The sequence below is a fragment of the Medicago sativa genome, chromosome 8, assembly GCF_051527215.1.
Source record: "Medicago sativa cultivar Bolivia chromosome 8, Bolivia_mono, whole genome shotgun sequence".
NCBI lineage: Eukaryota > Viridiplantae > Streptophyta > Magnoliopsida > Fabales > Fabaceae > Medicago > Medicago sativa.
The window spans coordinates 19,162,796-19,234,884 of NC_140756.1; the positions used below are offsets into that span (position 1 = coordinate 19,162,796).

General features: G+C 32.2%; 3 protein-coding genes, 2 long non-coding RNA genes and 2 pseudogenes across 9 annotated transcripts; 3 read left to right on the top strand and 4 right to left on the bottom strand.

Annotated features, from left to right (window-relative positions):
- Positions 1–17,084: 17,084 nt before the first annotated feature.
- Positions 17,085–17,465, bottom strand: LOC146897572 (uncharacterized). Its single transcript, XM_085736437.1, has one exon. It carries the CDS (start codon positions 17,463–17,465, stop codon positions 17,085–17,087), a length of 381 nt encoding a protein of 126 aa, XP_085592563.1.
- Positions 17,466–26,384: 8,919 nt separating this feature from the next.
- LOC146897574 (uncharacterized) lies at positions 26,385–28,564 on the top strand. Its single transcript, XR_015023850.1, has 3 exons — positions 26,385–27,253; positions 27,447–28,042; positions 28,096–28,564. It is a non-coding gene; the product is annotated as an uncharacterized LOC146897574 (long non-coding RNA).
- Positions 26,385–32,072, bottom strand: LOC146897573 (jasmonoyl--L-amino acid synthetase JAR6-like). Of its 4 annotated transcripts, none has more exons than XM_085738497.1 (6): positions 32,000–32,072; positions 30,154–30,401; positions 29,720–29,787; positions 29,524–29,625; positions 28,217–29,007; positions 26,385–27,161 (listed from the first exon to the last, which is right to left on the bottom strand). In XM_085738497.1, the coding sequence occupies exons 2-6, from the start codon at positions 30,376–30,378 to the stop codon at positions 26,620–26,622; spliced, it is 1,728 nt and encodes a 575-aa protein (XP_085594623.1). In that variant the 5' UTR covers positions 30,379–30,401; positions 32,000–32,072; the 3' UTR covers positions 26,385–26,619. The 4 variants fall into 4 exon arrangements, with proteins under 4 accessions (XP_085594623.1, XP_085594624.1, XP_085594626.1 ...); XM_085738498.1 differs by having other exon boundaries at positions 31,588–32,072; XM_085738500.1 differs by having other exon boundaries at positions 31,347–32,072.
- Positions 32,073–37,057: 4,985 nt separating this feature from the next.
- Positions 37,058–40,102, top strand: LOC146897575 (uncharacterized; the record flags this gene model as incomplete). The annotated part of the gene is made up of 7 exons (XM_085737373.1): positions 37,058–37,115; positions 37,552–37,608; positions 37,846–37,874; positions 38,267–38,356; positions 38,448–38,531; positions 38,836–39,395; positions 39,651–40,102. Coding segments are annotated over 6 exons (411 nt in total), but the record flags the coding sequence as incomplete, so codon positions are not given.
- On the top strand, positions 38,987–39,821 carry LOC146897576 (endo-1,4-beta-xylanase 5 pseudogene; annotated as a pseudogene).
- A 2,209-nt stretch (positions 40,103–42,311) lies between the features above and the next one.
- On the bottom strand, positions 42,312–44,851 carry LOC146897577 (uncharacterized). The gene is made up of 3 exons (XR_015023851.1): positions 44,713–44,851; positions 44,306–44,387; positions 42,312–42,534 (listed from the first exon to the last, which is right to left on the bottom strand). It is a non-coding gene; the product is annotated as an uncharacterized LOC146897577 (long non-coding RNA).
- A 14,625-nt stretch (positions 44,852–59,476) lies between these two features.
- LOC146897578 (jasmonoyl--L-amino acid synthetase JAR4-like) lies at positions 59,477–62,920 on the bottom strand (annotated as a pseudogene). The gene is made up of 4 exons (XR_015023849.1): positions 62,405–62,920; positions 62,209–62,310; positions 60,853–61,621; positions 59,477–60,169 (listed from the first exon to the last, which is right to left on the bottom strand). The product of XR_015023849.1 is annotated as a jasmonoyl--L-amino acid synthetase JAR4-like (transcript).
- Between the last annotated feature and the right edge of the window lie 9,169 nt (positions 62,921–72,089).

Genomic DNA, 72,089 nt, shown 5'->3' on the forward strand with positions numbered 1-72,089 from the left:
TGACCCCACAACACCGGTAGCCGCTGCTGGTGGTCCTATCCACATTTATTACTACTAATTTCGTTTCTTTAGCAAAGAGAGCATTGACATTGCCATACCACAATTTATTCATCACCATTTGGCATTGGCAAAGAGAAAAAGAAAATTGCTGTTCACACATCTTGTTAGGCTAAGAAACACTAGTAAAAGACAAAAATGCCCCCTCGGTGGTTAACTGACAAATTATGAAACCGGCTGCAGTTAACTACCGAGGAAAACTTCGGCAATAAATTACCGAGGAAAATTGAAAACTTCGGCAGTTAACTGCCGAGGAATCCTCAAACCTTTTTTTTTTTTACGAAAACCATTAATTTTTTTTATTCTTTAAACCTAAATTTTCCTTAATTAAATTTAATTCTTTAATCCTTTTAAGGAATTAAACACAATTTTTTTTTTATGATTTCATTCATGTGATTTTGTTGCCATAAATGAAGAAATATGAGAGATGAATAATATCTGCAATCGGTAGTTAATGGACCTAAAATGATAACTCAATAAAAAAAATGCAACAACAAAAAACGTTACAAATGATAGAATAATTATATTTGTAATTATTAGTAATTAATTATAATATTTAAGATATTTTTTTGTTGTTCAAAAATTATAATATTTCAGATATTATTCATCTCTCTTTCAAATAATTATATTTGTAATTATTCTATCAATAATACCTTTTTTTTGTACAAATAAAACCACTTTTCTATTCTTCAAAAAAAACATTTTTTTAATTAATAAACGTGATTGAATATGTAGTAATTCTAGGATCTCATATTTTTTTTATTTATGGCAACAAAATCATATGAATGAAATCAACAACTTGATAAAAAGAATCGTGTATTTAATGGCAACAAAATCCATATTTCTTCATTTATGGCAACAAAATCACATGAATGAAATCATAAAAAGAATTATGTTTAATTCCTTAAAAGGATTAAAGAATTAAATTTAATTAAGGAAAATTTAAGTTTAAAGAATAAAAAGAATTAATGATTTTTGTAAAAAAAAAAAAAAAGGTTTGAGGATTCCTCGGCAGTTAACTGCCGAAGTTTTCAATTTTCCTCGGTAGTTAACTGCCGAAATTTTCCTCGGTAGTTAACTGCAGCCGGTTTCATAATTCGGCAGTTAACTACCGAGGGGGCATTTTCGTCTTTTACTAGTGTTTCTCAGCCTAACAAGACGTGTCAACAGCAATTTTCAGAGAAAAAACCATGCACTCTCTTTTGTAGTTTTGTTACAAGTCAATTCATCACCATTTGGCAATGGCATTCCCCACAGTCAAATCTTCACCTTTCACTTTCTCTCTAACCGACATGTATTTGACTTTGCTTTTGGTTTTAAAATTGTATCCTCACACTTCATTCCCACATTTTTAGTTTTTGTATAATTAACTTAATATATATAGTAATTCCTATCATTGTGGGACCAAAGCACTAATATAATAACCCACAACAACAAACAAATTAGATGAGTGTAACAATGATTCCAAAAGGTGGACCCCATCCCTAACCTGCTTGCAATCCAATTCTCAATTCATCCTTTGTTATTCCATAGCTTAGATTCAAGACAAATTTCCACAACTAACAATTCTTTTTTTTGAATAATACAACTAACAATTCTATATAGGCCTCTTTGAATTTATCAAAGCCACGATTAATGTCTCCATCCTAGCTTAATTGACAAGCTGCCAAAAGTTCCATCCTAGCTTAGTTGATAAGCTGCCAAAAGATTTATTTTAGTCATTAGTCTGCCCACTTTCTTTGTATTTATTAAATTTGTTTTTGTTATCAAAAGCTTGTAAGTTCACCTTTTTCTTAAAATAAATGTAATATTTTTTATGTACTTATTTTTCAACCATGTGTAATAAGTTTATATTTTTATGTTATTCAACTCTAAAAAAAATAATAAGTACACACACAAAAAAAACAGCTTACAAAATAATTAATGGCGTTTTGTTGGGTAAAATTGGTTAAGTCCCGCATCGAGTAGTGGGAAGGAAAAAGAAGTAGATAGATAGTAAAAATATGGAGAATTAGTTTGAGTTTTTTTCACCACAACATTTTTAATCTCTTGTGTGTGCAAAAGATTTGGGTGGTTGTGTCGTGAGAGACTTTGCAATTTTTCCCTACAAAAATCATGGTTAAGAGTGTTTGCAATTTTCTCCCATAAAATATTACAATTGTAGTTGTAAGGGTTTGCAATTTTGTCCATGCAAAAATTATATGAGAGAGTTTACAATTTTCTTCCTGGAAATATTGTAGGTTAAGTAATAAAATTGCTCAAAAAAAAAGTAATAAAAAATATTGAGTTTTGAGATTGTGGATGTAGGTATAAAGTGTCAAAACATAATCAATTGGAAGTTGTGTTTTTTGTTTTATTTTTCTTTTTTAGTGTGCACTTCCACTTGTATGAAAACTCTCTTTTGGCGATTTTCCAACAACTAACATCAGAGAGCAAAGGTTTTGATCAATGAAGGAAGAGAAGCAGTATTTTTTGCCGCACCAATATTCATCTAAAGAGAGGTTAATTACCATCATTTTATTTGTGTTTTTTTCTTATATAGTGTTATGACTACTTTGAAATTGGATGCTCGTTTCTTTGATGGGAGGATGAACTTCACCTAATGGCAATGCACAAGTTCAAAATTCATGGAGGGTTTGCGAAGCATAAAGACAATCCAAAAAAGCTTAAGATTATTTCTTCTGCAAATGAAGTTAGTCATGAGATGATAATTTTTAAGATGAAGCTAATAACAAATTGGAGAAAGAGAAATGCTAGGGACACACTCTCTAACACTCTCTATTAACACACACCAATAATAAATCGCCACATCATCCTATCTTTTTAAAACTTTTCCCAGCAACCGGTTGTGCAGGTTTCATTTTCGCTGGCTTTCTCTTCTGGTTTTTGTTTCACCGTCTTTCCACCAATTCATCCCTGCTTCCTATCAACATTCAAGTTGTTCTTTAATTATTTTAATTTCCAACACTAACAATCAAGTTTCTAATAGTTTTGTACACAATATTTTTCTGGATTTCACTTTTCTTTGTTTTCATTCCAATTTTTTTAACAACAAATTGGAACAAAACTTTACATTCATCGATGAAATCAACCCCAATTTTCTATAGTATATGTTAACAACAACAATAAGAAACAGGAAATCAAAGGTTGTTGTTGACTAGTAGCTGGAAAACCAAAAGGGACGTCTGCTCGTGAAAAAAAGGGTTTGGAGTTTTTGGTATTTTTTGTTTTAACATGAACCAGAAGAAGCTATAGAGACACCAACAATTGAGATCGGAATTTCAAGTGGCACCTTCCAATCTGTTCATGCCTTAGTTTGGTTCCATTTTTGGGTTCTTAGGTTTTTCTAATTGGGTTTTATTTTAGATGCAGTTTTTTATCACTCAGGCAAGAAAGACGACGTACACCAAAAAAATCAACAACACGAGTCTTTTTTTTTGTCCTTTAGCAACCTGTTCAATCGGTTTATGGGTGAAATGCTAAAAAGGTGGGATGATGTGGCCAAATATTAGTGGTGTGTGTTAGAAGAGTGTGTTAGAGAGAGTGACCATAGCATTTCTCTTGGAGAAATATGTGTATTTGGATGAAGGAGGATATGTTGTGCAAATATTCATCCAAGTCCCACATCAAGTAGTAGAAAGAAAGAAAAAAAAAGTACTCCCTCCGTCCCGGAATATTTGACCCATTTACTAAAAAAAAGTGTCCCAAAATAACTGAGTCATTTCAATTTTCAATACAACTTTCATCATTCCCAATACAATATAACTCTAATTAATTACTTTCATCATTCTCAATTCAATATATTCCACTTTCCCCTTTATTTATACATTTTTTTTAATCTGTGTGAAAAACCAAACTGGCTCAGATATGCTGGGACCGAAGGAGTAGTAGATAGTTAGTATAGATATGGAGAGACATTAGTTTGAGTTTTCTTCTATGCAACATCTCTAATCTTTTGGGTGTACTTGAGGCATGACTCTTGAGTAGTCGTGTGTCATGTCATTTGCTTTCCAAAATATTTTGTTAGACCTTTGGTTAAAGAAGTAATCTTCGAAACCGGTTAATATAGAATGATTAGTAATGTCAAGTAACAATGATTAAGCAACTTCTCATGATGACTTTGCCTCCGATCTACTCCTCCGGTCACATTTATAAGCAAAAAACAACTTTTTAGGTACATTAAATAATTAATGTTTCTAACCCATAAATGTGACCGGATACATTAATTATTCAATGTACCTAAAGAGTCATTTTTTGCTTATAAATGTGACCGGAGGGAGTACATAACAATAAATTATAAACAGTTGGAGAAATTCAGGAAAGTACATTTACATCATCACATAAAAATGAAATTTTCAATATCAAGCATGTTAGGTCCTGTCATCATATATCAATAATTATTCTCAACTGATGGATCGAAATCTTCATTAGGCTATCATTAGAGGTGAACTCTATATCAACTATGTTAATTTTATCAAGTAGATCATTTCTTTTATTTTTTTTTATTTTTTATTTTTTAATTATTTTTTTACAGTAAAAATAAAATAAAATAAACTGATACATATATTAAGGTTTGCACTTTTTCCTTTCGGAAAAATTGCTTGCAGCATTTCATTATTTTGGTGTGGGGATGTCCCAATTTAAATTTTAAAATTCAATTATCCACATAATTTTGAGAGAACTTTTTAATAATAAGAGTATTATAGTTGATTGACTACATAATTTGTTTTTTGTCAAGTATCTTATTGACTAGAAATTCAGCTTTAAAGTGAATAAGGAGGTGTTTGGAGTTCGAATCTTGACTTCTCTGTGTGTTGTAAATTGGCATACATTATTATATCAATAACGTAAAACAAATTACAGTTGTTGATAGTGTATAAAGGTCAAATCCTAATTCGATTCTTTAAGCTAGCATGCATAAGAGAATACTCCAATTTCTGGAGTATATTAAAAGATACTGACCGCATCAGTAAAAAAAAAAAAAAGGAAAGTTATTCAATATGCACACCAATTTTGCTCTCGATTGTAACTTTAAATCGGTTTTTCGTTGTGTATAAAATCTGAGAGAGTCTTAACTCTCGATCGACATTTTTAATCAAGTGAGCAATTTTTAGGTGTTTATTGAGCAACCATAAAAAAAAAAAAAAAAGAGAAGTAAACCAGCTCTAACATATCCATCTAAGCAGGTGGATCAAAAACCATATTCAGATTCGAAAATTACTCTTTAGGCTTCCATTTTTTCTCTGTCACCCCAAAAATGTCAAAATACAGTCAACGATAGTTAACTGCCGTACGGGAAACTTTTTAAATTGGTTAAACCGATTTAAAAAATGATTGAATCAATCTAAAAAGTATCGAACAACATTTAACTACCGATGGATAAGCGAACGATGGTTAAGCACCGCTCTGAGAAACTTATGAAAAATTAGCAAACGTAAAGAGAAATTTCCTTCAAATTCTTCCATTATTGATCATTGTTGTTTCCACTTCAGTTTTTACTTAAAAACACATGGAAACTACACATTTAACCCCAACAGTAGCTAACTACCGTTCGAGAACAAAGAAAATGAAGGAAGTCGAACGGTGGTTAGCTACCGTTGGGGTTAAATGTGTAATTTCCATGTGTTTTCAAGAAAAAACTGAACTGGAAACAACAATTTTCTCCATTATTTCGGCAGGCCCATCTTTCCGTGGATCAGATGTGGCAGCCCACATTTTATAACAAAACAGCCCATTTTCTTGGGAATTAAGTACAATTTACAAATTTCAATCTAGGAATGATTTCAGTTTATCACATTAAACTTTAAAGATTATTAATCAATAACAAAGTTCTTATAGGTATTATGGAGATCATGTATTATTACAATGCATTCAAGAATGAAAAGAAATGTTGGATAATTATCCTCACATTTCCCATTCTATTCATGTAATTTTTTTATTTCCTTCACAAGAAAGAAAATTTACTATAGACCTAGCCATACCTCTTCTCATTTCCTTGTTCTTCTTTAGTTTTTCTTCACTATTATCCTTCTTCTTCATCATCTTCATCAAAAATGTCCTAAAGCTTGTGACCCAAGAAGACTCTTTTGCTTTCTCTATATGGACCATATCATGAGAATCATGCATACATCTAGCGATTATGCGTTTTGATCCATGGAGAGATGGAAATGCCATTAGATTCCTGTTGATGTGATGATCAAATCCATGGAGAGATGGAAATGCCATTAGATTCCTGTTGATGTGATGATCAAGAGAGACCAGTTCATATGAATCATATAAAGGGCTACCACAATCCCACATTGCCCTTGCTTTTTCTTCTTCTTTCTCATCAACTTTTCCCTTCAATGCTTCTTGTTCATCTTTTTCAAATTCTTTTCCACTCATGTTGGTTTTCTTCATCTTAATTTTCTTATATTCATCCTTTGATTGGTTTGGACGGAGCTTCCTATATATAAAACACCAAACCTCTTTGCATTTTATTTTGGCTTTGACTTCTAAAAGTATTTGCAACCCATGTCATAATATAATTAATGGGATGACCTAATTTTTTCTTCAAAATTGAGTTATGTGTATTAAAGTATTGTGTCAAAAAAATGGTTTCATTAATGTATAGAAAAGTAATGTAAATGGTTATGATCTTGACTCATATATTTGTTTGTTGAGGAAAATGACAAATAGTACTAATTTAAAATGTGAGTTAAGTACAACGATTGGTAACAAGTGTTTTGTACAAACCTATATGCATGATGCATCATCTCATGACTTAGCAACCAAAGTGTAATTAATGCATTTGGGAAGTTTCATTTTCACCTTTGCCTGTTTGACCTTTTTCAGGATTATTGGTAACTCTAATTTTTGGATCCTTTAGAGAAATAGGTACAAAACATAAATAGCCACACCTTCATGTCAGTTTGAAAAAGATATGGCACTTTCGTCCTTTTATTTCTTTTCCAACTCACCAAAAAGTTTAATTAATTACTAAATAAATAATTTTTATGTGGAAATTCTTCAATACTTATATGCAAACCAAGGTTTAAATAAGATCAAATGCATTGAAATTAATCAATAGAAGCGAGTATGAAGAAAACACGTCATGGTTCTCTTCAAGTCCGAAATATATCAATACTAGGATGTTGAAGCTCTATATTAGCTTCAAGGCTAATGCTCATTCTTACGAAACACGCACTAACGAAAGGCACGAATAGACATGGTCCGTTGATTTACACAAACACACGGGCATGATTTCTGTTAAAGGACATATTTAATATTTTGGCTAAATTGCAAATGTTGCGATTTTGATCCCCTATTTAAAAAAATAGCAATTTTAGTCCCTTTCGTTCCAAAATTGCTGAGAAGAAGCCACGTGTCCCAAAACAGGGGTCATAATCGCAACTTTATGAGAAGATAAGGGGTCAAAATATCATATTTCTCTTATGTTAGGGGGTCAAAAGAGCATATTTCCCTAAACATGGGGGTCACTTTTGCCATTTTTTATAATAGGGGGCAAAAATCGCAACATTTTGAAACTTAAGGGGCGAAAGGTGCAGTTTAGCCTAATATTTTTTATTTCTAAAATCAAGATGCACTCACATTCTTGTTATTCTTGTGCAAATTGGTTCGTAATTATTAGCACTACGCTCTAGATTCAAAGGATTAAATAAGATCACTACTAGAATTTTGAAGAAATTGGAAATGGAATTGTGATCTTGCACCATTAAAGAGTGTCATGGGGCACTTGTTATCAAGACCCTTGAAAAAAAGATGAAAATGAGTGAGTTTAATTCTCCAAAATTATATTACAACTCTCTAGTTTCATTTGAGGGAATTTATTCTCGCCAAAACTAAGTTTGTTTGTTTTTACCGTGGAAGCACATTGAATGTGCGGCATACATAAAACTATATTTTGTAGCTTCCTTGTTTTCACGACAAGAATTCCTCAAAAGACAGTGATGAAATATGGATCGCAACTCCAAGAATATGTTAAGTTTGATGGTTGTTGTCTAAGTCACTAGCTTCAGTAAGCAGTGGCGGAGCCAGAAAATATATTTGGGGTGGGCCAACAAAATTAACTCTAATATATAATGAACATAAAATTTATATTGTAATAAACATTAAGCACAAAGTTGTTCAATCAAGAAGTAAATTTTATTCCTCTTAGTTACAACCAAACACGAACAAGAAGTAAATTTTAACATGTTGAGATGTATAAGTTATTCCTTGTTCATCTCTTTCATTCCCACAAACTTTCCTCTTAAAAAATGATCAATTTTTCAAAAAAAATCAAATAATTTCATAAGTCAATATATAACAATATAAATTAAAGAAATTAAGCATTATTAAAAGTTTATGAAAGGAAAAAAAAAAGAAACTAATAAGGATAAAGAAAAGCCTTTGTAGTTAAACATAATCTACAATATGCATAAGTTGAAAAAAATGGCTTCTTATATGCATAAGTTAAACATAAACATAAACTACTTCTAAAATGAAGAAAAATTGAACTACGCCATGCATAAGTTGAAAAAAAAAAGTCTTCTTAATTAAACATAAACTGAACTTAAATTGAACTACAATATAAAAAAAAAAAGTCTTTGTAGCAAACAAGAACAATTAAATAAACATTGACAAAGTGACATGACATATACATAAGTTGAGAAATCCATCTTATATGGTCCTCTAATCCAATAATCCTATTCAATTAAGAGAATTCAATAAATAAGATTGCAATTTTCAAATTCAATTACCAACGATCAACAAACAATCACAACAAACAAGAGAATAAGAAAAGAATGGGAGAGTGAGAAGTTTAGTTATCTAACAGAGGAAGTGAAGAGGTTGGATGGGCCAGTTGGAAAAAAAACAAATCAAGCCAAGAGTATTTTTGTAGTTTCCCTCTAGAATTTTTTTTTTTGATTTTTTTGGGGGTGGGCCGTGGCCCACCTCAGCCCATATCATCCTCCGCCACTGTCAGTAAGAAGTGTGTCAATGGTTTCCTATTAAGCCAATGCTATTTTTCTTTTTATTTTTTCTTAAAATAAATTCTAAAACTTAGCGTCCGTTTATTTTAAGAAAATATTTACTATTTTCAAATTTATTTTTTAGTTTTACTTCAAATTTATTTTTTAGTTTTACTTGAGGAGATCCCAAGGCTCTTTGCCTTCGCGCTCAGTGTTGGAGTTAACTTCCCCTGATTATGTGCACGCTGACGTGCTTTCGGATGATGTGGAACAAGTAAACTCTGAATCGCAGGAGGAGTTGGTGATACCGGATTCAGAATGCACCTGTGATGCATCCATCCTCAGATGCCCATGATGATGAGCATTCTTTTACTGTTGATTTGGAGGCCTCTGCTTCTGCTAGGGAGATGTCACAAACTCAACATGATGTAGCGCACGATGACGTGCAAACCAGTCCCCAAGATGGTCCCCTTGTTGTTAGATCCATCCCTGACGACACCGCCACTTTTTTTGGAAATGGAGCGCCTTGCTCAAAACACCAATTACACGGTTGAACATTCGGGGACTGATGAGAATGGCGACAGAATTTTGACTATTTATGAACCACATAGCAATCCGAATCTGCATAATTATTAATGCAGATAGACCTTTCACTCCGGTGTTATCTCGGAAACAGAAACAACAGGTTAGGAAAAATCTTCAGATTGGTAAGCCACCGCCCTATAAAACCTGCTCTCAGGGAGGATCCACTTCAGGTGATCAATGATTTTTCTTTATTGGAATGACTCGACGAGTGCTTTGATGGTCTTTAAAAACCGACCATTGGTTCCAGTTTTGCTCCGTAATCGTTGGCACAATGCTTGCAATCAAGGAATCCAAGTTATCTTTAGGGAAGGAAACTGTTGCGCTGATTTACTTGCTAATATGGGTCATTCGATACAAGGCACAACTTGGTTCTCGGTGTTGGCCTCAGACTCTTCAGACTGACTTCTTTTTGGACCGGAGTGGGTTCCTTCGCTCTCGGTTCCCGTAGTCAGGTGTTTCCTTTTTTTTTTTTCCTGTTTGTTGTTTCTTTTTTCTTTTCTTTTTTTGTTGTTTCTTCATTATTTTTTGAGGGTTTTGGCCTAGTCCCCTCTCTAGTACTTTTCCCCCTTTTTTTAATAAAATTTTCTCTGAGATTGACGGTATAGGATAAGCATTCTGCGGGGTGCCAACCTCTTTGAGATGTCGTTGCTTCCCCTTGATGTCTGTCCAATCTCCTGGCTTAGAGAAAAAAAAGAGTAGAAAATAGACTTTTAAAGCGAGTGAGGATTTTTTTTAACAAAATGATAAATATTTGTGATAGACACATAAGATATTTTTAACAAAACTATAGAGATAAGTTGAAATGCTAGTTAATAATTATGCATTTTAAGAAACAATTAAGATGACTATTTTGACATTTTTAATATTTTTTAATATTTTACTGTCTAACAAAGAAAATAGATATTTTTCAAGTTAACAACGCAAGACAATTGTTGATCTGAAAAATATCTATTTTCTTTGTTAAACACTAAAATTAACACAAATTTTAGAAAATAAAAATAAAAAACAATTTTATAAATCAAACGGGTCTTGAAAAATCCCGCATCAAAACTATAAGAATTTGATTTACAAAAGGAGGATGACATTCCTCTGTCCACGCCTAAATGGGCTTGACATCTTAGGGGTTGTAAAATGAGCTTTAAATTTGACTAAACACACTTCTTACGGAACCTAACGACTTAGACAAAACCATCAAACTTAACATATTCAGGCAATTGCAGTGTACATTTCATCAACGTCGTTTGAGGAATCCGTGTCAAAACAAAGAAGCTACAAAATATGGTTTTACGTTTGAAACACATTTATTGTGCTTCCACGGTAAAAACAAACAGGCATTTAGTGACTTCGGTGAGAATAGATTCCCTCGAATGAAACAAGAGAGTTGTAATATAGTAGCATTATCCAAACTTTGGAGGATTAAACTCACTCAGTTTTTCAATGGTGCGAGATCACAATTCTATTTCCAATTTCTTCAAAATCCTAGTACTAATCTTATTTAATCCTTTAAATATAAAACATCCTAGTATTGTATATTTCAGACTTGAACAGAACCATAACGTGTTTTCTTCACACCTACTATTTAAGTACTACACTTTATGTGGATAATATTGCACCAAATTTTATATAAATATATGTATCCAGTTAATCTTAAATTCATTTATCGTTTCTTTCATTTCATTTTAGTATGATATTTTCTCTTGAATGGGAAAGTTGAAGGTAATGTTCGATATAAATCTATCAAGAGGACATTCAAGATTTTTTTAACCCTCGCCGACAAGTTGGATGAGTTGAAGACACAACTTAATCAATAGTTTGTTCATGTTGGTGAAAATCAAATCACGTTTTATTTTTTTGTACATGTACCATGCACAGATTTGGGGGATGGTATTGACAAAGGAATTAGTGTTTATCATCCTGAGATCCTTAAGGATGACGGCGATGTAGTATCATGTTTTTCTGGATGATTGAAATAATAAGCTATATCTTTGGGTTCGTTTGCTGAAAGTGTCCAAATTATTAAGAGATTTGGTGTCATATTGTGAAATTTTAAGTTATTTAAGGCAATGTTGCCAATTTATGTAATGTTGAATTTTAATCACTTGTGCACTGTTATTGTAATGTTGAATTGATGTAATGGTATTGAATTATGAATGATGATGTCTTGTTGATTATGAGCGATAATTTTTGTTGGATAATTTATTGCTTGTTGAATGGTGTTTATGATGGGGAGGTGTCTAGACATGCTGATTGTGTCCTAGTTGTGCATTTCAATTTTGCATACTACATTTTTCTCTGTAACTGATACTTAAGACCATCTACAATGGGGAGTCCTTCCCCTATTAAGCACCATTGTAAATAGGCACTCCCTTTGTGACACCAATGAATATGGTGCTTATGAAGGTGGGTGCTTGTATAGGCACCCTCTCTCTCTCCTATTACTCATGGGTCCCACATGTACAATTAATTCTATTTTTTTTTATATATTTATTTATTGTATTATCTTGATATTAAAAAAATGATGTTGCAAGGAATAAAATACATAATGGTCCTCATCCAAATCTTGCCCCGTACCTAGAAAGGAGAACACAAATTCAAGATAGACAAACTCATCTTCAACTTCAACATGATATTGTGGAGCATATTTGACAACATTTTAGGAGTGATAGTCAACAAGATTAGTTGTTATGTGAAATATGCAATTTTTCATCATTCATGTTATATTGTTTTTTTAAGTTTTAACTTTTTCTTGAATTATTAATAAAAATAAAATAAAAATGTTTGTTTTTTTAATAATTTATAATTAAATTATTTCAATATTGTAAAATTATATAATTATGAATAAGTATAGAAATTATTGTTAAAATGTAATGATATAGAGTTATTGCTGGGACCCAATTAATAATTATTTTGAGGTGCTGGGTTGGAGAGATTTGGTGCTTATTACGTATTAATTATAAAACGAATGATGTGTACAGTTGGGACCCATTTAAGCACCCAAATGGGGTGCTGCATTGTGGATGGTCTAACTATTGTTCTTGACAACGACAATTAACTACCATTTATAAAGAGACAATTAACTACTTTTATACAGCAAACCGTAGTTAATTTCTGTTGGAGCCTTGGAGGTATTTTGTGCATAAACGTCATCCAAACCACGTGATAAAAAATCATGTGGTTCAGTTTGGTTCGGTTGAAATTGTGGTATTATTTTTGCGGTTTTTGGTTTGGTTTGGTTTGGGTTGTTAAATAGGCGGATCAAAACTTCATTTTCAAAAAAAAAATAAGGGATCAAAAGTGCATTTAAACCAAATTTATTTCTCCTCTTTTGACAACACAAAGAGTATCAACAAAACATATAAAAATAGTAAAATATTGCATCTCACTTAGACAACAAAATTCCTACTCAATCAATAAACAAACATAAGAAAATTAAGTTAAACTTTCTTTCATGTGGACAAGTTTTATATTCAAGTAATAAAATATTTTGGTAATTTTAAAAATTTACCAACGGATACGAATATCATTACTCCGATTAGTTTAAGTATATATTTATTTTATCCATAAATACTTGTTAAACTACATACAACCTTATAGCCATGATGGATTTTATCCCTAGATAGATGTAGTACATTTCTTTTGTTGTCATCCCTAGCTATGCATGATTATATATTAATTTTTTAGCCAAACTCTATCATAATTTCCGACTTCTCTAAAATGTTGTCACCACAAACAAGTAAAATAGAAACAGAATATGAATAGGACCGTGGAGTAAATGTGCTTGTAAAGTGCTTACGTTATCAAGGGTCCATATCACAGTCCATGTCCTTGCAAAATTGCCCATACCATTCATTTTTGCCTTTTAACATCCACCATCCCCATATCGGTGGTGAACAAGGCACTTGCAGCACACTCTTCAAACAGTGACTCATCATTCTTATAGAGACTTACACATGGGAAATACACCAAAATTGAAAATATACAACTTTTTTGGTGCACCAAAATAAAATCATGTGCAGCTACTTACTTTGTCAAAAAAAAATTTGTCAAATTTTATTTGATCTCTCTTATACATCCTGCATAATGTGTGAAGAGACGTTCATTTTTTTTTTTTTTTTGAGGGAGTGTGAAGAGACGTTCATGCTCTATTATAGAAAAATACATGGGGTCCTATAATCATTTTTTTCAAAGAGAGGGTCCTATAATCATAAAAGACAATATTATTTGAGCTTAACGTGGGTCATCTAAATGGATTTTATGTGCTTTGTATCCAATGGACGGTGGAATAATCTCAATTTCTCAAATGGTAGAATATTGATTCACCCGCTGTATATTGGGTTTTTTAAGAAGAAATACAAGGTAAGATTTAGAAAGACACCTTTAACTTGAGGACTAAAAATATCTAAGCATGTCATCTCTACGAGATCTATATTAATGATACGTTTGATGTTTAACTGCATAACACAATATTTGAACCTATTAAATAATTGAAAATGTTGTTTGTCTGGCAAAAGTTTTTTAAATATGTTGTTTTTTTATCCAGTAGTATAGTAATTAAAAATTCATATTTTTTAAGGTGAATAAATGAGATGTTCGAAGTTCGAACACCGACTTTACATATATAATGTAATGTCTCTATCAATTGAGTTAACCTCAGGAGGACATGTTTTTCAATTTTAACTAATAACTTTTGCGATTTGTGCTAAGAACCGAAGTCAACGTTGCCCCCCTTTTAAATTGTATAGATATTGTTTTGCGTATTTTGTGATCAAATTCATTCATACCAAATAGCATGACTATTAAATTATAGGGGTTTGCTACAATAGACCCACTTATCTTCATGAAGGTCTATTTTAGCATTGTGCACCTTTTACTTTAGACATAAATACCCATGTTTTTGTTTTTTGAGAAAGACAAAAGGAAGGGACAAAGTTGTAATTGCGTTTTAATCATTAATGGTTTTTCTTTCTTTTCTTCTCTCTCTTTCATTAATGGTTTTTCTTTCCTTGCTTCTCTCTCTTTCGGATCCCTTTTGTTCTTCAACAGTTCAACCCTTTTTCCATTCTTTCACTAATGATAACAAATCAAGCATAGAAAAAAATGAAGAACCTTACACTATCTATGTTTCATAGCTTCTTTGTTAAAGGCATTAATCTTTGTTTAGCTCCAAAAAATTGGTAAAACGAAGAAGCTATTCATTCATTCTTCAATCACCATCATACACTTAGATCCATTGATAATGCTCTCCCAGCAATAATCCAAAATCGCCGTCAACCCCAATAATCCGAAATCTGGAATTGTATCTCTTCTCTTCAGTTACTGGTTATTCTTTTCTATATATTTTGTTAATGTTTTGAAAATCTTGTTATGGATTCAATTGGTTTCAATGAATTTTGTCTCTGGTGTGAACTTTGTGACAAGGAATGTTGTTATGAAAAGTACAGTCCATGGAACTTGTAAGAAGAACGGAAAAAGGTTAGCTAGAGAGAGAGGGAGAATGAAAGAGGAAGAAGAAATGAAAGAAAAACCATTAATGATTAAAACGGAATTACAACTTTGTCCCTTCCTTTTGTCTTTCTCAAAAAACAAAAACATGGGTATTTATGTCTAAAGTAAAAGGTGCGCAATGCTAAAATAGACCTTCATAAAAATGAGTGGGTCTATTGTAGCAAACCCCTAAATTATATATATATATATATATATATATATATATATATATATATATATATATATATATATATGTGTGTGTGTGTGTGTGTGTGTGTGTTACAAACCACCCTTTGGTGGTGTCTTTTAACAAGTCACACCTTAAGGTGTGATTTTCACTTTTTAGTTATAACTTTGCTAAAAGACACCTTCATAAAAGTAAGTTGGTGTCTTTTCGCAAATGCTCATAGAGTAACTTGATAAAAGACACCTTCACAAAAGGTGTCTTCTATCATAACCCTATATATATATATATATATATATATATATATATATATATATATATATATATATATATATATATATATATAGGGTTTTGCTACAAGCCACCCTTTGGTGGTGTCTTTTAGCAAGTCACACCTCAAGGTGTGATTTTCACTTTTTAGTTATAACTTTGCTAAAAGACACCTTCATAAAAGTAAATTGGTGTCTTTTCGCAAATGCTCATAGAGTAACTTGCTAAAAGACACCTTCACAAAAGGTGTCTTGTAGCAAAACCCATATATATATATATATATATATATATATATATATATATATATATATATATATATATATATATATATATATGGGGTTTGCTACAATAGACCCACTTATTTTTATGAAGGTCTATTTTAGCATGCAACACCTTTTCACTTGGACACAAATGCCCATGTTTTTGTTTTTTGAGAAAGTTAATACTAAAGGATACAAATGTAATTTCCATTAAAATGTTAGATTTTCTTTTTATTTTTACGAGATCTATACATGTCCACCATTCCCTTTCTTCCTTCTCTTTTGCTATTGCCGCTCACCATGTTCTATGAATTGGTGATGTGTTTCTACTCTGCTTTGCTTCCATTCACTTGAAATCATATGCAAGAATTCTTTTACTGAAGAAGAGGTATTACATTGTGTATCATTGAATTAGATTTTAGCCTTATAAAAAAACAAAAAAGGACGTGACGGGTAAAAGAAAACAACAACAACTCCAGAAGTTTGTTTTAAGATTCAACACATGATTGTCGATACAATTCAATTGAATTAAAATTCAATAAAACAATTATACAACCTCATTTTTCAACACTATATTGGTAGAGGATTGCAAGTGCCACGTGAACAAAAATCTAAACTTCAACAAGAAAGAAAACAAAGGAATGAAAATGCTATCGACCTCAATTTTTTACTCAGCAATAATCAAACTTTTAGGAATAAGAGTAAAAATCCCTCAGGATAGATATTTGTGATATTGAATCATTGTCATTTCCTGGAATTAACGGTGGTTCATTTTTTCTCTGTTTAACCAAAAACATGTTTGGTGAAAAGAAATTGATGCAGGTAACAATTATGTAAATTCAAGAGATTGATGATGAATCATAAACTCAGGTAAAATGGTGAGAGAAGAAGCAAAAGAGAAGGAAGAAAGAGAATAGTGGACCTGCGTAGATCTCGTAAAAATAAAAAGAAAATCTAACATTTTAATGGAAATTACATTTGTACCCTTTAGTATTAACTTTCTCAAAAAACAAAAACATGGGCATTTGTGTCCAAGTGAAAAGGTGCTGCTTGCTAAAATAGACCTTCATGAAAATGAGTGGGTCTATTGTAGCAAACCCCATATATATATATATATATATATATATATATATATATATATATATATATATATATCACAATTACAAAAGAGAATAACTAAGAATAAAATTAGACTTATTTTTCAAACAATTTCAAAGGATCAAAGTTCAATGATGCAATATACATTAAAAATGAAGAGTAAAAACACAAATTCTCACCACCTCATTATGATCATGGGAGTGCTCTATTTCCTCCACAAACAAATCGACTATAAAAGCTAAAAATCCCAATTTCTATTTTCTTGTGCTTCTTTCCATTTACCTTCCCTTTCCACTTGATCTTCTCAAAAAATTCACTCAAATTGATCCACTTGGAAGAACGTTTGCCATTTCCATTTGAAATCATCACTTCATCAAGATTAGAGAACTTTGTGATGATTTGTTTTGATCCACCAAGATGTGGCCATTCCATCATTTGTCTTTCAATTATATGAGAAAGTGTGACAAATTCACATGAGTCATATAATGGACTACCGCAATCCCATATGGGAAATATTAATCTTTCATCTTTCTGATCTTCTATAAAATCCTTAGACGCTATACTACCACTCATCTTGCCACAAGGACAATAATCTACATTATTTTGGTCTTCCACTTCTATAATATGGTGCCAATGCTCTTCTTTGTAACAAATACAAAATAAAATATTTATTTGGGAGATTTAAATCGTAAGATTCTTGACATATCATGTGCATGATGAGGATAATTATCATCCAAGAACCTACATCTAAAAAGGGATTTTTCTATACTAATAATTTGCTCAAGTTTGTCCAAGAAAATGACAGATCCGGTGAATTAAATATTGGGTTAGGACTATAATTAAATAATAACCATTTGCTATAATGCTGTCTCAAATATGTATCATATTTGAACCACACCACCCAAATATGTAGTTAACCTACCATAAGGATACATAATTTGAAAATATCAAATTTTGTTTTATTTTGGACATAGGAGATATACATTTATTTTTTCAAGTTGACAGAAGTTATATTATGAATTTGTTTTATACCATATTAATTAATAAGAGCTTGCTTGTAACCCACATGCATTGTCAAATTTTATGTTAAAATTGACTTTTCTATGATAATTTTCAATATTAGGCCAAATGACTCATCATAATTAAAAATTTGCAACTCATTTGGCTTGGGAGGAGATTGGGAAAATGATAGAAATTAGGGTTTGTTCTTTGTTAACTTGTTGAAACTAATTTCTTGTAACCATTTTGTATCTTTTTGTAAAGAACTCGTTGATAGTGGATGGAGAGATCAATCTCTCCCCTAGAGTAGGTCATTGTTGGACCAAATTGAGTAAACATTTTTTGGTGTTGTTCTCTTTTCTCTACTCTCTTTATCTCGTGTATTCTTTGGTTTGATTGTGGTTTTGCTATACACTTAATTTGTAGATTAGATCTAGATTTTTGTTGTTGCTTGTGGCTATTTTTGTTATTGGTTGTCATTGATACTTGCTCCACGAATTTAAATTTCATTGATGTGAAATTTGGAGTTACCGAATTCACAACAATGTGTATATTTTTTTGCCAAAAAAAATGTATTTTATGTATGGCCGTATCTAAAATACCTTTTGTATCTGTATGTAGTAGTAAATTTTACTTTTTTCATATTCCAAGAGACTCAGTGTTACTCCCTTCGAAATGTATATAAGCAAAAATGACATTTGACAAGTCAATGTATCTGGTTAAAAATTTAGTTCATATAAATCAACTTCTCAACTATCCCTTTCGCTTATATTTCATTATAGATGAAGTATTAATCAAAGGTTTATTTGAAAAAGAAGCAATATATGTATCTGTTGTTTTGGCTTCAAATTTGTGGTTTTGAGAAACAGAGAAATCGTGACACGATTTCATCAACATGTCACGATTTTGGCTATGCCGAAAGCATGTTTTGCTGGTGTATAATCGTGGCACGATTTTGGGAAAACGTGACACGATTTTCGGCTTGCTGGGCACGTTTTCAGGATAAGGTTGGTCGTACCTTGGGTCGTACGTATCAAACGTGTCACGATTTGGACAAACGTGACACGATTTTGACAGCTGAAGACTGCTATATAAGTGTTTCTTTGCAGATTTTGAAGGAGAGCTAGAAGAGAGAGAAACTTGGATTACAAAGGAGGTAACTTTAGGGTTGAGTGTCTTTGTAGTGAGGATCTCTTGGGTTGGGAAACATTGTAAACACCTTGGGTAGTGAGATTTCACCATTGGAAGGATCAAAAGCTTCCTTTTGTGTTTTCTCTTAGGATTCATTGTGAGTGTGGGTGACATGAAAATGGGTAGAAATTAGGTCTTGTTCTTTTGTGAGCTTTTAAGCTAATTTCTTGTAACCCATTTGTATCACTTTCATCTTAGTGGATTGGAGGGCTGCTCTCTCCCCCAGAGTAGGTCATATTGGACCGAACTGGGTTACCATCTTGGTGTGTTTGTTCCTTTCTTTCATTGCTTATCTTTATTGCTTTGATTATGCTTGTGGTGTTACTCTACACTTAGATTTAGATCTGTTTTTGTTGTTGTTGCTTGGAGACACTTTATCTATTGATTACCACTTCCTTTGCTCCACACATCTTTGTTATTCATTGGTGTGATTTTGTCCGAATTCACAACAATTGGCGCCCACCGTGGGGCATAGGCGTGAATTGGTAAAGTTGGTATCATGGGTTCAAAGTGGGACATCGAGAAGTTCACCGGAAGTAATGATTTCGGGTTGTGGAAGGTTAAGATGCAAGCGGTTTTGACACAACAAAAGTGTGTAGAAGCATTGAAGGGTGAAGCGGCGATGCCGGCACATTTGACACAAGCGGAGAAGCGTGAGATGATAGACAAGGCAAAGAGTGCCATTGTTTTATGTCTCGGAGATAAGGTTTTAAGGGATGTCGCGAGGGAGGCTACCGCGGCGTCGATGTGGGCTAAGTTGGAGTCATTGTACATGACGAAATCGTTGGCTCATAGGCAACTCTTGAAACAACAACTCTATTCATTTAGGATGGTGGAGTCTAAAACAATCTCGGAGCAATTGGCGGAATTTAACAAAATTCTTGATGATTTGGCCAACATTGAAGTTAATAAGGAAGATGAGGATAAGGCTTTGTTGTTACTTTGTTCATTACCAAAGTCTTTTAAGCATTTCAAGGATACCATCCTTTATGGTAAGAGGGCACCACTACTTTGGAGGAGGTCCAATCGGCTTTGAGAACCAAGGAATTGACCAAGTTCAAGGACTTGAAGATTGATGATGGTGGTGAAGGCTTGAATGTTACAAGAGGGAGAAGTGAGCAAAGAGGAAAAGGCAAGGGGAAGTCGAGGTCCAAGTCTAAGTCCAAGGGCTTTGACAAATCAAAGTATAAATGCTTTCTTTGTCATAAGCAAGGCCACTACAAGAAGGATTGCCCGGATAAAGGGGGCAATGGTAGTTCTTCCGTTCAAGTTGCGGTGGCGTCCGATGAAGATGGTTATGAGAGTGCGGGTGCACTAGTGGTCACAAGTTGGGAACCGGAGAAGAGTTGGGTTTTGGACTCGGGATGCTCTTATCACATGTGTCCTAGGAAGGAATATTTTGAGACTTTGGCTCTAAAAGAAGGAGGAGTTGTTCGACTCGGAAATAACAAAGCGTGCAAAGTCCAAGGCATGGGCACCGTTCGTCTAAAGATGTTTGATGGCCGTGAATTCCTTTTAAAGGATGTGAGGTTTGTTCCCGAACTTAAGCGAAATTTAATTTCCCTTAGCATGTTTGATAGTCTAGGTTATAGCACTAGAATTGAGCATGGGGTTTGTAAAATTTCGCATGGTGCATTGATTACGGTTAAAGGGTCTAAAATGAATGGTTTATACATTTTAGATGGTTCCATAGTAATTGGTAATGCATCGGTAGCTAGTGTTGTACCTCATAATAATTCTGAATTGTGGCATTTGAGATTGGGGCATGTTAGTGAAAGAGGTTTAGTTGAACTAGCTAAACAAGGTTTGCTAGGAAAAGATAAATTGGACAAGCTAGAATTTTGTGAGCATTGCATACTAGGCAAGCAACATAGAGTGAAGTTTGGTAGTGGTATGCATCATTCTAGTAGACCTTTTGAGTATGTGCATTCTAGTAGACCTTTGGGGTCCTTCCAAGACTCTTACTCATGGAGGGGGTTCCTATTTTCTTTCCATCATTGATGATTATTCTAGGAGAGTGTGGGTCTTTGTTTTGAAAAAAAAAAGTGACACATTTGAGAAGTTTAAGGAATGGCACACTCTCATAGAAAATCAAATGGGAACTAAACTAAAAGGTTTGAGAACTGACAATGGCCTGGAGTTTGTTTCAGAGCAATTTAATGAGTTTTGCAGGTTAAAAGGAATCAAGAGGCATATAACCGTACCGAGAACACCGCAACAAAATGGTCTTGCTGAACGGATGAATAGGACCCTTTTGGAGCGGGTGAGGTGCATGCTTCTAGGAGCTGGGTTACCTAAGAGTTTCTGGGGTGAAGCAGTGACAACTGCTGCTTATTTGATCAATAGATGTCCATCAACGAGAATAGACTTCAAGACACCTATGGAGGTATGGAGTGGGAAACCGGCAGATTACTCCTCTTTGAAGGTTTTCGGAGCTTTGGCATATGCGCATATCAAGCAAGACAAGCTTGAGCCTAGAGCTTTGAAATGTGTCTTCATTGGTTATCCGGAAGGTGTGAAGGGTTACAAGTTGTGGAAATTGGACTCTAGTGGAGGATCAAAAGTCTTGATTAGTAGGGATGTTACCTTTGATGAGACCCGTATGGGGATGAAGTGTAAAGACCTAGAGACTTTAGAACCGGAAACAATGGTGGAGGAAACTCAGTTTGAGGTGGAGCTTCCAAATGAAGAGAAAGATGATGTGGAAGATGAAGCTTCAACATCGGATACAAGTGGAACTCAACCGGTAGTGGATCCCGATTATCTTTTGGCAAGAGATAGAGAGAGGAGGACCATTACGGCACCTAGAAGATATGGTTATGGGGACTTGGTGTGTTTTGCTCTAAATGCGGCTGAAGATGTGCAAGACTCGGAGCCTAGAAACTTCAAGGAGGCATTTGAGAGCAAAGAAAGCAAGTATTGGTTGAAGGCGGTGAATGAAGAGATGGATTCATTGGAAAAGAACCAAACTTGGAAACTTGTGAAGCTACCTAAACACCAAAGGGTAGTTGGATGCAAGTGGATCTTCAAGAAAAAGGAAGGTATTCCGGGAGTTGAAGGTCCTAGGTACAAAGCAAGACTTGTGGCCAAGGGTTTTACTCAAGTGGAGGGGATCGACTACAATGAGATCTTCTCACCGGTGGTGAAACATTGTTCCATAAGGATACTTATGGCTATTGTGAATCAATTCAATTTTGAGTTGGAACAAATGGATGTAAAGACCGCTTTCTTACATGGTGACCTTGAAGAGACAATCTACATGGAGCAACCGGAAGGTTTTGTGGAGGATAAGTCTAAGGTATGTCTTTTGAAGAAATCTTTGTATGGGTTGAAGCAAAGCCCAAGGCAATGGTATCGTCGGTTTGATGAATTTCTTTTGAAGACCGACTTTGTGAGAAGCGGGTATGATTCTTGTGTGTACATGTTGAAGAGGGGTGAGAAAGTCATTCTCTACCTTCTTCTATATGTGGATGATATCTTGATGGCAAGCTCTAGCAAGGATGAGATTGTGAAGCTCAAAGAAAAGTTAAATGGTGAATTTGAGATGAAAGATCTTGGTCCGGCAAAGAGAGTCCTTGGAATTGATATCTTGAGGAATCGTGACAAAGGTGAACTTTTCTTATCTCAACTTAGTTATTTGAAGAAGGTGGTGGAGCGTTTTAGAATGACAAACTCTAAAACCGTGAGCACTCCCTTGGGTCACCACACAAAGTTGTCCATAAAACAATGTCCTCAATCCGAGGATGAGAAACAAGCGATGGAAAGTACTCCCTATGCAAGTGGGGTTGGAAGCATCATGTATGGAATGGTTTGTAGTAGGCCGGACTTAGCTTATGCGGTTAGCATTGTGAGTCGGTTTATGGCAAATCCGGGTATTGTGCATTGGCAAGCTTTGAAGTGGGTGTTGAGGTATTTAAACGGGTCTTTGAAGTGCGGTTTGAAATACACAAGAGCAGCTCAAGATGAAGATGCTTTGGAGGGGTATGTTGATGCGGACTATGCGGGCAATGTGGACACAAGAAAATCTCTATCGGGTTTTGTGTTTACTCTTTATGGCACGGCTATTAGTTGGAAGGCAAATCAACAATCCGTGGTGGCATTATCTACCACTCAAGCGGAGTATATTGCCCTTGTTGAAGGGGTGAAAGAGGCCATATGGTTGAAAGGGATGATTGGTGAGTTAGGAATTACTCAAGAATGTGTGAAGATACATTGTGATAGCCAAAGCGCCATTCACTTGGCGAATCATCAAGTGTATCATGAGAGGACAAAGCACATTGACATTCGCTTGCACTTTGTTAGAGACATGATTGAATCAAAAGAGATTGTGGTGGAAAAAGTGGCATCGGAAGAGAATCCGGCGGATGTGTTTACCAAGTCATTGCCTAGATCAAGGTTCAAGCATTGCTTGGACTTGATCAAGTTTGTTGAAGAGTAATTCCCTTTTGGAGAGAGCAGCATGGTGGTTGATGGTTAAACTGACATCATCACCAAATTAGAAGTCAAGGTGGAGAATGTTGTTTTGGCTTCAAATTTGTGGTTTTGAGAAACAGAGAAATCGTGACACGATTTCATCAACATGTCACGATTTTGGCTATGCCGAAAGCATGTTTTGCTGGTGTATAATCGTGGCACGATTTTGGGAAAACGTGACACGATTTTCGGCTTGCTGGGCACGTTTTCAGGATAAGGTTGGTCGTACCTTGGGTCGTACGTATCAAACGTGTCACGATTTGGACAAACGTGACACGATTTTGACAGCTGAAGACTGCTATATAAGTGTTTCTTTGCAGATTTTGAAGGAGAGCTAGAAGAGAGAGAAACTTGGATTACAAAGGAGGTAACTTTAGGGTTGAGTGTCTTTGTAGTGAGGATCTCTTGGGTTGGGAAACATTGTAAACACCTTGGGTAGTGAGATTTCACCATTGGAAGGATCAAAAGCTTCCTTTTGTGTTTTCTCTTAGGATTCATTGTGAGTGTGGGTGACATGAAAATGGGTAGAAATTAGGTCTTGTTCTTTTGTGAGCTTTTAAGCTAATTTCTTGTAACCCATTTGTATCACTTTCATCTTAGTGGATTGGAGGGCTGCTCTCTCCCCCAGAGTAGGTCATATTGGACCGAACTGGGTTACCATCTTGGTGTGTTTGTTCCTTTCTTTCATTGCTTATCTTTATTGCTTTGATTATGCTTGTGGTGTTACTCTACACTTAGATTTAGATCTGTTTTTGTTGTTGTTGCTTGGAGACACTTTATCTATTGATTACCACTTCCTTTGCTCCACACATCTTTGTTATTCATTGGTGTGATTTTGTCCGAATTCACAACAGTATCTAATAATTGAAAAAATAACTTATATTTAGGGATAAATTTTTAGTCAAATAAATGTTTATTAGGACATTTACTATCTTTATATTTTGTCACACAATTTAAAAATGACCTATATTCGTGTGTAAATATTTGAAGTTGTGACCGCAAGTGTTCATCATGTGTGTCACTCCTCTATTTACTGTTAGAGTAAGATCTTGAAACAAAATTTACACACAGATTTGGATTCTTTTACGTTTTTAGATAGTTATGTTTAGTCAAAAGAAAAAACATCAGATAGTTATTTTCTTTTCATTTTAGTCATTTGATCTATAAATATTAGATAATTTGATCTCTTAAATTTTTTTGTTCCATTTTGATCTCTTAAGTGACAAATGTTTATAATTTAAATTTATATGATCAAAATAAATCCAAAAAATTTAATGGATTTAAGGGAAAATAAAAAGAATTAAAACAACTTAATCAATAAAATTATCTACAATCTTTTTTCTTGAAGAGCTACTAAATCAACTTTTACGTCCAAATGTGTTTGTCGTGCATTGTCGTGCTATATGGCCTCTCGTGCCATATAGCTCCGCTCTTTTTTCGTTATTAATTTGTGAAATAGAAATGCTAGTTTTAGCGAAAAATGTATAACGGAAATATCCTAATGTATGTAGACAAATAGCATGTTCCAGCTGTTTTTATTGCTGCCATCCATCCAACCGTGTATTTCAAATAATACAAAAGATCCAATGATTTAAACTCTTCCTGAAAACCTTAAGATGTTTGTTGTCGCGATGAATAGCATTGCTCTTTGCGAAATTACATTGGGGGATCTAGCACACTTAACGGGTGGGATTTAGCCTGGGAAAGGCTACTTTTTTCCCATCATGGGAAAGTTGTTTTTTAACCCTTTGATTAAATGGAGAACACAATATTATCATGCTCCTTTAACATTGGATTTTTCCCACTTCTTCCCCAACCATTCTCTCCCACACCAGATTCTCTCTCACTCGTTGGAATAACTCCGCCATGTGACCATGTTTCCACTACCAGTTGAGCGTTCCATCCTGCCTCCATAGCTGAAACAAACTCCGTTACACCAGATTCACTAACAAGGTGATTGGTGGTTACTGCTTGAACCGTGTCTATGTATGAATTAGTTGCTCTCTCTGGGGACCAAACAAGTTTCATATCTTTCATGTTATTGCTATGTTTCTTTCTGATGTGTTTTGTTTACACCAAGAGTTGAAGATAGTACCAATTTCTATTTTGACAGCAAGGTAATTAGTAAGATGGAATGCAGAAATTTACTTCTGTTTCAGTTTATAAATGTAATTTGTACCATTTTATTGCCATAACTGATATGCAAATATTGGAAAGAAAAAAACACGATGAAATGGAAAGGGGAAGATGAAGATAGTGGATGAGAGAGACATGTGGGAGAGAGAATGGTTGGGGAAGAAAGTGAGAAAAAATCCAGTGTTAGAGGAGCATGATAATATTGTGTTCTCCATTTAATCAAATGGTCAAAAACAACTTTCCCATGCTGGGAAAAAAGTAGTCTTTCCCAGGCTAAATCCCACCCACTTAACGAGACCCAACAACCATGGTTGGTCTAGATTATTTCTTTCTTATTTAGTGAAAAATTAAACAAATGAGAAGTGAGTTTATCCAATGTCACATTCAGCTCACAATATCATTTTAATTTCTTCAATTTTATTTATGTATTTCATAGACATAGGCTACATGTTCATATGATCTTTCACTTTTATTCCCGACAACCATGGCCTTTATTTCCCACAATTCAATAAACATTCTTAATTTTATTACCAACCAAACATGTGGATTTCTATCCAGCATTATGGAGAGGGTGCAGTGCAGCAAAGATAATGAAGATATGGCAGAGATGTTGGAAAGTGCTTGAGGCAGAGGATAAAAGTAATTGAGCAATGGATCAAAAGTAGAAAATAGATAAAATAAAGTTGCACACTATTTAAAAACTAAAAGTTTAAAGATTATGCATTAATATTGTAAAATTGTATTACAAAGTTATTCAATCAGATTTCACCTTGACCCCATTTTTATATTTTTTATAGAATTCCTCACAAACATATATGTGACAAAATCTGATTAGATGACTAAGTAAAATATTTATATATATAAGGGCATACTCTTTAAACTACTTATTAGATTGGTGACTTTATTATTATTCCCTTATTGAATTTAATCAATTGTAAGCAGAACTAAAATAGTTCTTGACAACATTCTCCAACAATATTTGCAACACTTTGGTGTTTGTAGGAGCAACACACCTAGGTGTCTTGAACTGACTCACAGCAACACCTAAACCAACATAATGTTCAAGAATCTTCTGGAATGTTCCTTTCCGAACAAGTCGGAGTTCAAGGGCCGCAATACCTTTGACTTTTCTAGAACTAACATAGCCAGCATCAACAAAAGACTTGTCCAAACATGTACAACATTCACCAAGCACTTCATCACTTGCTTCACCACTGATTTCCCAGAAGATAACATAGTGTCCGGGTTCTTTAGATAAATCAATGTAGCTAGTGTAGTCAATCACTTCCATTTTCTCTTCAGCTAACAACATGGATGCCGTTTCCACTGATAATTGTAAATCATTCTCTGTGTTTTTGTCAATGTTGATAGTAAGCATAAGGTTGCTCCTACGAAGAAACTTGATTTTTGGAGTTGAGTTATGGAATCCCATAACCCTTACCACATCCCCTAGCCTATATCTGTATAAGCCTGCACATTATCCAAGATTAATTGTCACCAACATAATTAGACTCTTAGACTTAATAAAGGTGAGAAAATTTCACTAGGATTTTTTTTAAAGGGTTATGTTACAAGCCACCTTCATAAAAAGTAGTGTGGTGTCTTTTATCAAGTCACACCTCAAGGTGTGATTTTCACTTTTTTAGTTATAACTTCATAAAAAGTAGTTGGTGTCTTTTAACAAATGCTCATAGAGTAACTTGATAAAAGACACCTTCACAAAAGGTGTCTTCTATCATAACCCTTTTTTAAAAGGTACATATTTAGTGTGATTAGGTATGTACTATGTTCCTTATGTAGGGATACAAATTACCTAAATTTGGTCCCATAAAGGTCATGTCACCAAGCATAAAAGGCAAAGTAACCACTTCTTCTCTCCCAATCCCATACAATAAAAATGAAAAGTAAAATCACTAGAGCACTTACCTTGTGTAACATTTGTTATGTATAACCATTTGTGCTAAAAGCTTTATCAGAAAGTGAAATCCCTAATCAATTCCTCCATAATTGTCCACTCACTCACAACATACTAATATTTAATTACATTCTCAATATAAACTAACCAGTAACCATTCAATCTTTCCAAAAACACACTACTAGTATATTCTTAAGTTCATGATGAACATTTCAAAAGAATCAAAACTTTTGTAGTAACAAAAATACACAAAATAATCATTACCAAAATTCACAATAACCACTCTACCTTACACCCTAGACAAAAACAAAACATAAAAAGAATATAATCAACTGTGCTGGTATCAAAATTTCCCATTGTAACAGAACAAAGTAGCAGTGGTTGGTGGAATTGTGATTTTAAGTCCTGACACATTAACTAATTTATAAAATGATAGGTAGTCTCTAAAGTATAAAAAAAACCGGTCATATTAGTCCCTAAATATTTTAGGTAGTCTCTAAAGTTTATGAAATCTAACTATTTAATTCCTAAAGTATGAAAACCCATCATATTAGTCCCTAACATCTTAAGAAGAGAAAAAAAAAAAGGCTATTAATAAATATTTTAGTACCTGCAGGATTGGTGAAAACAACCTCATAATCTTCACCAATCTTCACATCAGTTAACCCCACTGGCTCAAGCTCTACCTTAGTTCCATCAAGTTGTGACAAAGGAATGAATTCAAAGTAAGCAATTTGAGGAAGAACAACATAAGTAGCAAACTCAGGAGCCACTTTAGGATTCACATTTGATGCAATCCAACCTTCAGAAGAACCATACTCAGAAGTCAACAAAGGAACCTCTCCTGCATAGTGTCTCAATTTTTTCACATAAGGTTCCATTGCACCAGTCATGATCCCTTGAACATACTTAACATTAGGAAAAAGCTCTGGTATCAGTCCATACCAATTGCTCAATCCTATGCATTTCTTGTGGATCAAGTTAGCTAGTTCAGGATTTGGTTTCAAAAGTTTTGACATAGCAGTTCTAATGGATGGATATGTGATTCTACTGCTAAGAACACCTTCTTTGATGTCAGTAATAAGTTCTTCCCAAACTTGTTCAAAGGTTCTGAAAGCATAGACAATGCTATGTGCAAATGTTGATGAAATTAATTGAATTTCTTCTCTGCAAAGCAGTCCACATAAGAGGTGGCAGTAGAGTGATTGGTGAAAATTAGGACTGAAAATCACATCATGAGGGCTGCATCCAGGAGATTGAAGTGCTTTCATTGCATGCTTGTATCCTGGATTTCTGAATACATTGGCTGTGGCTGTTGCTACTGTCACACCCCCTTTAGCTTGTGATAGTTTGCTGCTGTAGATGAAGCTTAAAGCCTTGCCATTTTGGATAGGAAACTCTCTGCATAATGGAATTTTGTTAGTTTCTGTAAATTCTAACTAGCAGAAATTCATGTCGAACCGACCCTTCATATTGAAAGTTTGTTTGGTGTCCGACAACGACATGCTTTGGTGTCAGACGTGTCAATAATGTTTCATAGCTCAAAAAATTTATGAAGCATTGACACTTAAACTTAAATACCGATGATATTTTTAAAAAGAAGATAGTAATCAAATGTTACCACATGTGCCAGGTGTCTAACATGTGTTGGAGTTCGAGGTCTGCATGACACCGACACATGTGGTTATGTTCGATTACTTTAAGTTTCTCAAATTATCATTGTTGTTGATATGTCAGTGTTAGGACCAATGCTCCGTATGCAGCAAAAATCAATAAAGTGTTGACATGTAGACGCCGATAATGATTTACAAAATGAAAACGGTTGAATGTAACATGTGAGCGTCGTGTTGAACATTGACACATGTTGGAAAAAATACACGACATGAAGCTGCATAATAATATGAATAATAGTAATACCTGTTCCTAAAGGAAAAAGAGGTTTGATATATCTGCACTGTGGTTTCAAACAATTCATCATTCCATGGTATATATTTTTGCTTTCCTTGACTAGTACCAGAACTGCAAAAACACAAAATTTTAATCAAATCCAAAAACTTCTAACTTTTTCACATTCAACTGGGAAAGTAAATAGAAAATAAGAGTGTTTTCATACCTTAAAGAGATAGCAGTGATTGGTTTTCCAGTGAGAATAGGAGAAACATCACCATCAACTATTCTATTGATATAAGCAAGGTTGTCAAAATCGGGACTTTACTTCAGGTCGAAAGGGAATAGCAAAATCGGGACTCGTAAAATCGCAATCAAAATCGAAGGATTTTACTCAAGGACTTTTGTAGAATCGATATAAGAAATTGTAAAATCGCAATCAAAATCGATGGATTTTACCAAAAAAATAATAATATTAAATTTATGTTATAAATGGTATATAGTCATAAATGACTTAGTTTATAAGAAATCGTAAAATCGCAATCAAAATCCATGGATTTTGCTTATTTTAGGATTCTACTATGGATTTAAGTCGTTGAAGGTGAAAAAAGTCGCAAAATCCTGGATTTTAGGATTTAAGTCGGGATTTTGATAACAATGGATATAAGGCTCCAAATCTTTGTAAATAACCAATGGAACACATGCCTTGAAGCTTTCAGGATCAGTTCTTCCATTCAGTCCTAAACTCTGCAAGTATTCAGCTGATGCATTTACTTCCAAAATCTTTTTCAGTGTTTCCTTTTGAACATTCCCAGTATCCTTTGTTAGCCTCTCAAATTCTTCTATCACTTTTTCCATGTCAAATTTCTCAATTATTTCCTTCATCTTCACACCTCCTTCAACTGCAGCTGTTATCAACAAGAAAAAAGTGTCACACAATTATATAGTCAAATCAATGAGTGACATTTTTTCAGTTTGGAATTATTATTATAATTAATACTTTATTATTATAATAAACATAAAGAAAAGTTCTGAAAAAAGCCAAAGACTATTGAAGTTTGAGACAACATTGTCTTATTATTTTATTATTATTACTACTACTATTACTATTATTGTTGTTGTTATTATTATTATTATTATTACTACTAAAAAATATTGTGTTATGACACATGAGGTTCAGTTCTGTCTTTGTTTTACAACTGGACCCAGCAGAATGGATTTTGAAAATGAATTAACAGATGAAACATGTTAATTAGTCAAATACAAATTGTACTACAGATACTCTGAACCATTAGAAAGAACAAAGCATAGGACAATTTAGAAAAACATTAGACAGTGATAGAAAACAACATAGTTAGTTGGCTAGTTCACAAGAAAATTCACAACAAAAGGACTGAAACAGAAATAGCAGCCAAACTTTTTTCTCAGTAAGTCAAAGATAAAAAAAAAAAAATCAACAATCAAATAAAGTTCATGTAGAGGAAAAAAATTACTAACAAAAGAAAATTCCAGAACCATTATTAGAAAATGTTAAATATTGAGTGATTGTTAAACTTTTATGAAGATTAAAAGGCAAATAGAAAAAATAAGTCAAAGGAAGGAAGTATAAGGAAGTCCTTTTAAGGGTAAAAAGGACAATAATAAAAAGTGGGGTCCCATAATGAAGATTATTTTTTTGGAACACTCCTTTGCCAAAAGTATGGTTCTTTGCAAAATGTAAAAATCATGAAAATTCTCATTTTGGTTTTCTGGTTTCTGGGTTTTCAATAACTATATATACTAGTTAGAATAACCTAGAACCAATAGAAGCAAATAGTGCAAAAAATAAAGTGAGAAAAAAATGAATAAGAGACCTTCAATGAGGTATCTAAGATAATATTCTCTGATCTTATTTATAAGAGATATTTGAATAAATAAAAGTCAATATATCTGATTTAAATACATCAACTTTTGTTGATTATGTAAATATCTCTGATAAATGAGAGAGAGTAGGATTTGACCGACTATTTGTGTGTCACATGAATGTGGGAACAGAAGAAAAGAATGACTGTCAAAACAGAAAGATAGGAGGATAAAGGAGCCAAATCCTCTAACCTTTCAAATGACGCAGGCCGTTAGATTAATCCAAGGCCTGTTATCATGCCACGTGTCACTTGTTATTTCTTCCTTTCTAATTAAAGAAAAAACTGCATCCATTAGAAGAGCAAAAACAGCAACTTCTCCACCCGTTCACCACCGTCGTTGCCATGCCGTTGTTCATGTGATTTTTACAGCAATCTCTTGGTTTAGCTTTTGAGCATAGGCTGCCATGAAATTCAGCGGCATCGACGATGGTGGTCAACGGAGTGGTGAGGCTGAAGCTCAACGTATGGAGGCAACAGTTTGTTTTGCCCTTCTACTACTACGATGCAGTTTCTTTTTTAAGAAAGAAAAACAAACAAAGTGTGTGAGAGTGTGTGTTTTGTGTTTGTGTGTGAGAGAGTCAGAGAGAGAGAGAAGAACGTACACAAGTTTGTAGTATGGGACAAGAGACAGAGAAAACTTAAAGATGTTGAAAGTTTAAGTCAGTTGCTGAGGTCAAGATTCACCTCAATATGCAATAGTATATATAGGCAACATTAAATTAAGGTTCATCTCAAATTCATGTTTGCCCATACATACAATATGGACGGAATTACGGTAGAGAGAGAAAAGGCAAAGAGAGTGTTTGTTGGTGAATATCCATCCAATTAAACAAAATATTATTTTCTATTTTGTACTTGATTCTTATCCATTCTTATTTTAGATATTAAATGTGGCTCTAGTATGTAGTAGTAGACTAGTAGTCACAGTGATCTTAGTTTAATTGAAGGATATTTTGTAATTTATGTTGAGGTTACTTATTATCTTAAGAGATGAATTATAACAATTATGATCTCGGTTATGAAGACATTAAGACCTTAATGTCTTCATAACTGAGACATTATCTTCTCACTTTAAATTTTCTTCATTGGAAAAAAGGATTGAAATGATAAAACCTATTGAAAATGAGGTAAATAGTAATGTTTTTGTAAACAATCCGTAAATCTTAATGTCTCCATCACTGAGACATTATCTTCTCACTTTATATTTTCTTTATTGGAAAAAAGGGTTGAAATGGAAAAATCTATTGAAAATGACTACTCGGAATTTCGAGTAGACTATAATTTTATTTGTGGTGATCGGAGTTCGAACCTCAGAATTTTATTTGTGGTGATCGGAGTTCGAACCTTAGACCTTGCATATATTTTGTATTTATATTATGTATTGTCCCTGCCAATTGAGTTATGCTCAAAATGACCGAATAGAATAGATTATCATTGACAACATCAGTGGATATTTGCAAATTATTATATGGTTAGAAAAAAAAATCCATTCCTATTCATTGACTATTTCAGTAGATATTTGCAAATTATTACATGGTTAGAAAAAAAACCATTCTTATTAAAAACAATACCGTTCTGTTCTTATCCTTTCTGCTTAAAATAGCATCGTGAATAATCAAATTTGAAACCTTAAGAGTAACACATTCTAAGGTCACAAACCAACACTACCAAACCAACTCAAGTGGATTAGTTACACTAATAATGTTACCTTTAAAAAATGTTTTATAATTTCCTCTAAAAAAAATGTATTACTATCTAAAATCGTTCTTTTTTTTTTACATCGTTCATGTTCTTTTTTTTTTTTTATAGCCACATACCACTTGCATACCAAAATTATAATATCCTCGTGAGCATAGCTCAGTTGGCAGAGACATGCATGTTATATGCAGTGGCCGGGGTTCAAACCTCGGACACCCCACTTATTCACTTTGAAAAAGAAAGGTGAATTCTAGCCACTTGGCTACTTGACAAAAAAAAAAGATTTATAGAAAAATATGATTCGTGATTTTTTTTTAGTAAATAGACGAAACGACAATAGTCATTAAAAATTCACACATAAAAGTGAATGAATCGAAGTTGAAACCTCGATCACGCGTCCGACCTGACAATTTGGTATTTCTACCGGTTAACAGTTTATAATTTTTCAAATTTTATATGCAATTTATAATTAGAATTTATTTTGAGAGGATGATTATAATTTTCTTGATAGAAAAAAAAAATAATGCAAAATTATTTTGACTAAACTCAATTCATTTGAAATTTGTTTATGATTCAAATCCATATGGAAGAAACTTGTACTAAGAATGTTTTAAGTCTTGAATCACAGAGGTCAACTTGATAAATCAATCAACAATAACAAATTCAATGCAAAACAATCAAATTTGTTTGGTGCATCGTAAGATTTTATTGTTTTTGTCTCTGGTGTTTTTACCAAACAAATAGATCGTACGTATATTAGAATAATAATAATAATAATAATGAAGTACCAATTCCTTCAAAAAAAAATAATGAAGTACCAATGGTATTAGATTCATAATTTTTTTCCAATTAACTTAACTCAGTTGATAGACACATTGTATAACATATGTAAAGGTCGGAGTTTGAATCGCAGACACCTCACTTACTCACTTTTAAGAGGTAACTTTCTAACTAATAGGCTACTTAAAAAAATATCCTAACTTGTTTTTTTTTTTCTTTTTACAAAAATCAGAACTTTTAATGTACTAGTAATTCGTAATAGTTTTATAAGTATTTAAATTATAAAAATCCTAAAAAATACTATAATCATAGGAGTTATCAAACTTATAACATCTCATATACCATATGGTTGGTCCAAGCGGTTCTAGACTTGAACACTTTGAGCAAGTAATTAGAGATTTAATTAATATCTAACTCTTATGGAGAAAGCTCGTTTGAGGGAGAGAACCGGCCTTATGTGTCCAAGACGTTTTACGATGTATTTTGGTCTTTAACCGTCCAATTTAACTAGTATTCGAACTTGAAATCTCCTAAATGATTCGTTCGTGATCGAAGTACATTAACTACTTAAACTCAATAGTTTTTTTATTTATTTATCTAATACTACCTCCATCCTACATCAATTATTATTTACTAACATATCCTTGATTATTCTACCTATTTGGTTTGCAAACAACAATAAATATCATAATGATATATTAAAAAATATTCTCTCTTTTAAAGGATAAACTTGTAAAAACAATATCAATTCTTAACAAAACCCAATTTTTAGATAATGTATCAAATTCGAGTCTTGTAAAATAGGTTATGTGAATTTAGTTTTTAGCATTTTTTTGTGTTGAGAAAAATAAAATTTCACAGTCAGCTTGCCACGTTTATATTGTAAATTGTGTTGCATTCGTGTCATGTGACTCATCATATTTAAAAAAAAATTCTCAAGGAATAAAAGTTTTTTTTTTAATTTTCTCATGAACTAAATTGGATCTTGCGAATTTTCTCTGCAACTAAAATGAATCTTCACTCAATTAATAATTTATTAATTTGAAGAAAAAAAAAACTTTGATTATTATGTAATATAGTATATATTTTCTTTGTTTTTTATTTTTTATATTTTGTAATTTTCATTGGTTTTAATGAAATACTTAGTTTAATTTATTTTTATTATAGAAAGTTTTTGTTTTAGGATAATTATGCCATTTTGTTAATACACATATTTCTTTTCTATCATAATTTTCTTTCATTTTCTCTCATATCGAACTATTTAATAATCTCATCTTTTCACTTTCTTATCTTTCATCTATTTTTCCTTCACCAATCAAAGAGTAAAGAGTGTAGAAACATGTTACAGGTTATTTTTCTCAGGGACTAAATTAGGTCTTAAGAGCTTTCTCAAGGATTAAAATGAATGTACATTCAATACCAATTTTTTAATTCTCGTAATTTAGTCCATGAGTTCCATATTTAAGAACAAATGTAATATATATTGTTTGGTTACAAACTAAAATAAAAAAGGAAAACTAGAAGCCAAAAATTTGTATTTTGACGTTGTAACACCCACAACGTGGCCCAGTAACAGTGGCGGAGCCAGGCCGGCCCCGAACTTAAGCGGGATGAGTCGGACCACCGGGCTGTTACAGGATGACCCCACGTTGATAGGAGGAACCAAATCACATCGGAATGAGAGGGATCCGGAGGCCGTGTAGGTATGGGACTACATGGTTGAAGGAAGGCTTATAAGAATTATTAGGTACTACCCATATCAACAAGATGCATCTTCTTTTCGGGAGCTCAATCCATAGGAACTCCACAGTTAAGCGTGCTTGGCTTGGAGTAGTACTAGGATGGGTGACCTATCGGGAAGTCTCCCGGTAAGCATGTGAGTGAGGACAAAGCATGCTGAAAAGACTCGTGTTGGTTTGTGGGGTTAGTCGGCAATCCTGTAAGCAGTCTGGGATGCTACACTTGGTATCAGAGCAGACCTCTCCCAGTACGGTGTGGTTCGGGGACGAACCAGGCGGAAGCTGGTGGGCATGTAACACCCACAACGTGGCCCAGTAACAGTGGCGGAGCCAGGCCGGCCCCGAACTTAAGCGGGATGAGTCGGACCACCGGGCTGTTACAAGATGACCCCACGTTGATAGGAGGAACCAAATCACATCGGAATGAGAGGGATCCGGAGGCCGTGTAGGTATGGGACTACATGGTTGAAGGAAGGCTTATAAGAATTATTAGGTACTACCCATATCAACAAGATGCATCTTCTTTTCGGGAGCTCAATCCATAGGAACTCCACAGTTAAGCGTGCTTGGCTTGGAGTAGTACTAGGATGGGTGACCTACCGGGAAGTCTCCCGGTAAGCATGTGAGTGAGGACAAAGCATGCTGAAAAGACTCGTGTTGGTTTGTGGGGTTAGTCGGCAATCCTGTAAGCAGTCTGGGATGCCACAGTAACAATCCTAAGGTGACACCTTTTTATGCTTGGAAACAAGTTTGAAGATCTACACTGTTGTTAATGTATCTTTCTTTTACCCTTTGAATATGTTTTTTGTTAACATTATCATGTACTATACTCTCATATATCATATCATGATTGAATGATAAATCATTATGGTATGATTGGAAACATGCGATCTATGAGTCCTTTTTATGATGCAAATCAAACTATGCTTATTTGAAATATTTTGTTTTTAATGCTTTTCAACTTCTAATCAATTTTGAACCGCTTTTAGGTTATAGCTCGCTATTAACACTTGTCATCTATCTATATATAAAAGTTGTCCCAAGCCAATTTTGAAGCCCTAATTTTTCCAAAACCCTAATGGCTACAATTACTGTTTTACCCCTAAAAGCAACAAATCACTCCTAAATCGCTCCTATTCTCTCTCTCGCTCCTATTCTCTCTCTCCCCTCACACGCCCACTTTTTTTTAATCAGAGAAAGTCACCCATTTTCAGACTCTCTCTCTCTCTCTCTCTATCTACGATTCTTCTGTATCTCTCCCTTTTCTCTCACACACTTCCTCCCAAAACCATGGCTGCTTCTTCTCTCTTTCTCCACCAAAGCCTCCCTTACGAGTCACGATCTCCGATCTCTTTCCTCCATCTACTAAACTCTGATAGCTCTCTCTCCATTATGAACACAGATTGCCGCCGGAAAAATTATTTATCGCACTGATCCACGCACATCTCGCCGACTCCGCAATTGTCGCCGCAACAACAAACGACCTTCGTAATTGTCACCGGTAACTCTCTTTCTCCCACCGATTCATGTTCATATTGATTGTGTGAATTTTGCTAATTTTGAATTTGACAATAGGGTTTGAATTATATCTTTTTCATTGATTTTGTGTAAATTATCATTGATTATCAATTACAGTATAGTCAAAATGGTTGATTATCAATTTTGTGTAAATTATGCTAATTTCGAATTTGACATTAGGGTGTGAATTTTGTGTAAATATAGTTGATTTTGATATGTGATTGTGTGAATTACAGCTTTTTCTTCATTGTTAGTTTTTAATCGTTACTTTCTCTGTGTTTCAGTCTCAATTCAATATCTTGCAATCATGCTACTTCTCTGTTTATGCTCTTCTACTTGAATTATGGATGAATTTCTGGACGTTTTTTTTTTTAATTCTTACCTTTTAATGTTCTGAACTTTTTTTTTTTAATTTGTAGGTTCTAATGAAGGTCCACGCAGTTATAGTTACTTGAATCAGGAGAAAAAGAGCACAGGTATTGAATTTTAGTGTCCAAAATTGATAATGAATGTTCTAATGAATCTGAACGTTTCAAGGTTCTAATGAATGTTCTGAATTTTAGTATCACACCATTAATTGACTCTTTTTGATTGTGTTGTCTTTCTTTCTTTTATGTAGGTTTGATTTGTGATGTCTTGAATTCCTCAATGCAAATGTGATAACACTTAACTATTGAAGATTTTTAATTTTAAGACTCCCTGTCTCAATTCAGATATGATTAAGTATTTATACAAATTGGATGTACGTTTCCTTTCTAAATTTGTATGTTTCTGATTTTTTGTCGAGACATATTCTTTCCTAAATTTTATCAGGACATATTCTTTCATTGACGAGAAATCTGAAATGTAATTTGCATTTGGTTCTGAACATCATTTTCTTAACACCATTTTTATAATGATTCATTTTGCTTTGAACTTTTAAGCATGTTAACTGCTTTGCTTCATATGTATTAAGTTGAATTATGGATGACTTATTTTTTCTTCATCATAAGTTGACATAATTATTGAAAATGACACAATCATAAGTATATAATACTTTCGTGGTAAGCATAGTTTTCCTCTTCTATCTAATAGTTGAATTTCCTTCCTACTGTAATATGAGTAAATGCGGTGTACTTTCCTTTTCTCTTGCAGGCAGAGGTACTTGGTGTTGATCCAAGAGAAGTTGATGTTCCAGTGGTAGGAGGTCATGTAGGAGTCACAATATTGCCTCTTTTATCACAGGTTTTGTAAAGGATACTTGATACTTCCTTACTTAAAAATGATGACATCGTTAAACAAGTCACTGAACCTTCTTCAAACTTGGTTTTTAAAGGTTAAGCCTCCCAGTAGCTTCACTGCAGAAGAAACCGAATACCTGACAAATCGCATTCAAAATGGTGGAACAGAAGTTGTTAAGGTAATGTCATATAAGTAATAAGTTTATCACCTAATATGTGATTGGAGTATTAGAAGGACAAACTTCTTAGATATCATGTCCTTGAACCTGTGATTCTTTTTTTTTGATGGAAATCTGAACCTTTAGGATTGCTTCAAAGAGTCCTAACTAAAATGTGATTCAAGTGTTCATTTGATAAAAGATTAATTACAATTAACTTAAAGCTTCTTCATTCTTGAGTGTGGGATTCACATTGTTATTTGGATTGATATAGTTTTTTGCTCTTTGATATATATTCCTTTAATGTTTCAGCTACTTCATGCAGATTTTTATTGAGGTATTTCCTCAAAATTGTTGCAAATTTATCTTGGTGGATGAGGGTGGAGAACGGGTTCCTTACACGTGCAGTGTTGCTTAACATTTGATGGCTTAAGTCTTTATCTCTTGAAGAATTACGAGAAGCGGATGCAAAAAGAATGAAATCTGTGGTTTCAAGATATAGTGGACAATTGGTTGCATGGGACGTTGTGAACGAGAATGTCCACAACCGGTTTTTTGAGGACAAACTCGGCGAAAATGCCTCTGCAGTATATTATTTAACAGCTTACTATATCTTGATCCGAACACCAGCATGTTTATGAATGTGTTTAACACCATTGAATTCAGTCCAGACCAAGTTGCCAGCCCAGCCAATTATATCAGGAAACTTAAGGAGATTCACAATTTCCAGGAACTACTGGAATGCTATTGGCTATAGTGGTGCAAGGCCATTTGTCAGGCGGCATGCCAAACATTGCTTACATGAGGTCAGGTCTAGATCATCTTGGTGCAACTGGACTTCCTACATGGCTCACTGAAAGTAGTGTGGATTCTAATCCAAATCAGGTATTTGCTATACTTTAAAAGTAATAACTTCTGCTTATTACACAAGTCAAAATACAAAGCTGCATGATTTAAAACAGAAGATGCATAGTTTAGCTATCTATTTTCGTCTGTTAGTCATAGAAGTAAAAGAAACAAACCTGAATTTAGCAAACAAAATTTTTAGAAGTATTAGTTTCATTAGCTTCACTGGCTATATTATATGACATGATCAAACAAAAAATGATTATTTTTTTCTTATTTTTGTGTGTTGGGCAGGCAATGTATTTTGAAGAGATACTAAGAGAGGCTTACTCCCATCCAGCTGTTGAAGGGATTATAATGTTTGTAGGTCCAACGCAAGCCGGTTTCATCAAGACGCAACTTGCAGATGCAAATTTTAAAAATACTCCAACCGGAGACGTTGTGGTCAAGCTTATTGGTGAGTAGGGAACTTGAACTCATACAGCGATATCAGACAATAGAGGAATCGTAGATATTTCACTACATCATGGAGATTATGATGTAACTGTTACACATCCTCTAATCCAATACTCTAAAAAACTGAATATAAGTGTAAGGAAACGATTTTCACCGGAACCTATCAATGTAAAGATGCATGCCTAAAGAGCAACCAACTATTATAACTCCTACTGAAGCCAGCAATATTTAACTGTGTCAATTTTGAAAGATTATTATTGTAATAAAGGGGTTTTGAAAGATTATAGCAACATTTTTTTGTTAATATTACACTTTTCATCCAAATTAGAAATGAACTCTCTTTGTTAAATATCTAACACAAAATGCACCAGAATTTTGCAATCTATATAAACAGGTGGAAGAAACATTTCACCAAACAGTTAAAGGGCATCATTTACGGTAAAGGCCAAATATTCGATAAAAGGCTTTTACATGTTGAGGTTAAGAATGCGCTTTTTTTAGGTACATAATATAACATTAACATATAATCTTTACAAAAGAATGAAGTAACATTTTGTAAAAAAAAAAGAATGAAGTAACATACCAATAATATAACATTGACATATAATTTTAACAAAAGAATGAAGTAACACACCATTGATAAAAAAATAATATTTTAAAGGTGAATAAGTGTGGTGTTTGAGGTTCGAATTCCAACATCTGCATATATTTGGGACCATAGATTTCATTCTCTTTGATATGCATTGAGATTTGCTTTTGTCTACTACATCTACAATGTATATGACCCGTGCGGCAGCACGGGTGAAAAGTCTAGTTGGATCTAAATATATTATTTGTGTCGGTAATTCACCTAGACATAGGGGATTAAGTAGTATGGCTTTGTTTAGCATTTTTAACACTTCCAATAATATGAGTTTCACTAAGACATTAGAATTCTATATTAGATAAACGAGACCTTAAATCGTAATTTGAATAAGTCTACTTTATTAAAAGTCACAAACACATACCTTGACTTACCATCACATTAGAACCTAGATTAACCCAACTAGAACATAAATGAGATTCATAAAATTCTAATTGTTTTCATCATTCTGTTTAAAAAATAGTACTGCCTACGTCTCTAATTATTGAGCCCTTTTAGAAAAATAACGGGAATTAAGAAAATTGAAAATAGTACTCCCTCCGTTTCAAAATGAGTGTCGTTTTAAGTGTTTACACATATATTAAGAAATGCAATGATTAAAAGAAAGAGAATGATTATTTTACCAAATTATCCTTATTAACTATTGGTTAGTTTTAAAAGTAATACTTTGAAAGTAGTGTGCAGAGTATTAATTGGAGGGTACAATTGAAAAGAAAAAGTTATTATTGCATTGAAAACTGAAAGCGACACTCATTTTGAAACGGAGGGAGTAATAAATTTGTTTGTAATTAATATGCTTTTACAATTTTATCCCTTAAGCTAGAGGATTAGTGTATGTTTTCAATATAGTATTTAATGTTGATTGAAGAAAAAAATATAAAATAAATAAGGGTCTTGTTAACGAGTGCCCCCGGGGCACTCTTTAAGCATGCTAAATAAAGTAATTATTCATTTAAAATTTAAAAGTTTTCAATTTCCAATGCACTGATTACACAAACATTTATAAAAAGTTACTATTTAAGATCCTTAACCAGTGCCCCGGGAGCACTCGTTAACATTTCCCAATAAATAAGGGTATGTTGGTAAAGAATTAATTAATGTACTTGAAAATACCAAAAGGGTATTATAAAAACTAGACTCTTGACCCGTGCTACCGCACGGGTCCTACCGAGCAGAAGTTGAACGAATAAGTTGCAACAATGTAAACATATGTAGTTAATAGAAATCATAGAAAAAAAATATGACCAAAAAAAAAAAGAAATCATATAAAAATTTAAAAACGTTCAATTGTACGACAATGATAAGAAAAAAAAAATGTAGTCTACATAATAACTGGGTTGAACTTTAATCATTAAGATACATTACGAAAGACTTCATGATAAACAACATTTAAGGTAATGCCAAATATCACTCCTCTTTCTAAAATAAGTAATATGTTTCATACTATGATGTAACATAATAGTTATGGTTTGAACATTATGAAAGGCGCAAATCAGATTTTTCAAAGGCTTAAGTTCTGATATGCTCACAACAACTTATTTTATACAATATAATCTTAGTTTATACTACTTGGTTTGAGCACAAATTGTGGATTCTAATTTCTCATATAATCGTAGTTTATACTACTTGCTTTGAGCACAAATTTCAGTTTCAATCATTCCATCAGAAATGATTCATTACTATGGTGTCTGTCATGTTTACATCAATTAGTTTAGAAAATCAGATATGAGCATGACTATTGATATGACCTTTATATGAACATATAATCGTTACAAATGTACAAATGGTAAGGACACTGAATTATAAACCTTAACAGGAAACTACCTCTAAGAAAGGTAAATCAATGCTCTAAGTAATTCATGAAGCAAATAACTACCAATACATAAATCAAGTAACAACCTACCACGTCAAACAAAAAAAACCAGTATCACTAAAATCAACTTATGATCAAAACACAACACTTTCCTTGTAAAAACCAGCAAAAAACTTGGCAGAAAAACCTGCTAAATCTCTCCTTTAGAGCGCGTAACTGAAATGGCTGCCATACCACACCTGAAGCCCCTAAACAATCCTAAAAATCTGCAAACACCAAAGTAGAAAAAAAAACACAGAATCAAAACTTTTTAATGATAAAACTGTTGACATACGCACCAAATGATGCTTCAAATGACAGGAAAAACAACATATGTAGAGAATAACTACAATCTCCTAAAAACTTCCCCTACTGTCAAAAAGCTCAAAAAACACTTGGCATAAAAACTGAACCAAATTAGAGTTGATCTCACAGGCAGTAGGGTTAAACAGCTCCCAACATCATGAGACACGCCTACAATAACCATATTAACAGATGAAATATTCTATATAACCATCAAGAATTGACTTTGGAGATATTACTATCACTAATACCAACTATGTTTGCCATACATCTAGTAGAACATTATAATCAAATGGCAACGTGATATAGGACTTTCAACAATAGAGAAATAAGATAATCACACCCAATGAAGCTCACATGTTATGATTTACCATCATTTAACCAATATAAACTTCAAAGTTAAAAAAATCATTTTTATTTGTTATTTATGCCAACACGGACAAAAGGACCACATATTGTCGCATGCACACAACCTACAAACTATTAAACTAACATAGACCTTGCAATAGAGGCATGCATCACTTAAAAAAATGCATTGTTCTAACTTTTTGATAACCACACCAATATAACCGAAACAAATCAAGTTAACATATTGGCTCCACAATGAGCTCATATGAAAGACATGAAAAAGGATATAAGACAGTGTTGATAATAGATAATTAGAGCTTTAGGCATATAATAATCTTTGTTAAATGGTGACCAAATTTGTGTTAAATTTAGTGTTCATTGTTGTTCACCTATATGAAACAAAAAGAGTTGATTTAGAAACAATCTTGTTAAATTTAGAAACAAAAACTCAAGGTATGTATAAAATCAAAACATATGAAAAAAAACTTCCAAAATATTTATAATTCCTCCAAAATTTATTCATCTATATACAACTAAATTTCTGAATACTAAAGAAAGCAAAATATCAAGAGACATTCTCACTAAAAAAACAAATCCCAACAATTAGCATGGAAGTGCATCAAATAAAATATTTGTGTGGATGCTAGCGGCTTTATATAGGGTAAAAGGGTAGGGATATAGTAATTTATGCAGCCACTGGAGCATATATTGAAGTAGATCCTATGTTGGCTGAAGCTCTATGTGCAAGAAGGTTTGATCTTCCAAACTGTTGAGAATCTTAACCTGCAGCCACTATGATAATTTCATTTAATGCAGCCATTGTGGTTAAATGCTAGCCCTGTTAGGAGACATCTTAATGTCGCAGCTAATAACCAACATCATTAAAAGCACACAGTTCATATATCATCATAAGTTGATTGACAACATGCTTTATAAAAAAATGTTGCTTTTCTAGTCTAGATATTTTTTTCTCTTAACTGCAGATGTAACTCAGTTACATATTGAATAGCAAGGAGAGAAAGTACTTACTCTTTCAGAGAGAATTAGTTCGACTTGGACCTTAACAAAATGGGAAGAATCAAAGCTAATAATAGAACAAAACTAAAATCAACGTCAATCACACTACCTTCATGAAAAAATGAAACAATCTCAATACCTTTCAATACGTTCTTTGGAACTAAAAATAAACTTAAATCAATATGGATTATAACTGAAAACAAAATGAATAAGTTCAAAAGAAATTAGACTTGTAAACAGTTGATGATGACACATAATACTGGACACATGTAATGTGCAGGGCAGGCCGATTTCTTCCTACTAAAAAAATTCTTTGTCATGGTGATTAACCTAAAAATTCTTTTTTCATCTTGATCTTCTTCAAGAACTCTGCAAATGTCCATTCCAACATTTACAGAGGAAGGTGGTTAACCTAAAAAAAAACCAAAAAGGCGAGAACAAATTAGTGTAAGAATAGATCAATAATGAAAAATTGAAACTTGGAGAATGATTTAATCAAATGGGTACACAACTGTTAAATTGTAAAACCATCCATCACAACAACAAAACTGTAAATCAGTCCAGTTAGCATAAATATACCAAGCAAGCAAACACCAACAACAACAACACATAACCCAATAGCATCATCAAAATTAGTGAGGTTTCAGACTCCAATTACCGCAAAGAAAATCAATTTCTGGCGTCGATAAACCATAGAAACTATAACAAAATAAAATAGAAGCGAAATAGATTCTTACCCCCTCAACGGCGGACGAACATCGTGAATTGAAGCTCCGACCTCTGCCGCTTTGTGTTGTAAGGAGACCTCTTAAAGCCACCATTACAGAGCAAAACAAACAACCACTGAGGAAAAGGGGATTTGCGGACAGAGAGAGAGAGAGAGAGAGAGAGAGAGAGAGAGAGAGAGAGAGAGAGAGAGAGAGAGAGAGAGAGAGAGAGAGAATGAAGGATGAGTCTTGTGATGGTTGAGAGAAATCAATAATTGATTGATGAGAGATGGCGATCAAGGTTTGAGAAAGAGAAGAAGAAAGAGAGAGTGAGTGACGGAAGGAGAAATGGATAGTAGAAAATCCGAATGAAGAAAGAGAGCATGAGAGAGATAGTACAAAGGATGCATTTAATGCTCATTTGGTAGTGTAAAGCTTGAGATATAAATGGTCGAATACAGATTGGGTGGGTAGATATTGGCTTGTTAAACACACATTTGAACACCATAGGTAGTTGAAAGAGGTATATGGAAGGTCAAATTTAATGCAAGATGGTTTAGTGGGTTGTTAGCAGTTGAGGAGCAATTAATGTGAGCGAAGGAGGGAAAATCTGGAGTGATTAGGGCAACACTGCCAGCACATCAAGTCTAGCGTTAATAGTAAAGGATAGACAAAAAAAATTTCTCAAAATGGTCTTATATTTTTGGACGGAGGGAGTAACATACTATATAGTTTCTCTAAATCCATTTATAATAAAAATAATTAATCACCGAGGTATTAATAAAAAGTTTTTTTTTGTAAATACACATATTAAGAATGATTGTATTTGCTCTAACTTAATTTTGTATTGAAACTTCTTTCAATGAATGATATTTTAAGTTCCGAAACATTAAATTAAATAATTTTAATTTTAATTCTAATGGACTAACAAATAAAATATTCCAATTAACATAAATATTCTACTCAAAATTAGTTCAATACACCAATAAACTCCATTATACTAATTAACATATCATTTAATTAAATATCCTCTTCATTTTAAATTATAAGCAAAAATGGGTTAACAAAAGTTGATGCATTTTATTTATAATTAACATCAAATACATTATTAACTTTTGTTGACTCACGTTTGCTTATGATTTTGGACGAAGAGGGTATATACAAATATATACTACAAATATATACAATAAACCTAGAGGTGGTGTTGGTCATTCGTGGAATGACCAAAGAGACATCTTGGCGGTGGAAACAACAAATGGAATGGCACATCCTAGTGAATGGAATAGGAAGAGAAAAGGAGAAGGTGAAGTTGAGAAAAACACAAGAAGGGAGGGTCGAATTTGTCTGAAAAAAAAAATTTCTAAGTTAAAAACAAATCAATGGATGCAAAAGATAATCAGAGAAGAAAGAAGAGAAAGACACATATATTTATCTCTAGTTCACCCCACAATTCGGAATTACGTCCAGTCCCCTCACACTTGAGTAATTTTTCCTCCAAAAACACGCAAGATTACATTTTACTTAGACACATAAGTCTAAGATTTCCTGACTCTTGTTGAGGATTTTCTGCGATCAGAGTTTACAATAAGTTGATTGTTGTTTACACTTTAGACTCAAAGAGTGGTAAACTAAATTAAGCTCAAACAATTTTTAAACACTTAAGAAATTTTAAGATAGAAAATTTGTAAGAATTTTTTCCTAAGTGTTTTTGTGCTTGAAATTTGATGAGAGTTTTGGCACAATTGAAAGCGTGTAGTTATTTTCTGTCTTCAAACGCATAAGGTCCTTTTATAGGAGACTTGAATAGAGTCGTTGTTTGAAGATATTTCTAGCTTATCAAAAGCTTTCTTCAAGTTTGAAAAGTTTAACTCTAAGGGATAATTTTGTTGAACAACTGTTCAAAATTTCTTTGGTTCTTTTAGAATGATCTGTTGCATCCACTTTGTCTTGTAAGAGCTTTGTCTATTTCTGCAATGTGTTATTTATTTAATTCAACAAGGACAAAACGTACTACAAAACTTGGACAATGACGTTTCTTTAGAAGAAGACCAAACTGGTCAGATATTCTTTAGAGTGTTGACCACCGACTTTATCCTTCAGAGCTTCGCCTTCAGATCAGAGCTTGTTTTCATAACTTGATGCACACTTGATTAGAGCTTTGACTTTTTGTTCATCATCTTCAGATCAGTGCTTTGTCATAAGAGCTTCGTCTTTGGTACCAAATATGTTTAACTGTGTTCAGAGCTTGGTGTTTTAGGGCTAGAATGTTGACTTCAGAGTCGGAATATAATTCTATGGTCATTCACACTTGAATAAACTTTCGAGTATCTAATTGTTCTTCTATACATTGTTATCATCAAAACCTTAAAAACATTGTTCTAAAATCTACTTTGATTCAATAAGGGGTGGAGCTGGTCGGGAGAGGAAGTGTGAAGAAGGTTTCGCACATAAGAGATGACAGGGAGCTAGTGAGGAGGGTTAAAATGTTGAGGGTAGTGGGAGGAGATAAAACAAAATAGAATAATGAGAAAATGGAAAATAAAGGAGAAATAGTCATTCAATGTGTTACTATAGAAGTTCTTGGAGTGTGACTATGGAAAAAGTTAAACAATTAGAGGGAGTGAGAAGGGAGAAAAAAAAAAGTAGGGGGATGATTGTTCAATATATTTAAAAGCAATGCTATATAGTGCGACAAATTGCTGGCACGAACTTGAACAAATGTGTCTTTGAAATTTTAACTATCAAGAAAGCAAAAATACATGATTTTTTTTTCTTGGTTAAGTTGCCTAGTGGATCTTTAGAACTCCCTTTTTAAGGTGAATAAATGAAAAATTCAGAGTTTGAACTCCAACCATATATATTGCAATGCCCCATACATGATTTTTTTTGGGCGTGTGAGACCTTCACAATATGAATTTTTAACATTAGGTTCCCTCAAAATTTTAATAGAAAAAATTATTCGTTAGCCTAAGTTTATCGGGCATGGCGGTTGTTGTTGAAAACCCCGCAAGACAAATTTTCAATTGTTCTGAGAGATGATCGATCCTAAAGGAGTTTTTTTTTTTTTTTTATTTCGACAGGGTTGGACCTGTCAATAAAATTGTTAGGAAATACACATTATTTTTGTAGTGAGAGCTATTTATGGTCCAATCTTCCCCATATAACTTGTTTATTTGCACCAAATATGCCACATGATCAAAGATATATAAAGTATCAATTTAGCCACTATGTTTGCAATAACCACACAAAATTATTCAAGTCAGCCTAATGCCCTAATCACAAATACGTAGAAAGTAATGAATACTTTTCCTCAAAATAAATAAATAAATAAATATTTTTTTTTCTAGGTTTAATTTACCATTTAGCCGAACTTCAGATTATCATGACCCCTTTCTCATTAAAAATCGAAGGTACAACACAAAATATAAAATAAAATACTTCCTCTCCAACAAAGGCATCTGAACCTAATTTCTTATCTCTAGGCTATCGCTTTCATTTCTTATGGAGAGATGATTTTGTGTGTTTTTTTTACCTGAAATCACACATCTTCATCTTTTAATCTAGATAAGTGATTTTCACATGGATATAAAAAAAAAATCTTTTGTGATTTCGTCGTTCCGGTGGGGCGTCGTTTGTCTGTCGTCTTGACACATCGTTGTTTGATTTATCGTATTCGTACGATGTTCGTATGATTCAGATTGCTGATATATCTACTTCAATCAATTATAAATTCAATCAAATGAATAGTCTTCAACGTTGCAAATCCGAAGACATTGGTATTCCAGTCACTTTAATTTTGTCATATTATTTATACGCATTTTGTTGTCTTATGCTATTAATTTGGATGCCACTAATTTTTTTACAATTTCATCCTTTTTATTTTAACGATGATGAATTTGTTTTTGATTATGATAATCAAATTAATATCATTTCTTTTAATCTTTTTTTTTTATAAATACACTTTTAATTTACTAGTATAACTTTTCTTATAATTGAAGGTTTGAATAATTGACTAAAAGCACTTGCTCACACAAATTACTCATTAGGGTGAAGGACATATATCGAATTGCAACCAATAATTGTTTGTACATTTTATGAAGCCAAATAGCTAATGCCACTTGCCAATAAATTAATACTACTCCTTTCAAAAAAAATAATTTTTTTTGGTAGTGGCCGGGGTTTGAACCCCAGACCTTTATTTTTATGCACCGGGGTTTGAACCCCATACCTTTATTTTTATGCATTGTCCAATTTTATGCATTGTCCAACCAACTGATTTGCAATCCACAACTAAATATGATTGTGATAGTAGATTTTTATTATGAGAAAGATACTAGTGACAGATAATTTGCGAACTTTTATTTGCCTCGGACCTTTTTTTATGCCTTAGGTCATGTGATTAATTTGTACATTGCGACACAAGGAAAGTTAAAAGAATTAAAACTTACTGGCAAAGATCTTGAAAAACGATCGTCACAGGAATTGAGATAGCTCTTCTCTATAAATTGAATAACTGTTACATATATACCCACATGCCTACAAACCTGAGAGGTTTGTGTCAGAAAGTCTAGTCCCTATATTAGTACAATATTATGTTATGTTAAACGGTCCAAACTCGTCAAAGGGCCAATTTTCTTGCTTCAGATTGGTCTTCTTAATTTGATTCTTGCTCTTCTCTTTCTTCTTTCTAAAGAGTTTAATGCCAAAACTAACATAAATAAGTTATGAATAGAGAAATGTGGGTTCAATCCACGGCTCACATGTCAAATGTCTTTTTTTGTATGTAAGGATATACATTAAAAGATATCATTATTATCTAAAATAAATCCAAGTATCTAGAGAGATCAAATTTTAGCTCCTTGTTAGATAATTCTCATAATTAAAAAATAATACTTCATCCGTTAATAATTATAAGCAAATTTTACTTTTTAGGTTTATTTAATTAATTATGTATGCGGTCCACAAAATAAACTAAATACATCATTAATTGAATGAACCTAAAAAGTTAAATTTGCTTATAAATAGCAACGGATGGAGTATAATACAAGAATGAGTTGCATTTAACTTGTGTAAGAAAATATGTGGACATTAGGATAATGATGATGATAGTTGATACTTGATAGGGTTTGGGGCATAGATAAATTACGTGGTTAAGTTACGGGATTAAATGACTTAATGAGTTAAATGTTTCGGTTAAGAAAATATTATAACATAACAATTAACATACTAATATTATACCAAAATATTAACATACTAATATTTATCATTAGAAAAAATAAAAATTGGTAGGGTATGAGTAGAGGATTATAGTACTTGGTTTTGTAAATGTGGTCAAGACAAAATTGATAGACTTTACTGTTTGGAGGGGAGTGGAAGAGAGGGAATGTGCGGGATGGAATATGTATAGGGAAAAATTAAGAAATATTTCATATTTTTTGAATTTTTTTTTAGAGAATGATAAACTAACATTTATAACTAATATATTTTTTAAGTTTAAGAATATTATAACAACTTAAATTAAATTTGAAGAATTCATAAATCCCCTCTAATAAAATTATTGAATTTCTCAAAATTAAGGAACTTTTCTATTATAAAAAAAAAAAAAAAACTAAATCATCCAAAATCTACCCCTTCCAACACTCTCTCTCTTTTTTTTTTTTTTAATTTGATCATTGTGCAAATCCTCTCCATTTGGTGAGGAAATGGCCAATCTCAATTTCCTTTAATAAAAACAAGACACATGGATAAGTTGAAATCAATGGTTCTGATTCATTATAACGCTGAAAAGAATTTAAAGAGATTAAAATTAAACTTTCAAGTGTTAAACAGTAGACACACCACAATAAGTTCAGATAAGAGGGGACAGGTGGTGGCAAACTATGATACAACGGTAGGCAAAAACTCGTGAAGGTCACATTTGAAGTTGTTTTTGTGATTGGACTGTTTTGATGATGTTTGATTGGATTATGCATTATGTTTTTTGATGATTTTTATTGCTTATTGTTTACACTTTCATTAGTTAGCACAATTGTTAAAGCACCTAGCCATCTATGTTTTTAGGGTCTTGTGTGTCAAGTTTCATTTTGTGGCACAACTCCATTTTTCTATGCCTTTGAATCGGATCACTATATGTTGATTCATATCATTTGTGCTCTCTAGTCTTGACTCATGATGGTCATGTCAAAATGAATCGTTTCATGAATATTTTGATTCGTATCATTCTTGAATTGAATCAAAATTGTTTGATTCGTATAATTTGTGTTATCTAGTCATGATTTGCCTGAATGAACCGCATCACTGTTCTTTGATTCATATCAATCTTCATTAGGCCACTTTGAATTGGATCATTTCCTTGCTTGTACTCTTTTGAATCATATCAATCATCATCTGCAAAACACTTTATTCGATTCAAATGTTCTTTGAGTCGTATCAATCTTCATAGCTTCATATTTCTCCTTTTTCACATGTCTGAATTGAAACATACTTAGTATGATTCGAAGTCATTGTTTTTGCCACAAAAGCTCCACTTATCACTCATGTCTATATATAGCACTTAACTGAATTATTTTTTTAATTGATATGTGTAAGAAATATATGTGAGCCATATCTTAAGTTGCCACGTGTCTTGTTTTGATGAAAAGAAATTGAGATGGCTATTTCCTCACCAAATGGTGAGGACATGCATCCCACGAAAACCGTGTTCATATCCTCTCCATTTTCAAGAATAAGTGATAATTTCTGTTAATATAGTTTTTTAGTAAATATATTATATAAATGCATATATTTCCAAAATATGTAACATTAATTAGACATTTATACAACAAAACTTTAATAATTAACATTGCAATTTATTTTACAAATGAAGAGGATCTCTACTCATAAAAACCCCTTCATTCTCCTTTAAGCTCGCAAACAAAACAAAGCAATTGTATAAAGTTGAAGCAGCGCCGTAAAATGTGTGTTTAGTTTCCATGGGCTTGTCTCACTCATTCATATACTCACTTCACCCACGTGTGGGAAAAATATGCTGAAATCAGTGATCTCGTCATCTAAAAAAGTCCACAATATTTTTCGTCTTCTCTTCTCTCCTCTCAATATGGAAAATGTTGCCATTTATTAACATCAAAAGCAAAGTAGCACTCCTTTATCCATGATAAAATCTTTTTAGTTTGTTTTGTTGGATCCATTTAAGAAAAGAACAAAATCGTACACTATATGAATAGTAGCATCTTCAACCGATCACCGCTACACCGGCCAAAATAGCTTCATAGTTATGCCTCAAATATATAATAATTACATTGAGGAATTTTTAAATTATTAGTTGTGTCCTGTGTGTTGATTTTGCTTTGACTGTTTGTTGACATGGCTAAAAGTTTTTTTTCTTTCTATTAGTGTCACTAGGTGTTCTAAAAGCTTTTGATCTATTCATTCATAGTTTAAAATCAAGTTAAAATGGCGGTATTATGAGTTATTTTAAAGTTTGTTAATATCATGAGGTGTTGCTTAATTAAAAGCTCGAAATAAAAGGAAGTTGTGAAAGTTTTTATAACACTCAATTATAAAAAGGGTATTGTTAACCAGTGTCCCGGGGGTACTGGTTAAGATATTCAAAAATAGAAAAATTGTCTTGAAAATATAAACTGTTACTTTTGACTAACTAATTATTATATCACTTTTTAATAAAATCTTACATCTTTTAGCTGCTTAACCAATGCCCCGGAGGCATTGGTTAACATTCTCCTTGAAAAAGTTCAATAAACTAGTTTATAAATTTGTAGGACTAAAGTGGTTTTGTTTGGTAATCGCCATTTCAAGTTTCAACACAAATATTTGAATAATGTATAACTTATTTTTTAGACGTTATTTTTTTTAGACGTTATTTCAAATAGTGTTTGAACTTTTAATTTATTTTATTTTTATTTTTATTGTTTTATTTAAAAATCATTTTTAACCTTTATTATTTAATATAATTTAAAATAATTGATATAGTTTAATTGTTGAACAAGTACATATCGTTTTATTGTTACGAAAAGGTACATGTTGTGATTGCTAGGTAAATATAATTCAGTGAAGTCATTATTCAAGGAAAACATAATCAAGTGTTATATATATATATATATATATATATATATATATATATATATATATATATATATATATATATATATATATATATATTACCTTCATCAAACAAAATAAAAAAAACCTCCGTCCATCGTTACGTTTAATTGTCTATAAAATGAACACTTAAATGAAAATAAATATAAAATAAATGTTAGTAAATAATAGAGAAAATATATTAAATTAATAAATTTAAATTACTAAATTATAAATATTTAAATATTAATTGATATCAATGTAATTATGAATCAAGAATATTTTTTTTATATCATTTTACATTTATCAGTTGATTGAATCTTTAATTTTATCAAACACACCATTATCAGTTAGTTTATCCATTATTCATTATTTTCACCAAACAAAACGTGAGACTCAAAAGATGTCATAACCACACTAATTTTTTTAACAGTCAACTATTGCTGGATGCAATTTTTTTTTAGACAACTAATTGTTGTTTGCAATGTTATTTATTTGGGAACTTCTACGGTACACCTCGTGAATTGAGGTGTACCGGTACTCTTACTTTATAAATTTGTAAACTAACGATTATTTTATGAAATAAAAAGCTATTTGTCAATATTTATATTTTAGAAAACATCATTTCATAAGAAAAAACATCATTTTATTGTTTATAAGAATCATATTAAATTTTTAACATTTTTTCATAAAAATAAATAATATTCTTTATTATGAGTAATAAAAATTCAAAAAAAGTAAATTTTATTTCGTCGAAGCTTTTGGTAAATAAGATTTTATTATTATAATTGTCAATGACAAAAAATAATTCTTTTTCTTAAAAAATACAACTCATTTAATCATTAATTTAACGATTTGGTGTATCAATACACTCAAATTTTTTGATGTACCATAGAATTTGCCTATTTATTTAAACTTTAGCCTATCTCCATCAAAATTTCCCACTTCACTAAAATGTTGCCACCACAAACAAGTGAAATAGAAACAGGAATAGGGATGGAATAAACGTGTTTGTAAAGTGCTTACGTTATCAATGAATCATAGCACAGTCCCAAATTGCCCACACCATTCATTTTTGCGTTTGACATGCACCATCCCCATATTGATGAATAGAGTACATTGCAGTCCACTATTCAAACAGTGACTATTTCATCATTCTTATAAAGACTTTCCACATGGGAAATATACCAAAATTGGAAACAATCGACTTTATTGGTATGGTATACCAAAATAAAATCATTTGTAACTATTTTGTCAACAAAAAAAAATAAAATAACTATTTGTCAATTTTTATTGGGGAATTAGTCACTTTAATCCCTGAATAGGAAATGAATCGTCATTTTAGTCCCTGAATGCAGATAAATTGCAAAATAGTCCCTGAATGTAGACTATGTTAGTCAATTTAGTCCCTGAATGCAGACTCTGTTAGTCAATTTAGTCCCTGAATGTCCGTTAGTCACTTTAGTCCCTGAAATTGACCAACAGAGTCTACATTCAGGGACTGTTTTGCAATTTCTCTGCATTCAGGGACTAAAGTGACTACTCCTTTTCTATTCAGGGACTAAAGTGACTAATTCCCCATTTTTATTTGATTTCTCTCATACATCCTACAATTAATGTTGTGTGAAAGAGACATTGATACTCTATTCTAGAAATATATATATCGGTCCTCTTATCATAAAAGACAATATCATATGAGCTTACTTTACCTAAAATAATATATCATATGAGCTTTGGGTGGGACGTCTAAGTGGATTATATGTGCATTTTACGCAATGGACGGTTGAATAATTTCAATTTCTCAAATGTTAAATGATTCAGGAAGACACCCTTTCCCTTGACTTTGAGGACGGAAAATATCTAAGCATGCCATCTTATAAGCTCTATATTAATGATACTTTTGATGTTTAATTGTATAACACAAAATTTGAACCTATTAAATAATGGAAAATGTTGTCCATGTGATCATAGTTCACTTGACAGAGACGTTGCAGGCTGTAAGGGTCGGGATTTGAACTTCAAATTCCTCTTTTATTCACCTTAAGAGGTGGATTTTTAACTACTGAACTATTTGACAAAAAAAAAATTTGAAATGATGTTTGTCGTTAGAAAAACTTTTCACTTATAACTAATACTTTTTTCACCTTTAAAAATTAAAAATTGTGTACGGATTGTTTTGCGTATTTTGTGATCAAATTCGTACCAGCTTATGTTTTAAATGGATTTTCCTTATAAATGGATCATAAAATGTGCTTCTGTATTAGTTAATGGGAGCCTCATCGATGAGTTTATGTTGGGAGGGGGTTGTGTCAAGACAATTTCCTCTCATATTTCTTGTTCCTTATAAATGTGATGACGAACGCATTTGTGTCGGCGGGTTTTTTCACTAGTTATGATGTTGCGGCGAGGTCCATCATCCCGGTTTCCCCATTTACAATTTGTTGAGGATACATTGCTTTTGGGTGAGAAGAGTTGCAGCAATATTCGAGTTATGAAGGCAAATCCGACTCTTTTTGAAATTATATCAGAACTAAAATTGAATTTTCAAAGAGAAATGATATTTAAACAATCATTTTTTGACAACTTTTGTGACAACTTTATCTCTCATACTCACATTAACTTTTTACTTTATCTCTCTATTGCTTTAGTTTTTGTGTCAATACATCATTTTCTTTGTAAAATTTTGATTATTTCAAAAGTTGTCATATAAATGGATGTTCAAATAACACAATTCATTTTCAAAAGCTTGGTTGTTAGAAGCTGACATGGTTTTATACTGTAAAGTGAATCGGATTCCATTTGTCTACTCGAAAAAAAATATGTGCTGATAAATGGCAAATTGACATAAAGAGACATGAATTTAACTACTTAAAAAAAAAATTGTTGTAAAAAAATGTTGCTTGTTAATACACACCTAATTTTTGAGTGAGTGCTTATTAACATTTTCTCTCTCTCTCTCTCTATCTATCTAAACACACACAATGTGTAAAAAAAATCTAAACACACACACAAAGAGAACAAATATAGACTTATTTGTCAACCAATTAAAAGGATGAAAGTTGATGATGCAATATATTAAGAATGAGGAGTAAAAACACAAATTCTGAGCACCTTATTTTGTTCATATGAGTACTCTATTTCCTCCGCAAACAAATCGACTATCAAAACTAATTAGTCCAATTTATATTTTCTTGTGCTTTTTTCCCTTTATCTTCCTCTTCCACATATAATCTTCTAAAGAAATTCACTCAAATTGATCCACTTGGAAGATTATATCTTTGCCATTTCCATTTGGAATCATCATTTCATCAAGATTAGAGAATTTTGTGATGATTTGTTTTGATCCACCAGGATATTGGCCACTCCATCATTTGTCTCTCAATTATATGAGAAACTGAGTGAGACCAATTCACACCAGTCATATAACGGACTGCCACAATCCCATATGGGAAATATTGTTCTTGCATCTTTCTCTTCTCCAAAATCCATAGAAGCTAGTACTACTCATCTTGCCTCAAAGAGAGTAAACTACGTTATATTGGTCTCTTCAAAGGCTTGTTCCACTTTTATAAAATAAAAAAATATTTGTTTGAGAGATTTAAATAGTAAGATTCTTTACATATCATGTGCATGAGGAGGATCATTAACATACAAGCATCTACATCTAAAAAAAGATTTTTCTATACCAATAATTTAGGAATTTAAAAAATGTAAAGTTTTGTTTTTGTACTTGCAGAAAAGTACGGTAAGGATTCTAGGGCTAAGAATCGTGTATTAGGGTTTTAGACTGATGATTAGATGCCTTGAGAAAGCTCTCAAGAGTGGTATTTATAGCCTGCTATGGGCTTGGGCTTTGGTTGCTTGGTTCCCAAGCAACAGGGGTATTTGTGTAACTTGGGTTTGTTGGGCGGTTTCTAGAGGCTTCTAGAAGCTTAATGAGGCGGCGCCCTTCAGGGGGCGCGCCAGGGCTCAGGAATCCTTCTGGAGGGCGCCCAGGCCTTTCCAGAGGGCTTAGAGCCTTCTTTGGAGGGCTCTCATGCCCTTAGGAATGTGATGACGGTCCAGTTTTATTTTGGACAAGAGTTCATATATGATATATACATTTAATTTTTCGAATTGACACACGTTATATTATAAGATTATTCATAGCATATTAATTAATAAGTGCTTGCTTGTAGTTGTAACCCACATGCATTCTCACGTTTTTTTGCTAAAATTGATTTTCGCACGATCTTTTTCAATATTAGGCCAAATTAACCGTAATTAGAAAAATGCAAAATCTTAAAAAGACATGTGACAGTAAGTATAATTAATATATATGCTCTATTTATACTAGTAGTTTCTTTTCGCTATCATGTCTGTGCATATGCAAGGTCTATGTACTTTTGTTTTCCATGCCCTAAACTCTAGTCTTCAATATTGGTATTAACATGTGAAATTATTGCTAAAGAGCCTCACCAAAGCGTTACTTTTGATTCATTCCAAAAAAGAAAGGAAATGTTACGGTTGGTTTGTATTTATTTACCTATCCATAATCCAATCTCCAAGAGCAAACAAGGGAGTTACTAGAGAGTGCATGGAATATGAAGAGGAAAATTGCTCTTCTCCCACCTAAAATTGCCCACTCTCACGAAAATGACTTAAGTCACGTAGGCATTATACCCAATGTGACTTAAGTCACGCTAGGTTACAACCTGCGTGAGTTAACTCACTTTGTGTTACAACCTGCGTGAGTTAACTCACACTGAAAGTAACGAGCATGACTTAAGTCACGTGGGGTATTTTCAGCGGTTTGAATGAGTGTGAGCAATTTTGGATGGGAGAAGCAATTTTCTATGAAGAGGGACTGTTCACAATGTTTATCTAGATGGCATAAAGTTTTGTTTCAAAAAAATAAAATATAGATTGAACTAAGTTTAAATGTTTTGTCTCATACCCTATCTTTACTTTTTAATTCAAGGTTTTGAAGATTTGTATTTTCACATGTTTGAATCCAATACGATGAAGTTATTCAAATGATTTCACCACTAAAACTCATGAGATCCTACTTATATTTTTTCTAATTGTAGAATCCAATAACTTTTAATGATAAGATTATCAACATAACTCCATGTCGGATTCAAACATAAGAGAATCTAAATCTTCTACACTCCTATGTTTTTTTTTTGTTACAACACTCCTATGTTTTTAAAAAGTCGCACATGATTAGAGATGGCAAAAAATTCCGCATCCATGGATATACGCGGATAAAATCCGTCACGGGCACGGAGCGGATACCTTAATGGATATCCATGGATAAAATAAACGGATTTTTTAACTGCCCACTAATTAATGGATACGGATGTGGATTTAATGGTATCCACACCCGCGGATATTCATACCCGCTATTAAACCGAGCAAATTACATAAATAACCTTAATATCATTCAACTTCCTAAGAAAACACCCTAAGTATTGTGAGTGTTATCAATTACTCTCCTTTAAAAGAATGTGAAAGTGGTTGGGATTGTTGAAGCTTTGTTTTTGTTGAATATGATGAGCTTTACTTATGTTTTTGTTAAATCAAAGAACTTTATTTTTATTAAATGTAAGAGACTTTATTTATGTTTTTGTTGAGTCAATGATCTTTGTTGTTATTGTAATGTATGAATATTATGTTTTGCTAAAAAGAAAAGAAAATGCATGTGAAGAACCTTTGTTTCTAAATTTTAGCTAAAAAAAATCAAACAAATTTTTTATTTTATTTTTATAAATGTTATCCATGGATATCTGTATAAACCCGCGGATACCTCAAAATCCGCGGATTACCCGCTAAACGGATATCCGCGCAGATATGGATAGGATACGGATTTCATATTTATCTAACGGAGCGGACACGGATATCACACTATTCGCATCCATGGATATCCATTTACATCCCTACACATGATTGTAAAAGTGTATTTTGATTGAAAAATCCTTCTCGTTCTCGGTGAAGGAATCAACTTCTTACCTCAGCTCGACTAGTCACTTGACTATAAGAACAACTAGGTGACAGGCGAGGGGGCCGCTATCCCCCACAGCTCTGTTGCGGCCGGCCCCCGGACTATGCAAAAGAATCGAAATTTTATTCAGAAGGAGACATCTATATGGTGCAACATTGTATTTTATTTTATTTTAGATGTGTATTTTTAATGAGACTTTGACCATGCATGAAGTTTGAGAACTTCAAGCTACACATTCTTTAACACATATTTGTCAACATAGTTTGTTTTATTTATTAAAATTCTCATGGTTCAACATATTTTTAATGAGACTTTGACAATGTATAAAGTTCCACTTTTATTCATGACAACTATGGCCTTCATTGCTTCCAATTCAATAAACATTCTTAATTTTGTTACCAACCAAACATGTGGATTTCTATCCCGCATTATGGTCAGCCACTTCTTTAAATATTATGGAGAGGGTGCGGTAAAGATGTTGAAGATATGGCAGAGACGTACTTGGATGTTGGAAAGTGCTTCAGGCAGAGGATAAAATTAATTGAGGAATGGATCAAAAGTAGAAAATATATAGAAATAAAGTAGAACTCTTTTAAAAACAATACATTAATATTTAAATTGTATTACAAAGTTATGCAATCAGATTTCACCTTGGTGCCACTTTATATTTTTTTTCATAGAATACCTCAGAAACATCTATGTGACAAAATCTGATTAAATGACTAAGTAAAATATTTCTACATATCAGACCACATTCTTTAAACTACTTATTACATTGCTAATTTTATTATTATTATTATTAAAATTATTTCATCATTGAATTTAATTCAATTGTAAGCAGAACTAAAATAGCTCTGGACAACATTTTCCAACAATATTTGCAACACTTTGGTGTTTGTAGGACCAATACACCTAGGTGTCTTGAATTGAGCCGCGGATGCACCTAATCCAACATAATGCTCAAGAATCTTCTGGAATGTTCCTTTTCGAACAAGTCGGAGTTCAAGGGCCCCGATACCTTTGACTTTTCTAGAACTAACATAGCCAGCATCAACAAAAGACTTGTCCAAACATGTGCAACATTCATCAAGCACTTCATCACTTGCTTCACCACTAATTTCCCAAAAGATAACATAGTGTCCTGGTTCTTTGGATAAATCAATGTAGCTTGTGTAGTCAATCACTTCCATTTTCTCCTCACCTAACAACTTGGACGATGTTTCTACCGATAGTTGTAGATCATTCTCTGTGTTCTTGTCAATGTTGATTGTGAGCATAAGGTTGCTCCTGCAAAGAAACTTGATTTCTGGAGCTGAGTTATGGAACCCTGTAACCTTTACCGCATCTCCTAGCCTATACCTGTATAAGCCTGCAAATTATCACAAACATAATTAGATTTAAATAAATCTGAAAAAAATATTATGAGGTACGTGAACATGTTTATAGGATATGCAACTCTACTCGATTAGAAAGGGGAAAAAGTGATAAAATGATGTAACAAATGTAAAATGGAATAAGCATAATATGTACCACTAGTACTAATTGCATGTAAAAATGGGATAGTGACACTGACATGGTGTCATTTGAAGGCAAATAGAAAAGTGAGTTAGAAAAAGAGTTACATATTTAATGTGATTAGGTAGTACTATGTTCCTTATGTAGGGATACAAATCACCTAAATTTGGTCCCATGTTGGTCATATCATCAAGCATATAAAAGGAAAAGCAGCCCCTTAACATTTGTTTTTTATAACCATTTAGGCTAAAAGCTTTGTCACAGAGTGAAATTCCCAATCAAATCCTCCACAATTATCCACCTACTTACAACATAGTATTGGATAACATTCCCAATATAAACTAACCAGTAATCATTCATTCTTTACTAAAACACTAGTAATATATTCTGAAATTCATGTTAAAACACTTAAAAATAATTAAATAAAATAATATGTCATGTTAGTCCATAACACCTTAATAACAAGGACTAAATTGAAGACTTTTATATACATTAAATTTACTTATTATATTTATATACATTAGAGACAAAATTGAAGAGACTAATACTCTAAAGGCTGAATTGAAGGTTTATACTAAGGGCTGAATTGAAGGTTCACATCAGTTAAACCCACTGGCTCAAGCTCTACCTTAGTTCCATCAAGTTGATTCAAAGGAATGAATTCAAAGTAAGCAATTTGAGGAAGAACAACATAAGTAGCTAACTCAGGAGCCTCTTTAGGATTCACATTTGAAGCAATCCAACCCTCAGAAGCACCATATTCAGAAGTCAACAGAGGAACCTCTCCTGCATAGTGTCTCAACTTTTTTCAAGTAATGTTCCATTGAACCTGTCATGATTCCTAGAACATACTTAACATTAGGAAAAAGTTCTGGTATCAATCCATACCAATTGCTCAATCCTATGCATTTCTTGTGGATCAAGTTAGCTAGTTCAAGATTTGGTTTCAGCAATTTTGACATAGCAATTCTAATGGATGGATGTGTGATTCTACTGCTAAGAACACCTTCTCTGATATCAGTAACAAGTTCCTCCCAAACTTGTTCAAATGTTCTGAAAGCATACACAAGGCTGTGTGCAAATGTTGATGAAATTAAGTTAACTTCTTCTCTGAAAAGTAGTCCACATAAGAGGTGACAGTAGAGTGATTGGTGAAAATCTGGACTGAATATTACATCATCTGGACTGACACTATCGGATTTAAATGCATTCATCGCATGTTTGTATCCTGGATTTCTGAACACATTTGTTGTGGCAGTTCCTGCTGTCACACCCCCTTTTGTTTGTGATAATTTGCTGCTGTAGATGAAGCTTAAGGCCTTGCCATTTTTGATAGGAAACTCTCTACATAATGGAATTGTGTTAGTTTTTTTCCATTCTAGCTAACTAGCAGAAAACTATGTAGAACCGACACATTGAAGAAATGTCTGTTTTCCCATGTGTATTGGTGTCAGACAACGATACGACACTAACATTTATGATTATATTCAATTACTTTAGTTTTTCAAATTATTATCGGGGTCGACGTATCAGTATCATATTCGGTGTATGTGATAGTGTTTCATAAAAATAAATTCATATAGCATGGACACTTCAGATTAAAGATGTGTTTGGTTTCCAACAACGACGTTGCATACTTGTGACAAGTTTTAATTACTTTCATTTCTCAAATTATCATTGGTGTCAACGTGTCAGTGTCGTATCCGTACTTCATAGGCAGGAAATATCTACGAAGCCCCTAAATAGACGCCGGCATGTATACACCGATAGTAATTTAAAAAATGAAAGTGACTGAATGTAACCACATATGTCAACATCGTATCAGTGTCAAATATAGACATGTACTGGACATCAGACACAACTTCAATTATGTGCTACATAGGAAAAAAATACATGACATGAAGTTGAGTAATAATAGTTATGAATAATACTTGTTCCTAAAGACAAAAGAGGTTTGATATATCTTCACTGTGGTTTCAAACAATTCAGCATTCCATGGTATATATTTTTGCTTCCCTTGACTAGTACCAGAGCTGCAAAAACACAACACTTCTATCAAATCCAGAAACTTCTAACTTTTACACATTCAAATGAGAAGGTAAATAAAAAAGTGTCTCATAGTCATACCTTAAGGAAATATCAGTGATTGGTTTTCCAGTGAGAATAGGAGAAAAATCACCATCAACTATTCTATTGATATAAGGCTCCAAATCTTTGTAAGTGACCAATGGAACACAAGCCTTGAAGGTTTCAGGATCAGTTCTTCCATTGAGTCCTAGACTTTGCAAATATTCAGCTGATGCATTTACTTCCAAAATCTTTTTCAGTGTTTCCTTTTGAACATTCTCAGCATCCTTTGTTAGACTCTCAAATTCTTCTATCACCTTTTCCAAGTCAAATTTTTCAATTATTTCCTTCATCTTCACACCTCCTTCACCTACACTTATTGTGAGAAAAAAAAAGAGCACGATTATAAAGTCAATCAATGAGTGAGTTTTTTCTGTTTGAAGGACAATACAGATATGGCACCGACACATCAACACATGTAATCCTATATGTTAGTGTTGGAACATGTTGCAATTCCAACAGTTAGCATCAGTGTCTGACACACATATAAGCTAGCCACCACAAATGAAATGGGGTATGAAATGGGGTAACAATAAAATAAAGTTAGATAAAGAAATATTCAGAAAAAGCCAAAGACTAATGAAGTGGAAATAAAATAAACTTTGCCTTACCTAATCAAAATGTGTATAAAGCTAAAGACTAATGAAGCCAAGATGAAATAAGATAAAAATAAAATAAAAGTCAACAAAAGTATGTACTGTTTGGTTCTTGATATAAAATAAAAAATCATGAGTTCATTTTTTGTATTTTGGTTTCTCGGTTTTCAATACTATATAGGACTAGTTAGAATGACCCAAAAACCAATGGAATCAATTGTACAAAAAAGCACAAAAAAAAAGAGGAGAAAAAAGATAGTATTTTTTTTCTTGTTTTGGGTTGTGAATGTTGGAGATGCCTAATATTCAATCAATTATGTAATTAATTTTAGAGTCAATCAATATTCATTATCTTGTTTACTGTTTAGTGAAATAGTTAATTTGATAACGTCCTTGATTAAAATTATAGACTTGTTATCATGATAGAAATTAGGGTTAATTATGTTTCTAGTCCCTATAAAATAGCGACCTTGTAAGTTTAGTCCCTACTTAATTTTAATAGCATTTTTAGTCCCTATAAAAAAAAATTTACTTATAATTTTAGTCCCTGCTAAAACAAAGTTTGATTAATTATCCTTAAACTCTTAAATTTTTGAACGATTTTTTTAAGACAAGATTAGAACACTATGAAAGGTTCGTTTACTAAAATTTAGAATTTTCTGACATGAAATGAATTAAATATGAATTTTTTAAAACGACAAAAGTTAAAGATAAAAAGTAATAAAATCTGGATGTAGAAATCAAATTTTGCAATAATTTTTTGCGGACGAACTTTTAGTAATGTTCTAAACATGTCTGCAAAAAATTGTTCAAAAATTTAAGAGTTTAAGCATAAATTAAACAAATTTGAATTGAGTAGGGACTAATACTCAGTGCAGAAAAACAAAATTAGGGACTAAAAATGCTATTAAAATTAAGTAGGGACTAAACTTACAAGGTCGCTATTTTATAGGGACTAGAAACATAATTAACCCTAGAAATTATGATAATGAGAAATAAGTATTTTATTACTTTTAATCTAAATTCTTCTTGATCGTATGATTATTGTGAGTAGGACATCAATAATTCAGATAGATCAATATATATGTGATAGTCTTCATTGGATAAACATTAATATGTCTCATTTATTAAATTACATAAATAGATGATGCATATAATGATATGATCATTGAACTGGCTCAACTAAGAATTTCTAATGATCGATATTAATTATTACCTTAAACTGTCAATAGAAAAATTCTCAAGAAAGAATATAATGATTTAATTTGATGAGATTGTCATAGTAATTGACATGTTATTTATTGTATTTTGATTCTGAACACCTACTACCTTAGGGTTCTAGTTGAAAGGATTTTAGACACGATTAAATACTTATATAATTAATGACTAATCAAGATGGGATCCGTCAACTCTTGGTAATGAGTTTGAGCTCTATGATAAAATTAAAACTCTAGCTAGGAAAATTGAATTAAAGAAGAAATGAATTTCTTAAATTATGTATGTTAATTTATTAAAGTTTGACAATTGAACCATGCTCTACTACAACATATATGAGATTTAGTAACACTTAACAAATTTAAGTAAATAAAAAAAATGTTACTATTTAGATTTAGTAATATTTGAAAATGTTAGGTAAAGTCTGTGTTACTAAATGATTTCAGTAACACCTGAGAGTATTACTTGAAACAATTAAAAAATGTTAGATATTAGGGTTAATTATGTTTCTAGTCCCTATAAAATAGCGACCTTGTAAGTTTAGTCTCTACTTAATTTTAATAGCATTTTTAGTCCCTATAAAAAAAATTTACTTATAATTTTAGTCCCTGCTAAAACAAAGTTTGATTAATTATCCTTGAACTCTTAAATTTTTGAACAATTTTTTTGAGACAAGATTAGAACACTATGAAAGGTTCGTTTACTAAAATTTAGAATTTTCTGACATGAAATGAATTAGATATGAATTTTTTAAAACGACAAAAGTTAAAGATAAAAAGTAATAAAATCTGGATGTAGAAATCAAATTTTGCAATAATTTTTTGCGGCCGAACTTTTAGTAATGTTCTAAACATGTCTGCAAAAAATTGTTCAAAAATTTAAGAGTTTAAGCATAAATTAAACATATTTGAATTGAGTAGGGACTAATACTCAATGCAGAAAAACAAAATTAGGGACTAAAAATGCTATTAAAATTAAGTAGGGACTAAACTTACAAGGTCGCTATTTTATAGGGACTAGAAACATAATTAACCCTATATTAAGTAGCTAATTTGTTGCCAATCTCTAGCAATCAATTTTAAGTGTCATTGTAGCTAATTCTGTTGCAAAAATGTTACTATATAGTGAATAGATCAATAAGTAACAAGAAAATAAAAGGGTTAATATGTGTTTACCCCCCTGTAATTTGGGCGAGTTCCGGTTTTCCCCCCTGTAATAAATTTTGTTAAAATTCAGCCCCTGTAATTTGAAGATTCCGTCGAAAACCCCCCTGGTCAAACCTGGCACACGCCAGGTGTTGATGTGGCGTGCCACGTCACCTTTTTCTGATGACGTGGCACGCTGACTGTATAATTATTTTATTTTTTATTTTTTTATATTGTACACGTGGCATTTTTTTTTTATTTTTTTAATTAAAAAATATTATTTTTAATTAAAAAAATATTATTTTTTAAAAAAAAAATTAAATTTTTTTTTTAAAAAAACGAAAAAAATTCTTAAAAAATAAAAAAATGAAAAAAATTCTGAAAAAAATAAAAAAAATACCGAAAAAATTAATAAAAATGAATACAAAAATCTAGTTAATTTTAAAAATAAAAAATAAAATCTGGAAAAATTAAAAAAAATGAAAACATTAGGGAAAAAATTAATAAATTTCGAAAAATTCATATTTCCATATTTTTTTCAATACCGGAAAAATGAAAAAAATTCTTTTTTTTTAGAAAGTACTTTTCAAAAATGTCCTCAATTTTCAATACAAATAATTTCCAGATTGTTTTTATCCTCAATTTTTAAATATTAGAAAATATTCTCAAATTTGTAACACATCGTAAAAAAAAATTGAAAAAAAAATCTGAATTTTCCTAAATTTTTAAATAAATTTGTACACAGATTTTTAAAAATAAAAATATTTTCAAGATTTTTTTTTGTTGAGAAAATTTGAAAAACTTCTTTTTCGAAAAATAAAAACAATCTGGAATTTTTTTTAATATTTACGATGTGTTACATGTTTTATTTGTATTGAAAATTGAGGATATTTTTGAAAAGAAACAACCAGTCCCAAAGAGCTAATTAATCTTTTTTCAAAAATTTCAAGATTGATCATTTTCAAAATTTTCAAGATTAATCATATTTATAAAAATCATGTCCTAATAACAGGATACAATGTATATTGATTTACTCCGGTATATAAATCATGTTATACGGTTGAAAGACAAGTACTTTCCGTAAAAAAAAGATTTTTTTTCATTTTTCCGGTATTGAAAAAAATCTGGAAATATGAATTTTTCGAAATTTATTATTTTTTTCCCGAATGTTTTCATTTTTTTTTAATTTTTCCAGATTTTATTTTTTATTTTTAAAATTTACCAGATTTTTGTATTCATTTTTATTAATTTTTTCGGTATTTTTTTATTTTTTTCAGAATTTTTTCATTTTTTTATTTTTTAAGAATTTTTTTCGTTTTTTTTTTAAAAAAAAATAAATTTTTTTTAAAAAATAATATTTTTTTAATTAAAAATAATATTTTTTAATTAAAAAAATAAAAAAAATGCCACGTGTACAATATAAAAAAAATAAAAAATAAAAAAATTATACAGTCAGCGTGCCACGTCATCAGAAAAAGGTGACGTGGCACGCCACATCAGCACCTGGCGTGTGCCAGGTTTGACCAGGGGGGTTTTCGACGGAATCTTCAAATTACAGGGGCTGAATTTTAACAAAATTTATTACAGGGGGGAAAACCGGAACTCGCCCAAATTACAGGGGGTAAACACATATTAACCCAAAATAAAATTTGTCCAAAGCTGCGGACACCTAGTAGTGTTAGGCAACAAAACTAATCAGTAATCTATATGTATGTGATCCTATTCATACTAAATGTAAGCACTTAAGCACAGAGTCAACATAAAAATCAAATGCTACTAAGAGATATCAAGATAATGTGCTATTTTAATCATTAAACAGAAATGCAACCAGTATCTAGCTAATATTTATAAAACAAATTAAATGCAACATGCTAGTATTTTTTAAAGGACCTCAAATAAACAAACATTTTGTAATGCCAAAGCCATGGAACATGAAGTTTGCAATATCTCAACTGCAACCTCTACCTCAACTATGTTTGATTCCACTACCTCGGATTGCCATGTTAACATTCTTTTGCAAATTTATTAAATTATTTCTAAATGATGTGCATTTTAGAGCAGGAACTAAATAAATACAAGTATGTAGAGCCACTTTAGGATTCTTCTCTCTTTCATAGCAATCTCTCTATTCTTCTCTCTTTCATTCTTAGTTCTATTTTTCTATTTTCTCATCTTACTAAAAAACTGCTTATTTCAATAAGCACTTCTGCGCATAGGAAACACAGTTTCTGTTCTAACATTTCCTCCACAAACAAATCGACTATAAAAGCTAATTAGCCCAATTTAAATTTTATTGTGCTTGTTTCCCTTTATCTTCCTCTTCCACATATGATCTTCTCAAAAAGTTCACTCAAATTAATCCACTCTGAAGATTATTTCCATTTGAAATCATCACTTCATCAAAATTAAAGAACTTTGTGATGATTTTGATCCACCAGGATATGGCCACTGCATCATTTGTCTCTCAATTATATGAGAAAGTGTGACCAATTCACAAGAGTTATATAATGGACTACCACAATCCCATATGGGAAATATTGCTCTTGCATCTTTCTCTTCTCCAAAATCCATAGAAGCTAGTACTACTCATCTTGCCTCAAAGAGAGTAATCTACGTTATATTGGTCTCTTCAAAGGCTTGTTCCACTTCTATATTATGGTATGGTGCCAATGCTCTTCTTTGTAACAAATAAAATAAAAATATTAGGGCCTGTTTGGAACACTTTTTGTTTTTAGTTTTCAAAATATGTTTTAAAAATCAATTTTAGAAAAGTGATTTCAAGAAGAGAAAAAGAAAAAACTTGTTTGGTAATGTGACTTTTCAAAACTGTTTTAGAAATGAAAAAATTAGAAAACTCATTTGGTAACATAATTTTCAAAAACAGTTTTAGAAAATAGAAAATTAGAAAACCTGTTTGGTAATCAGTTTTTCAAAAACTTGTTTCTATTTTTTTATTTTTTTATAACCTATATAAATTATATTACCCTTTACATAATTTTTTTTCTTACAATTTTATCCTTAGTTACCAATCAAATTAAATTTCAAGTATTTTAGTTAAATGTAGAATTTAGTCACAAAATAAATTATTTTTTTAGATACGAAGTCAAAATTTGTTCAAGCGATACAAAATTTAAAAATGTGCAACACATCAAAATATTATAGCATATTAAAGTCAATAACATAAACATCAAATAACCAAACAAAAACAATCGTCCGCAAAATAACTAACAAAACTCCAATGTTGCATATAAGAAAAAAAATAAAAAAAACTTAATTAGTTCGATTAATTATGATGATGTATCCACATCCTATCTCTATGATGATTCCTATCCATTGTCATCTCAGCTGCACCTTCATCATATAACCTTCATCAGATACCCATATTTTTGTTGAATATGATTTCCAACAACTTATAATGGTCACACCCTTTCTTTTGAAACTGTGCAGCTTTGGAGATGGACCTGAAATGATATATGCATATCATCAATACAAGATAGCCTATAGAACAAAACAGATTGGTTTCCCAAACCACACTTCTTAGATAAATGCATTTGGTTTGGGGAACTTTTCAAACAACGTCGTAAGATAAAGATATTAGATAACAGCATAATAAACAGGAAAAGCAAAACAGAAAAGTAAAAACCAAAACACATTTTACCTGTTTCTGTTTTTTAGTCCCCAAAACTTAAAAAACCAAAACTCTTTTCAAAACTTATATTTTAAAAACAGTTTATCAAACAAGTTTTTAGTTTTTAAGTTTTTAAAAACTAAAAAAGAGTTTTTGAAAAATATTTCAAACAGGCCCTTAAATAGTCAGATTCTTTTCATATCATGTGCATGATATCGTACAAACATCTACATCTAAAAAAAGATATTTTTTTATACCAATAATTTAGGAATTTGAAAAATGTAAAGTTTTTTTTTTTGAAGAAAAGAAAAATGTAAAGTTTTGTTTTATTTTGGAGAAGATTTCATATATGATATATATACATTTAATTTTTCAAATTGACACGTTATATTATCATATTATTCATAGCATATTAATTGCTTGCTTGTAACCCACATGCATTCTCACGTTTGTTTGCTAAAATAAAATTGATTTTTGCACGTCGGATTCAAACATGAGAGAATCCAAATCTTCTACACTCCCATGTTTTTAAAAAGTCACGCATGATTGTGAAAGTGTACATTTTGATTGAAAAATCGATTTTTTATTTGGAAGGAGACATCTATATGGTGCAAAATTGTATATATTTTTAGATGTGTATTTTTAACGAGACTTTGACAATTTATAAAGTTTGAGAAGTTGTAGATACATGTTCTTTAACACATATTTATCAACACATTTTGTTTTATTGGTTAAAATTCCCATGATATATATGGACTTCAGGTAAGTTTGATGGAACTCATATTAAGTTTTGACCATAAAAAACAAGTACGTTTGTTTTTTAATAGCAAGGTTGGCATCGATAATTTCCTTTCTTAGTGCAAAAATAATCAAATGGGAAGCAAGTTTATCCATTGTCTTTTTTTTTTTTTTTTAAAGAAGTTTATCCAATGTCATATTCAAGTTACAAAACCATTTTCATTTCTTCAAATTTTTTTATAATATTTTAAAACATAGAGGTACATATTCATATGATCTTCCACTTTTATTCCCGACAACTATGGACTTCATTGCATCCAATTCAATAAACATTCTTAATTTTATTACCAACCAAGCATGTGGATTTCTATCCAGCATTATAGTCAAGGGAGCTTCTACCGTGAAGTCGGGTAATTGACTTCTTCGGTGCAGTCGTTTAATTCAACCAATCAGATTTCAAGTGATGACACGTCAGATATAGGACAAATTCTAATATGAACCACTTACTCCATATGTTCCACCATGGACAAGTTTCTTTCAAGATCTTAACCGTTAAATTTGTTTGGTCTCTATGTTATTGTGGTACATCCTCTACACATGATTTTTCTACTAATACAAATTATCTCTCCTCTTTATTGATCTTTATTTATTTATCTATATTCTCTATCTTCCATATTTTTATTAAATCAACATCTTCATCTTTCCTTCATCATCTTCATCATATACTCATCTTTCCTTCATCATCTTCATCAACTTTCATCTTCATGAGAAGAAAAAAAAAACCCAAAAAATAAAAAAAAAATGAAATTACATAATTTTAAAAAAAATACATTACAATTAATTATATTTCCATAAAAACACCCTCGATTTCAATTCCTCATTATTTACATCATATAAGAATTCATACTTATTTTAATTTCTATCACTAGCATAACCAATTATCATCGTTAAAACCAGTGACTCAATTTTTTTTCTTCTTATAATTAGTCATTAAAAAACCAGTGACTCAATTTTTTTTCTTCTTATAGTTAGTCATTAATGTTGATTAATGCTCAAATTATGTACTAATTAATGCAAATTATGTACTAATTAATGCCGATGATTAATGCTTCTACAAGAAATAGGAATCGAACTACAGACATTAAAATAAATAAAATAGTTGGAAACTTAACCACTACAACAACTTTTATTCTGTTTTTTTTTTTTTGAAGAAAACTTTTATTCTTTGTTATAAATTTAAATATTACATTTTAATTTTATAAGAGGAAAGAACACATATTTTTTTTCCTTTTAAAAAGAGCACATTATTGTTAAATATAATATTTACACAGTTATAATAATATACACATAATTTTTTTTTAGAAAATCTACATATCCAAGAACTACAACTTGGTGTATTTAAGCCAAATTTGAGAAGTTAATTAACAAAAAAAAATATTTCAGTCTTATCCAGGAACTACAATCCTTAGTTCCTATTAAGGTCCTAGTTAATTGGATGAATCGAAGTTAATTGGCTTAAATCTTACTAAGAATTGTAACTTCTCAAATTTGTGGTTATCGAATTCTTATCTTGTTGAATCTTACTAAGAATTTGTAACTTCTCAAATTTGAACTTTTTATTATATGTTGAATCCAAACCCGTATGAAATTACTCCGAAATTTGTAACTTCGGTGAGAAAAAAAAATTGATAGTTTTTTTTGCAAGAACCTTAAAAAAATCATCAGCGATTGGCTTATGGATTATCAAAAGAAGTATGTGTTTTCTTCTTGAATTTCAATTCCGATTAGAAGAACGTAAAAATCGTTGAATTTCACTTTATATAAAAAAGGGATATCCGTTCGGATCGAAACGCGGGTCGAAATAACCCATTTTATAGTTACGGGCGAAAAACATGAGTATAAAAAGAAATAAAAAAAATATCAGCTGCTAATGCCACACCTTTTTTTTTTTTGAAAGGACTAATGCCACACCTTTATCACTCAATTAAGTGAAAACATTATTAAGTGAAACATTACCAACTAGGCATGGCAACAAAACCCATACCCGTGGTTATCCGCCCGAACCAAACCCAATTTGACGGGTTTTTCCCGTTTTGACTGGGTTTGGGTATGAGTTTGGGTTTTCCCCGATTTCAAAACACGGGTATGGGACGGGTAACGGGTACATAGGTACCCACCCGAACCCATACCCAAACTCGTCCCGAATGCAGAAAATTACTTTGTATTGATATGCCATGTTATTTTGTTTGATAATTCTCGTGTTATAAAAACTATCATTGATATTTAATGGAGCAACTAAATTAATCAGTCTAACAAATGTTAAAGTGAGCATATTGTTGGATAATGCATTACAACATTTGCAA

What these genes read in the sequence shown, in the direction of transcription:
- LOC146897572 (XM_085736437.1), bottom strand. Translation starts at nt 17,465, where the DNA reads ATGAGTGGTAGTATAGCGTCTAAGGATTTTATAGAAGATCAGAAAGAT.
- LOC146897573 (XM_085738497.1), bottom strand. Translation starts at nt 30,378, where the DNA reads ATGAAGGAAATAATTGAGAAATTTGACATGGAAAAAGTGATAGAAGAA. An exon ending in ATCACTGCTATCTCTTTAAG is followed by an intron (nt 29,626 to 29,719) that starts GTATGAAAACAC and finishes GTGTTTTTGCAG; the next exon opens with TTCTGGTACTAGTCAAGGAA. An exon ending in TCTTTTTCCTTTAGGAACAG is followed by an intron (nt 29,008 to 29,523) that starts GTATTACTATTA and finishes TCCATTATGCAG; the next exon opens with AGAGTTTCCTATCCAAAATG.